Source organism: Dipodomys merriami, unplaced genomic scaffold, assembly GCF_024711535.1.
Source record: "Dipodomys merriami isolate MVZ:Mamm:240054 unplaced genomic scaffold, mDipMer1.0.p SCAF_42, whole genome shotgun sequence".
Classification (NCBI taxonomy): domain Eukaryota; kingdom Metazoa; phylum Chordata; class Mammalia; order Rodentia; family Heteromyidae; genus Dipodomys; species Dipodomys merriami.
Window position 1 is genome coordinate 12480108 of NW_027205826.1, and position 71563 is coordinate 12551670.

Genomic DNA, 71563 nt, shown 5'->3' on the forward strand with positions numbered 1-71563 from the left:
GTGTGTGTGTGTGTCTTTTACTTCATAAGCTGATGTTAGAAACTCAATTTAAGCCTGGGCTACTCTATATGCTGTCTGACAGCAGAAGAGAATTCAAAGTAACAAGATGTGAAGTACCTTAGGGAGCTCCTTCCTCCATGGCCATCCGAGAGGGACCATCAAAAATGTTAGGGAACCATGGAGAACAGTGACTAGCTGTTAAGAATGAAAAAATCTGATCTGGTCACTGGTCAACCTAAAACCCCTCAGAGCTTCCTGATGCCCTCAGTATGAAGTCCGATATCTCTCATGGCTAGCCAGATCTCCCATAGCCTGTGCACCTACTTCAGGGGTGCACAAGACTCCTTTCCTCACACTATTGCTCCTGCCATATTGGCCTCGTAGCCCATCAGATACCACTGACTCTCCTGCCTAAGAGTCTTGTGCAATTGGTTCTGCTGTCTGGAACAGTTTTCTTCAACTCCAAGATGCTTCCTGCTCCTCAGCCTTGGCTAGGAAACCATGCTAAAGAGCCCTCTACTTGGCCTTTCAGAGTACTTACTGCCTGCCAGTGGCTTGTGTCTTCTTCAAGAGACTATCAACTCCCTGCAGGAAAATGCCATGTCTGCCTCATTCATCCCAGGAACCACTCTACCTGTCCTCATGCCTGATGACAGAAATCACCCGTAAGTGAATCAATGTCTCCACACTTTTAAACCTAGTGCTCTGAGCTGGATGGATGGCATTTCCAGTGGGTTCTTTCTGCGTTGTCTCTTCCAGATCTAGCTGGGAAACTAGGAAGTGTGAAGGGCAGGCTTTATGGGTGGGGATCCTGAGGGAGGAATGGCAGCCTGAGAGCCAGGCCAGGACTCGTGCTGTGAAATGGGAATCTTTTCAAGGGCAGTGACCCTGTGCTGCTGGAACTCCTCAGCAACAAAGTGGAATTGTTATGCAGCGTGGATAATTCGCCTGTGGAAAAAACAAATCAGGCTTCACAGTAGTGCTACTTTTTGCCATTAAATCTCAACTGAAACCCTATAAGCTATGCTGGATTCAGTCATTACCCTAATAGTATAGTATCCCGAGCCAGCAGAGCCACCTCTTGAGCCGAGCAAGAAAGTTCTTGGAATTACCATGGAAAGACCAATGGGAATCTGGAGAGCTCAGAGCCTGGCATAATGCTAACTTGGACTCTTTCGACTTGAACCAGTGAGGAATGAGCCTGCACATCTAGCTGGGTTTTGTCTCCTGGGTTCATGTCATTTGGTCAATCTTCTCTAAATCACCTATTCAGCCAGTCACTGTGTGAATACCTACTGCCCACTACCTTCAGAGCCAGCAACCAAAGGGCAATGACTGCTTTATCCAAAATGCTTACAGCTAATGCAGAGACACATAAACCTGGGGGAAGATAAGCCCAGCAATGTGCTTATTTGCATGATACAGTAAATGCTATTTGGATGCTACACCTCAGCACTGTGGAATGATATGCCGTGAGCAATCAAGCATACCCTCTTAAGCTCCTACCGGGTATATTTTTGGTTGCACTCTGTCACCCAGTATAGTGTGCAAGGGTTCTCAGTTCCCCACACTTCACATTCCAGTGCTGTGTAGAAGCAGCCTCTACTCCAAACAAGTGCCCCAGTCTGTCCTTGTATGTAAATGAGCTTAAAATACTTTTCTGTTCAAGTCTATGAGTTAGGCTGTCCATCAATTGCGAACAAAAGAGGCCTTACTGATTTGTTCTTACAAGAAGATTCTGAAAGAAGTTTAAATCACTCTGTGTTTATTCATTTTGGTACATCTTTCTTCCCAGAGAGAAAACATATGGTCTGAGGGACACCAATGGCTTTATATCCTGAATGTCCATGTCCATTCATCAAATTTGGTGTCAGTACGCAGACTGATTACAAATGTTCCCTGAGGTCACCAAGACTCTGCCTTCAGCCACAGCAGCAGTATCTTTCCCTAGCAAAAATTCAGAAGGAAATACAGTACTCTGAAGGTCATTTTGGTGGTTGAAGAGGTAGAATTCTTGAGCAAATAAAAAGTACAAAGTCAACCAAGCTACTAATTCCATTCTAGCTGCTTGTGAATTATTATTGTCTCTTCAACATCTCCAGATGTTCCAGAAGGGAAACTGAGGCATCAAGAGCAAAGATGCTTTGTGTGCAGTATAGCACTGACATGAGTAAGAAGGGACTGTCATGGAGCTGCAGAGAAAGATGCTGTATCACAGTACTGTGCACAAAGCAACTCTGTTTTTGATACCTCCATAAAACAGAGCCAAGAGGTACAGGCAGCCTTTCCCTACTGGCATACGGAAAAAAGAAAACTCTAGATATGGACAGAGGTGGGGTGGGATGGGGTGGTTATCATATCACATGCTCAGTCAGGCCTAAAGTGCTTCACACAATGGTCCAATGTCATAGCAGCTACTAATCCTTCAAATAGAACCAGGTCAAGACTTTCTGGATTCCTACCTTAAACCCCAGCCAATTTAAGTCAGCAAAGCAAAAGGCAAATGGACATCAGCCAATGTCTCCAGTGTTTACACACACACACACACACACACACACACACACACACACACACACACACACACACACACACACACACACACACACACACACACACACACACACACACACACACACACACACACACACACACACACACACACACACACACGGTCAGCTCTGAATAGAGGGACAGCTGTCAGCAGTCCCTCCTGAATTACAAGAAAGCACATTCTGGAAAGTTCCAACCTGGCTGAGAATGGCTGCCTTTACATTTTGTTTTCCTTCCTCCACCTACCATGGGTGCTTCTGTAACCTATTGAGTAATCCTATGTAAAATAGGCAAGCAGAGGTTTTCTTGTCCCTCATTCAATGGTGGAAGAAAGCAACCCCACCAGCCAGGGCAGTAAAAGGAGGAAGGAAGCCAGTGAGCCAGACATCAGGCAGATGTGCTTTGGGACATGTGCTAAAGGAAGTGCACTTCTCTGACGACAGAAATGTGAGGAAGGCTGAGCATCAGTGGATGGTGACACTTCCAAAGATGCAAGAGTTCCGACGAGTCTTTCTTATGATTTCTTGAGGTAGTTCTGACAAGCTTTTGCTGTGTCGTTTAAGAAATTTGGAACTCCATTCTGCAAAGGAAAAAAAATACCTTGTCATTTCTATGACTCAATTCTTTGGGATGGGCAAAAGGTTAAACAAAATGGCACTGGGCATAAGAAAGGCAATGGAGCCTTTAGGCAGATTTCAACACAACATTGTCTCAAATAATGAGGAAAGGAAAGACTCTAGCATAAGTAAGACCTGCAATCCCACCGACTCAAGAGATAGAGCAAGAAGGATCACAGTTTCAGATCAGTCTGGACCAAAAAAAAAAAAAAACCAAATAAAAAGTTAGCAAGACCCTACTCTCAAAAAATAAGCCAGGCCATCTGTAAGGCGGTAACCCCAGTTGAGAGATGGAGGTAGATAGGTAGGAGGATCAAGATCTAAAGCTGTTCTGGGCAGGAGCCCAAGACCATATCTGAAAAATAAACTAAAGCAGCACCCAAGTGGTAGAGCACATGTTCAAACCCAGGTAGCTCAGGGAAAAACAGAGAGTGTGTGTGTGCAGAGGACAGAAACTACTGCATATACTATCTTACATTTTTAGTTTTACTAATTAAAAGAGCTTTCTGAGACCTTTCTAGAAGAAAAAAAAAAAGCAGACACTGGAAATGGGGTTGAGTTAAAAATTGTGGAATTCTTCAAAAAAAAAAAAAAGTGAGAGGAAAAACTTGCTTTATAGACCTAGAACAGGCTAAGGCTTTGGCAATCAGAGTATAGGGTATCTTGCTATTTAATTAAGTGTTCCATATTATTCATTCCTGTTCTGTAGGGCAGGGGATACCCATCTCAATTATTAAAAAGCAAGAAATTTATAAATAGAACAAGCAAGTCATAGAGCCACGATTCAAAAATCACATCTGTGCAACTTCTCTCTCCTCGAAGCTGCTCAGCCTTCTCATCGTTCCTGTATGAAGCAGGTTGAAGGTCCCCATGATGCCAGGACCTCAGACCACCATGGCAATCCCTTCTTCCCACAGAAGAACAAAGCCACAGTGACAAAACTGGAGGCTTCCTTTAGGCCTGCACACATCCGGCTGTCTCCAAGCCCAGTTTGTTTGTCCTACACCTTCCTAAGCAGACATGGGGCCTGGGGGACTATTGTTCCTAGAGGGAGCACTCTATTGTTCGAAGGTTCCAGAGAGTGATCCTGGCAGGGTCTGGGGCCACTACCAGGGAGGGGCTGGCATTCCAAGCTACAGATTCTTTGTCTTTTGTTCCAGCCTTCATCCTGGGTATTGGCAAGCCCAGCCCTAACCAAAGTCACTCAACCAAAGTCTTCATAAAGGAGCCTCATTACGCCAGGGACAATGTGTCTCTTCAGCCTGACAGCTCCAGAGGCTAAGTCAACATTTGTCAAGCATACTTACCCCTCCCCACCCCCTCTGCCGCCCAGGATCTCACCTTGGCCGCCCAGTTAATGAGCCAGGACGGAATGTGGCCACCCGGGTTATCGAAGTAATACATGAAAACTGAAGGGGGGAAAAATGACAATTCAGAAAGGAGGGGGGAAAGCATCGGAAAAAGTGCAACAACAAAATGCCCACAGGTTTTGTATCATCAGACTCCAGCCCAGAAAGCACAGGGAAAGGTAGCAAGCACATATTCCCAAGTGAACCTTTCTCTACCCACTTACTTTGAAGGTATTTACACATAAGAATTCTTGAAAACAGCCACAGGCCTATTTTTCTACTATTTATTGAACATTTGGCAGGTGCTGGTCACTTGAACACTGAGTCTCTCATTTTTTGTTATCATCACAACCGAAAAGGAACTGGCAGAATGAATCTTATTTTATAAATGATGAACTGGAGACTCACGGAAGTCAAGGAGACAGACCTAACATGCAGATGTATGCTTCAGATTTTGCCTAGGACACAGGTCACACTCACTGCAATAAAGCAGGTGGCCACAAGCCCCAATCTGTACCCACACATCCCTCTTTGATGGGGGGGGGGGACACTAGAATTCAAGGTAGACAGGTCCTGAGTCTCTGCCTTTTTCTTTTTTTTTTTATTTTTATTTTTATTTATTTTTTTTTGGGTCCGGTCGTGGGGCCTGAACTCTGGGCCTGGGCGCTGTCCCTCAGCTCTTCAGCTCAAGGCTAGCGCTCTACCACTTGAGCCACAGCGCCACTTCCGGCTTTTTTCTTTTTGCTTATGTGGTGCTGAAGAATCGAACCCAGGGCCTCAGGCATGCAAGGCAAGCGTTCTACCACTGAGCCACCTTCCCAGCCCTGCCTTTTTCTTAAATGGAAGTCACATCTTCCAGTACATCTGCCCCGCCCCCCATCTTGTCCACACCCAGGCCTAGGCTATGTATCCACAGGATCAGCCAAAGTGACTTTCTAAACCATCTGGTTTACTTGTGGTGTTTTGTTTTGTTTTGTGGGTCTTGGAGCTTGAACTCAGGACCTGGGTGCTATCCCAGGGTGCCTCTTTGTGCTCAAGGGTAGCACTCTATCACTGGAGGCACAGCACCACTCCCAGCTTTTTTGAGTAGTTTATTGAAGATAAGTCTCACAGGGACTTTTCTGCCCAGGCTGGCTTCCAACCACAACCCTCAGATCTCAGCCTCCTGAGTAGCTACGATTACAGGCACGAGCCACCCATACCTACCTACTTATAGTGTTTTTTTTTTTTTTTTTTTGGGTCCGGTCGTGGGCCCGAACTCTGGGCCTGGGCGCTGTCCCTCAGCTCTTCAGCTCAAGGCTAGCGCTCTACCACTTGAGCCATAGCACCACTTCCGGCTTTTTTCATTTTGCTTATGTGGTGCTGAGGAATCGAACCCAGGGCCTAAGGCATGCAAGGCAAGCGCTCTACCACTGAGCCACCTTCCCAGCCCCTTATAGTGTTTTGATAAGGCAGGAGGTGGTAACAAAAACAAATTGGGTCACACTGAAACATGTACCTCAGGCTCTCTCCAAGTTTGGGGGCAGGGATAGGAGGGTAGGACCTCTCCTCCCCATGGCTGATCCAAGGCCTGCTTTGTCCCATGCCCTCCCCTGCCCTCTGTGTATATAACATGTATATGACATGCCTTCCAAGCAGCCCAGGCTTCCTGTTGGCCTGCGCTGGACGAGCTGCCAGATGTGTGAACTGCACCTCCGCTTTTACCTTTGCTCCCTTTCTTGCCATCGCTCTCAATGGCCAGGCTCTGCTTGTACTGCTTCACTCGGATCACACCCGACTTCTCAGGAAACTGAGGCACGGAGGTACTCTGAGCCAGGACCACATGGATCTTCCGTCCTTCCACCTCCATTTCTCGCTGCTGCCGGACGAAGACATACTGCATGGCCAGTCAAGGCACGCCAACACCAGCACAGCAAATGGGCAAGAGGAAGCCTCCTAAGTCAGAGGCAAAGCAGGGGTGGGGGATTCCGCACCTCCAGCATGGCACTTCTGTGCTCCTGGGTAAAGTAGTCAACCTCTCTGAGACTCAGTGTCCCAAGCTAGGGAAAGGTAGTGTTCTTGGTCATATTAGTCTCCAGGCAAGACTGCTCAGAGCAGGAGAAAGAGCCTGGGACAGAATAAATGATTGGTCATTTTTGTCCTGTTCTTAGAGCTATAATTACAGACATCTAGCAATCATATGAAATTGTTTCATCTCCATAGGTGTTTACAGATCAGCCACTAGCTCTGTTCCAGAAGATAATTATAACCTAAGAGACGTTGATACAAATGTCCCCATTCCTCAGACAGCAACTCTGAGGCTCCACGAGGAAAAGAAACGTATCCAAAGTTCCACAGCCCAGCTGAAATGAAAGAAACTGGCTGACTGAACTGACATCTGGCTACCTGTGATGTCACAGCCAGATGGGGCTCAAACATTAAATGAGTTCATTACAATTTCATAGGTTCAAATAAAAGAATGTGGGGTTTCAAACTAGCTGCCTAGAACGGTAAAAAAATAAAATAAAATAAAAAATAAAAGGGCTGGGAAGGTGGCTCAGTGGTAGAGTGCTTGCCTCGCACACATGAGGCCCTGGGTTCAATTCCTCAGCACCACATAAACAGAAAAAGCCAGAAGTGGTGCTGTGGCTCAAGTGGTAGAGTGCTAGCCTGGAGCTGAGGAGCTGAGGGACAGCGCCCAGGCTCAGAGTTCAGGCCTAGGACACTCTGGGGCAACACAGCTGCATTTGAGAAAACACAGTAACTGCACCTCCAGACACCTCCATGTGCCTACAGCCCCCTCCGCCCCTGCCCCGCTCCCCGGGGTCTGGATGGGGAAAGCTCTTCCATGTTTCTGGGAAGGCTGTTGCAGTCCTCCCTCTGGCCTCTGGCTCTTCTCTCCCAAGCCTTGAACTTTTTCCTTACAGCAAATTATTGTTCCAGTCGCTCCATAGCTTGCTTGGCTCATCACCAGACACTCCATGGACAACAAGTTACCTGATACATTGATTAAAACCTGGCACAGTACCTGTGTTCACCCTGTGGCCATGAGTTCACTAAGACCCAGAGAAGTGAAAGGCTGTTCTTCATGGTTAAACATGGTCTTAACTTGGGGTCCTTTGTTCCCAAACAACTGTTCTTTTTTATTGCACTGTTTCCTCTGGTCAATAAATTAATAGCCCTTAGAGACATACAGAAAAGCTAGGAAACTCATTTTGTTTTCTGGCCACCATAAAGTCCCTCCATTTCATGTGGCCACTTCATTGCATAAGCAAGGCAGTGGAGAGGCAGAGGCATACGCCCAGTGTCCAGAGCCAATAGTGAAGAGGACGGTGAGGTTGGAGGGGGAGGAGAGGATGGGGGAAGGGGGGAGTCAGCTGAGACAGGAGGGAGTCTTGAGGAGAGCAGAAAGTGCAGGAATGGGTGCCAGTGCCTGTATCCCATTCGTCTGCATGCCTGTCATCTGTTCTGTGGAAGGGGCTGGACCACTAGGCTTCATAAAGTGATCCTTTCAAGCCCCCAACTCCATGGGCCAACCATTTCCAGCCCAGGACAGTTTCTCCAGAGAGCATGAGCTGCCCTGTAGTGACCCTGTGATCAGACCCAGAAATCACACTTTGAGCCTCTGAGAAAAAAATTAGTCACACAAGAAGTCACAGTTCCAACAGATCCTCCCATAAAGACTGAAGACAGTATTGTCCACACAGCTGAAAAATGAGGTTTAGCTCACACATCAGCCAGGGGCCAAGAGCCTAGACCCCGCAGGAGCTGAGGGGGTGTGGGGGGGAAGGGGTGTGGAGGCATGGTAGGCTTTGAAGGATTGAAGGATACATCTCTGTTCGACATGGGGAAGGGGTACTTGACTTCCCAGTACACCACTGTCTTTCCATCGCATTCCTTTTCATAGAGCTCTACAGGAGAACAGAAGAAGTTAGTACGTCCGGAGTCTTCTGTGGTTTCAAGTCACAAGAAACCTGGATAGCCTCATCATGCATAATACACCACTAACTCATATTTTTTGTACTAGTACTGGGGGGGCTTGAACTCACGGCCTGGGTGCTGTCCCTTAGCTTTTTCACTCAAGCCTGATGCTCTCCCACTTGAACCATCCTCCTACTTCTACGTCTTTTGCTAACTAGTTAGAGATAAGAGTCTCTTGGGGAGCTAGGATTATAGGCTTGAGCCACCAGCACCTGGCAAATATATTTTTTAAAGTCTTGTAGTTTCATGACCACCAAAAGGACATAAAAATACAGCAAAAGCCAACAGAGCCCAAGAAAATTTGTAATGTGCACAGTATAAACAATATTCTGGGACACACTGCATTGAAAAGTTGTCGATGTGAAAAAACAAAAACAGCTAGAGGTGTTTTAATGAGTTAGCCACCAGATGGCACTAGAACACCAACAGTTTTGCTTTTGAGCCCTGCGTTCCTCAACAAGCTTTAACCCCTGGCAGCCAGAGGGAACGAATCACAGATTTTAGGTCTGGAGTGTTCAAAGGGCAAAGTCCCTCCTAAAAAGGTAGACAGTGGATGGGCTCTCTGGCTAACCCAGTTTCTTCCCATGATGCCTCAGCACCAGGGGATGAGATCCCGAGTGTTCATTCACCCCTTCATGCCAGGGTGTGCATACAGCAGCCAGCTGTTGCAGGGGGAGGCACACAGCCTCCTCGCTCCTGCCTCTCCCCTGCCAGGCTGTGTGGAGGGCTGCTACATAACTGTGTCAAGAAGAAACCTCAAAAGACTGCTCAGGGACCAAGGAGTCCCTAGGGGATAGGCTGACAGGGATGAAATAAGGGCTTATTTATTGATTTATTTTAATCTGTTGAAATCAGCCTGTTGATTAAGTGGCTGGTCATTGCATCAGTGTCACTGGAGGTCTGAAAGTAAGGGAAGAGTGGAGTACAGTTGCTTCTGTGCACTCCGCATCATGTCCCTTTTCTCTGCTAGCATCTTAACCATCTTCCAGGGCATCGCCTGCTGCCTGCTTCCCTATTTATTGACTGCAGGCTGGTCAGTACATCTGGGGCATAAGCAGGTTATGCAGTGATGTCAGGACTAGGAACGGACAAGGTGGCCACGGTGATCAGCTGGGGGATAGTAACAGCTAGCTGGGATCTTATCTGCACACCTGCCAAACTTTAGCCAAAAGGCTGTCATGTATTCAGTATCCGGAGGGACCAGAGCAAGGACAAGGACCTCAGGATTAAGCCATACTTCGATGGCTCATGCCTGTAATCCTCACTATTCGGGAGGCTATGATCTGAGGATCGTGGTTTGGTGCCAGCCTGGGCAAACCTGAGAGACTCTTTCTTATCTTCAATTAACTAGCAAAAAGCCACAGGGAACATGTGGCTTAAGTGGTAGAGTACCAGCTTTGAGCGGAAAAAAGCTAAGCAAGAGCATGAGGCCCTGAGTTCAGAGCTCCAGTACCAGCACACAAATACAAAAACTGTTCAAACAAGAGCCCGTCAGGACTGTTCCAGCTGCGGCTTCGCGGGGCGCCACAGCACCAGGGGCTGTGGCTGGGTAGCAGACATGAGAGGCTCTGCAATTGCTTTCCTTGAAGTCATATAACTTTAGCAGCCATGGGAAAACAAAGAGATTGTGTATGCTGCCTGCTTCCTCGTGCTGCTCTTTTCCAAACTCAAGCCACATGTGCCTCTCTTCAGTGGAATCTACTGGCAGAGTCTGTGTTACACAGCTGCTTCCTGGCTGCAGGCAGAGTAGGGCAGTCAGCCTGCTCCCTTGGAGATAGGTGAATGTCACAAAGCCCCTACCCAGGAAAGGTACTGGCAAACACTAGGTTGCCCTGGGCATGGCCATTACCACAGGGGTAAGCAGGTGCTCCATGCTGAACTCTGAGCCCATCCTGCACTCTGGCTGTACTTCCTAGGGGAAAGGAGAATGCTCCTTCCTCTGGGGTTATTTATGTATTTAGAATGCAAGTCCGATCACCTGGAGGATAGATTCCCCATTGAGAGAGAGAGAAAGAGAGAAAGCCAGACACTGGTGGCATCTGCCTATAATCCTAGCTACTCAAGAAGCTGAGCTCTGAGGATTGTGTGTGAAGCCAGCTGGGGCAGGAAAGCCCATGAGATTCACTTCTCCAATAAACTACTCAGAAAGTAGGGGTGCTGTGGCTCAAGTGGAAGAGCACTTGAGCACAAAGAAGCTCAGGCACAGTGCCCAGGCCCTGAGTTCAAGCTCCAAGACCAGCAACAAAGAGGGGGAGGGGGGAAGGATTCCCTTGAGAATCAGGTAACACCAAGGAAAACAGTTTAGAAATAGAGAAAGAAACATCCTGATAAAATTATGTGGTTCTCCAAAGGCAACTGTCCTAGACACCAGTAGCCCTTGACTTTTCAATGTGGAGCAATGAGCTCTTTTCTTACCTTATGCTATCTTGAACTGGCTTTTTGATTCTTGCAGCCAGGAGTCCTGGCTAAAGACTCCATGTACTGGGGCTGGCTCCCCAGCCTGATCCTGGATGCCTGGGAGGCCAGAGCCTCTCCCAGCTAAGGAACAGAAGGCTCCTCTGTTTAATGCCTGTCACAACTCTACATCTCCTCCGGGGGGAGCCTCATCCCTACAGCCCGGCGGCCATGCCCAGGTGCTTGGAGGCCTGGACCCTTCTTCTCAGTAATAATAGAAGAGTTGACTGTTGTTCCGGCCGACCCAGCAGCCTCAAGCCTAAGGTGGCTTCTGAAAGCACTGCTTAGTGCTTCCTGTCACCATTCATGCTGATCCCTGTACCTCGAATGCTCTCAAGCCACATCCCCTCTCCCCCCCGCACCCCGTACATGTATTCATGCCTCTTTAAAGGGAACTTTGATTCCACTTGCAATAGCACGTTTGAGTAGCACCGCCTGCGAGACCTTCCACGACCAGCATGGTACCTGGGCTATCATCCCACCGCAGCAGACTGAGCAAAGCTGCCCCAGTGCCAGCTGCAGACGGGATCCCAGGATGTCAGGAGCTGGTGCCAGAACCGCAAAGGCCCATTTCAACCGCACACATGCAAGACTTTTGTGCTACAATTTGAAAGGAATCACCAGCTAAGCAGAAATGATCTCTGTTCCTAGGATAAGCAAGAATACATTTGCTTCTCTAATTTTTTTTTTAAAGTATGCATCACTTACCTTTAACATACTGGTCCCACTCTTTCCTGTAGTCTAAGTCCATATAGACATCTGCAAGGAGAGATGGGCAGCAGTCTTCCAGAACACCAAAGACCTTATACTTATAAAGTCCAGAGGGCTACAGAAACAGAACAGAGAGAAAGAATCTATTGGGACCAGAGTTGAGAGGAAGCCAGATTCCCGCATCATAGGATAGACTGCTGAGGTCAGGTTTCATGCCACACCAAACATGGACTCCCTGTAGGCTCTTGGAAACACAAAAACTGTAAAAGCACATATGACCTGTGGTTTCATGGATCTTCTGTTTAACTGAGGGCATGATGGCAGGAGCAGTTCTGTCAGCCAGGAGACTTAAGTAGGAGGGAGGAAGGGTTGTGTGGGGGATGGTCCCTCGGCTGTGGGGGAAGGCGGTAGCGGGAGAAGGCACACAGGACAGGGCCTGTCAAAGGTGGACAGGAAGAAACTCTAGTGGGAGGGTAACACTTTCCAGGGCCTTGTGTTCTAGATGTTAACTAGTCACGTGATGATGTGGAAAGGCATTGCTGATAGGAGGAAAGGCCCTTGAGTCTCCTTAAAGAGCTTGGGGTATAGAGAATTCTAGATGGGAGGAAGAATGTTAAGAGCTGAAGTTAGGAGGTAGAGGGCCAGACAGCAAAAGATCCTGAAAACCAGGATAAGGGTAACTGGCTCATTGTGGTTACTATGGAAGAACTAATGAATGGCTTCAGAGGTGGGGAACATCTGGCCCACGGGCCCTCAAGGTCTCCAAAAGCATCTGGTCTGGTCCTACGATGGCAACTGTAGGCAGGTCTAGGTACTTTTTTCTTAACAACATAAATTTATATAGTAAATAGCTCATAATAATAACAAATTTTGGGCTGGGAAGGTGGCTCAGTGGTAGAGTGCTTGCCTTGCATGCATGAGGCCCTGGGTTCAATTCCTTAGCACCACATAAGCAGAAAAAGCCAGAAGTAGCACTGTGGCTCAAGTGGTAGAGCGTTAGTCTTGAGCTGAAGAGCTGAAGGACAGCACCCAAGCCCAGAGTTCAGGCCCCACAACTGACAAAAATAATAAAATAATAATAATAACAACAACAACAAATTTTGAAGGAAAAGCAAAGAACATTCAGAGAATAATTTCCCCATCCCTAAGTAGAACAAACAGATCTGATGAGGCATGTACTTTACATGTGACTGTCTCTGATTAGTTTTTTGTTTGTTTGTTTGTTGTTTTGTCAGTCGTTGGGCTTGAACTCTGGGCCTAGGTGCTGTCCTTCAGCTCTTCAGCTCAAGGCTAGCGCTCTACCACATGACCCACAGCACCACTTCCAGTTTTCTGGTGTTTTATTGGAGATAAGAGTCTCTGACTTTCCTGCCGGGGCTGGCTTTGAACTGCAATCCTCAGTCAGATCTCAGTCTCCTGAGTAGGTAGTATTACAGCATGAACCACCGGCGCCCAGTTTAGCATTTTTTTTTTTAAGATTTTAAAGATGATTTTTGCTGCTTGCTAGAAAATAGATCAGAAGCAATCAGAAATGGCTTCAAAAGCCAGTGCAGTGGTTCAGCTAAGAGTGATGTTCATTCCTTTCTGTTGTGTTTGTCCATTTATCTGTCTTTGAGAGGGGAAAGGAAAGCACAGGAATGGAGGGACAAAGGGTGAACAAATGCAGGAGTGGTGCTCACAGGACACCATGTGGAACATGAACTGTACAACTTATGGGTGGGGATGGGAAGGAAAAACTCAGAGAGCAAGGGAAGGGGTGACACTGCCCAAAAAGAAATGTACTCTTCACCTGACTCATGTGACTGTAACCCCTTTGTAAATCACCTTTATCATCACAATCAAAAAAAATTAAGAAAGAGATGGCCGTGACTGTGTCAGGAAGTTAACAGCAGAGGTTTACAGATGTATTCTGGAGACAGGACTTGCGGATAGGACTGACTGAGCGAGAAGAGACAAGAAAGAATCAAGGAGGGCGTTTTCTGGGACACTGTGTCGGTGGGCATGCCTTCTCTAACATGGAAGAAACTGGAGAACAGGTGATCTGTGGGCCAGGAGGCCTAGAAAGTTGCATTTGGGGAGTTTGAGATGCTCATTAGACATCCAATGTTATGTCCTTAGGTAGAGTTCTGGAGAGAAAGGTTATATTTTAAATATCTACAGAGTATAAAGAAAGAAAATATTTTTTAAAAAATCAATTCCAAGCAGAGAATTTTTCAACAGCTTCTTTTCGATTATGTACAAAGGCAGACTATATACAAAGGGAAGAAACATCTGCTCGGAATCATACTAGTTTCCTTTGTTCAGAAAAAGGCATTTCTGGATACGAAGGACAAGAGTTTCCTGGCCTTCATCTTAGTCTACATCTTTGCAAGGGTCTGGGCTTGAGCTGGCTCCGTTACACCTGTCACTCTCTGGACAAGGGCAGTGTATAATTCTTAACCTTCATTGTGCTTAAAGGCTGTATGGTTAAGTGTAAATCAAAGGTTCTTACATTAAAATCAGTGAAAACAGCAGGCAAAGAACACAAACCAATGAAGAGCTGTCAGAAAAGTTCCTGCTTCCACGCCTTGCTAAGGGGCAGGGGGACGGGGGGGGGGGGGGGGCGGGGATCCTGTAACCACTTGCAAAAGAAGCCATCTTCTTTCTTTCAATACTGGAGGCTGATATGAAGTTAAGGGAAGGACATGGTGATTCCTTCCAGAGGGCCTCAGCATCAAGAGTCTCCAGCTAAAGTGGCATCATCCATGGCAAAGCACATTCCAGCTGAAAAATCCCAGAAGAAGGAGAAGGAGAAGAAGAGGAGGAGGAGGAGGAAGAAAAAAGAAAAATGGAAGGGGAAATTGAAATTGATTCTATAAGGATCTAGCAGGTGAGCAAACCCATAGCTTGATAACAAGTCTCCATTGATGGGGACTTAAGACTCCTCCCTTGTCCTGTCTGCCCTCTGTGCTCACATTCGGAACATGGCTAAGGGTTTATACACAGTCACGCATGTACTCCCCTACACACACCATGTGTTTCCATCAACAGGAAGAGAGACAATTAGCAACTTGTTCTATATTGTTGAGTTCCTAGTCTATGCACGCTGGGCAAAAGGAGAACCTACGTGTTATGATAGTGATCTCCCCAGTCTCCCATGGTTTAGCTTGGGATATCTGCAGAAATGAATTACAACAAACTGTTTCCTTAACTGAGGTCCCTTCCCTTCCTGAACGGGGTTACAGCCCTTCATGACCCCAGTCCTATCTTAGCATAAAACAAGAGGAACAGAAGAACAGAAAGCCTTCTAGGAAGAGAAAAATAGAAGGGCCCTGGTTTGCGTGAATTCAGAAGAATGAACTATTGTGACAACTTCCTTTAAACAACCTTTTCATGGCAGAAGTGAGCAAAGCCAGACCCCCAGAGGAACAAAGTTCTGGGTAACACCTTTCCTAGTCCAGAAATACGACATTCTTTGCCAGTGCTGAAATAGTACAGCCCACATGGCTGGGTCTAAGCACTTTTTCACCCGTGATTTCTTTCTAAATAGGCTCTCAGCAAACACATTCTTCTTAATTCATCTTCAAAATAGTAAGGTGAATTTTCAGTAAATATAAAAGCAGTTTCTAAGCATTATAGGAAAACTTGAAAAGCATTTTAAGTTATATTTAAACCCATAATCCACAGCTACTATTGATCATACTGGATTTCTTTGAAGGGAATAAAAACTAATCTATGGGACCAAATAGAAATAATATGGTACAAACAGCTGCTACTCTTATTTATTTTTAACTCCATGATATGCTGAAGCTCTGGAGAATTGAATGGAACTGAATTATTCCTCAAAGATACTTGTTTCCAGATATTTGATGCACATATTTCCAGAGTAAGCATAGAATACTTGGTCAAATTTTCTAATTTTTATCCATTAGAACAGTGTCTTTGGAGATGAATGTTTGGGTTACATGCACTAATATTTTAGGTTATTTATACTTTCCATAAACCTTTAGAAAAGGTGTACTGAGCGTGGGCTGGGAATATACAGCCTGCCAGGACGAGGGCTCTGGTCTGCATGAACAATTTGATATAGAAAGGGCAAAGTTCATAGTACTGATGTGTAAGACCTCTTTAATATAGGAGGTACTATTCCTTTGTAAGATTTTTTATATATGTTTTTCCAAAATTACTAACATTGCAGCAAATGACTCCAAATTAGCTTTCTCAAGAGACTTGTCTTTTTCCCTGAAGTTCTTCCCCAAACCACCTTTAAGGAGTATCTCAAATGGGGCACTGGTGGCTCATACCTATAATCTTAGCTACTCAGGAGGCTGAGATCAGAGAATCACAGAGAAGCCAGCCAGGGAAGGAAAGTTCAGCAGGCAAAAAGCCAGAAATGGAACTTGTGGCCCAAGTTCAAGGCCCTGAGTTCAAGCCCTTGGGCCAGCACAAAATAAAAAGAGCATCAGAATTTCCTTCTCTACAGAAAAATATATAGGGTACTTTTCTAATGTTCTCTTTATAAGACATTGACTTTCCTAAATTCCAAATAGTGAAAGGATTACATTGGTGGTAGACCATTAACCAATACCATTTGCAGAATAAATTACCAAAAGAAGCAGAAGCACTGATATGTTATAAATCCCTTCTTCCTTTCTAAGAGAATTTCTTTAGAGAATGTGCACAGATAATAACTTTTCTAGTCTCCTGTGCAGGTAGGAAAGCCACATTCTCTGTTCTGAACATGGATAGGATTATTTTGAGCTACAGCAACTATTCTGTGATCAAGAGGCAAAAAAATAAAAGAAGGCAATAGAAAGACTCAGGGTTGATAGTATCACTGATTAGCCAAATCAACACCTGCTTACCTCTGAACTGTTAGGTCAAAAAACTAAATAAAAACAATTCTAATGGATACAGTGTTGAATTGAACCTTGTCATCTTGGGAAATGGTGAGGGTTAAGAAACTCCCCTCCCAACACAAAGATGAATTGCCTATGGATCTCTGATCATACAAAATATGAACTCCAGGAAATGGAAACAACAGGTTTTGTTGCTGTTTTCACTTTTCTTTTTGTCTTGTTTGTTCATTTTTCTGTGGGATGGTAAGGGGAGACACAGAAATGTAGGGGAAAAGAGTAAACAAAAGCAGCAATGGTACTCACTAGACACTGTGTTGAAAATGAACTGTACAACTTCTAGGTGGAGATGTTAGGAAAAATTGAGAGAGTGCCAGGGAAGGGGTGACATTGTCCAGAAAGGACCAGGTGTCAATGGCTCACGCCTGTAATCCTAGTTACTCAGGAGGCTGAGATCTGAGGTTTACAGTTCAAAGCCAGCCTGGGTAAGAAAGTCTGAGACTCTTATCTCCGATGTACCACCAGAAAACTGGATGTGGAGCTATGGCTCAATGTGGTAGAGTGCCAGCCTTGAACAAAAAGAGCTCAGGGACAGTGCCCAGACCCTGAGTTCAAGCCCCATGACTAAAAACAGAAATGTACTCTTTACCTGCCTTATGTAACTGTAACCTCTCTGTATATCACATTTATAAGAATAAAATGTTTTTAAAAAGAAACTCTCCTTCTATTCTTTCCATAAAAGGGCTTCCTGCAAAGAAAACCCTTCCCTACATGATTCAGAAAATACCTGGAAAACACCCTCCACATTTTTTCTTTTTAATTTTATTTTACTATAAAGATGCTGTACAGAGGGGTTACAGTTACATGAGTAAGGCAATGAGGACATTTCTTGTCAAGCATTGTTACCCCTTCCCTTGACTGTCTTTTTTAATCATTCACATAGGTCTTTGGGAGGCTAAGAATGAGAGGATCACAGTTTGAGGCCAGCCCTGGCAGAAAAGCTTGTAAGATTCTTTTTCAACAGACAGGTAGGCATGCAGTGTGCCCGTTATGCAAGCTGTAAGGGAAAACCTAACATAGTGGGGATCACATCCAGGTGCATATCCAGGCAAGAAGTAAGGCTCTATGTCAAAAATAACCAGTCAAATCAGGGCTGGAGGTATGGCTCAGTAATAAGAGTACCTAGCAAGCAGGAGGCCTTGAGTTCAGATTCCCAGTACTACCAATGTATGCATGCATACACATATACACATATTTACATGTGTATACATACTTACACGTGTATACATGTATACATGTGTGTACACATACATCAGAGAACTTCTCAGGAGAGCGTAAACTCTCCAAAGGAGTCCCACATCTGAACACCGGAGAGAGTCCGTTTCACACAGATGATGATTTCATCTAAAGATTCTTTTTCCCCCCTCACTCTCACCTTTTAATTTCTATTGCTGCTCATCTCTACAAAACCCTTCTGGCTCTGACTTCACCTCTCAAAATGTCAGAACTTAGTTAATGGTCAGTGGTTCTTTTTTTTGTCAGTCGTGGGGCTTGAACTCTGGGCTTGGGCGCTGTCCCTCAGTTCTTCAGCTCAAGGCTAATGCTCTACTACTTGAGCCACAGCACCACTTCTGATTCTCTGGTGGTTTACTGGAGATAAGAGTCTCACAGACTTTCCTACCAGGGCTGGCTTTGAACGGTGATCCTCAGATCTCAGGCTCCTGAGTAGCCAGGATTACAGGCATGAGCCACCGGTGCCCGGTTTGGTCAGTGGTTCTTGATGTGTGGTCCCTGGACCAGCAGCTTTGGAATCACTCAGCAACTGGTGAGAACTATAATATGAAGTAATACAAAAAGTAACACACACACACACACACACACACACACACACACACACACACACACACACACACACACACACACACACACACACACACACACTGTAAACGCTCATGCCTCAGATCAAATCCACTGAGGGTATGGCTCATATGGTAGAGTACTTGCTAGGAAAATATGAGGCCCTGAGTTCAAACTAAAATACCACCAGAAGAAGAAGGAGGGGGAGGAGGAGGAGGAGGAGGAGGAGGAGGAGGAGGAGGAGGAGGAGGAGGAGGAGGAAGAGGAGGAGGAGGAGGAAAAGGGGGAGGAGAAAAATAACCTGAAGATGGTCAACTCTGATTTTTTTTTAAACACTTGATTCTCATGCACACTCAAATGTGAGAACTACTCTGCCCCATGGCATTTCATCTAGTGTTCTTCATAATCCTGAAAGGTAAGCATTATCCTGAGTGGACAAGTAACTGGCCAACCTCACCTAGCTAGTACGTAGCCTGGCTCCCGGACACTCAGCTCTGCTCGCTGCAGTGCTGGGGCCTTCTGACTCTCAGGAGAACAAGAACAGCCCGGCTCAGGCCAGCAGGCTAATTTGAATCTCTGGGGAAGCTTTAGCGATGCGGTCACTGTTGGATAACATTTGATTACGAATAAAACTCGGTTACAGCAATGGCAAGAACAGAATAGCCAAACACCATCCATGAAGGGGGCACAGTCTAAAAAAGCCATCAAAGCCCCCCTCCCCACCCCAGCAGTTAAATCCAAGTCCTCACTGTGAGGCCTGGTGTTGGTTTTTGAAGGTCCCAAATATGCTACTGCCCTGAGATACAATTTCCTCTGTATTTCTGACCCAGATATTTGCAGGACTTAACCGATCACTTCGCTTGTGTTCCCACCCAAGTGTTGCAGCCTGCTTTCCCAGACTCCTTTCCCTGAAGCACTATCACGTCATACACCTCTCCCCCTCCACCTAACCCTTGCCATGAATGCCTTTTTCCCTCTCAGTTCTCTTCGCCACATGCGTTCAGGCACATCTCATTACCTAGGATGGGGCTCATTCTGAATATTCACGACTCTAGTTTATGTTGAAGAATTCATTCGTTGAAGCAGCACTCCCATCTCCCTTGGCCACCACGCACCCCTGCATCCCCAAGCCAGCAGCAGCACACAATGATGGTGAATGACTCTCTCCTGAATGAAGGAGAATGGAACAGAGCTGGAGTTTGGACCCAGGAAGACTTGACTCCAAAATCTGTTCCTCTTTCAAACCAAGCATACAATAGAGGCTTACAGTAGAGGTAGAAATATATGCTTTTCCAACCAAAACACTCCAAGCTGCTTCCCAAAGGCCTGAGACATAGAGTCACTTCATTGAGTAGAAGCAAATAAGACATTTAGCAACTTGCTCCTACCAACACCATCTGACAGCCTTGGTCTGGTTTCAATCAGCCTCCAGGGGGAAAAAAACAAAAACAAAAACAAAACCAGAGCTCGGGCCTCCCAGCAAGCTGCATATTTGAGAGTAAGTTTTGCAAAGTAGATTGATTCATGCTGGTTACTATCTACAAAGTCTTCTGTGACCCACTTAATGACTCTGGGCCTCATTTCTATATATAAAGTAAGAAAATAAGCTCATCCCTGGTTCTCTTCCAGAATTATTTGGAGGGGGTCTTACATGTAGTAACATTGTATAAATTGCAGCATTGTATACAGGTACTTTACTGCCAAGATAACATAGAGCCAAGACAACACAGAGAGGGGTAAAAAAAGAGTAGAAAAAAAACGGAATGGACTTAAGAAAGAAAAAGAGAAGTGAAAAAAGAAAGAGATGATGGTATTGGATGAGTGGCTTTCTAAATATGTACTTGAATGGCTTAACAGAAAAGAAAGCTTAAAATATATTAAAATCTTGTAGAGCAAAAAGTTACCTTTTGTCCCAGGAAAGAATTTAGAATTGCTAGTGTCTACTTAGAAAAAAAAAAGGATACAATGAGATACAACATTAAAATTTCAAATATAATTTATAACATTGAAAACTTAAGGGCCTGTAGTTTTATTTTAGTCCTCTCAAAATATACTTCATCTAGACACCATCGCAGTTTTGGTGAGAGGTTTTCTGTCTTGATTTTAGGATTTTTATTTTTTATTTTTATTTTTTTGTCGATCATGGGGCTTGAACTCTGGGCCTAGGCCCTGTCCCTGAGCTCTTCCGCTCAAGGCTAGCACTCTACCACTTGAGCCACAGAATCACCTGTGGTTTTCTGGTGGGTTATTGGAGATAAGAGTGTCAAGGACTTTCCTGCCCAGGCTGGCTTTGAATACGATCCTCAGATCTCAGCCTCCTGAGTAGCTAGGATTAACAGGCATGAGCTACCAGCACCCGGCTACAGTTTTGGTTTTTTCCCACACCTGTTTGAAGACCTGTCAAATAAGGAGCTCCAAGAAGCTGTACAGCTGTCCATCTCCCTCTGTATAGAAAGCCAAGCAGGGGGACATCAGCAACCATTTGAGTGCCACATGTGGCAAGAAGGACCCATAAAGGCTATTGATCCAACCAATGCTAACAACTTCTTCCTAGCTAAACTGCCGGTGTCCTCAGGGAAGTAACACGGTATTACATCCACAGGATAACATTTAAGCCCTTGAAGACTCTCAGTAAAGGCTGAGTGAGTGATATAAACTAAGAGTCTTTGGTCTCTTTTTTAATATTCCCCAGTTATTAGAAATGTCCTCCACTTATGATGCCCCATTTCACATTTGGGAAGCTTCTTTTGGCAAAGAGTTTGTGTGATATAGGAAGAAGAACAAGCTCTTCATGGGCAGAAGGATATGTCACTTACCCTCCCTGAACTTCCACTTCCTTGTTGGTATAAATGGAAGATAGTGGAAGTCCATGGTAATCGGAGGTGAGCTGGGAATACACTAGTTTAGGGTATCTACCAAGCAGTGTTTGTCTTCTCTACAGAAATGCACAACAAGGTTTAAAGCTCAAATCTGAAGCCAGATATCTGAGTTCAGATCCTAGGTCAAATCTTGACCAACCAACTTCATCTTTCATTTCCATATAGGTTAACAGGTGACAAGCACAGTTTCTTATCATTAGGTTAATGCCAGAATTGAGTAAGTCAACATTTGCAAAGAACTTGGTGCCTGGCTGATAAGAAAGCATGCAACAAATCTACTGCAGTGGCTTAATAATTCTGTAATCAACAGAGCCACTGAGAGGGTAGCAATAAGACCAGAGTCTTCCTATCAGATGCTTGATGCACAGGATACAGGAAGAGTAAAGAGGTGGGAGGTCAAGAAACTAGCCAAGTAGGTGCTATGATTCTGGGTAGGAGGTAGTTAAGCACTAGTTCAAAGGCAAAGACAGCTGGGTGCTTGTGGCTCAGGCCTGTAATCCTAGCTATTCAGGAGGCTGGGATCTAAGAATCATTTTAAAGCCAGCCAGGGCAGGAAAGTCTGTGAGACTCTAATCTCCGATTAATCACCAGAAAACGAGAAGTGGAGCTGTGGCTCAAAATGCTAGAACACTGGCCTTGAGCTCAAAAGCTCAAGGACAGCCCCAAGCCCTGAGTTCAAGCCCCAGCCCCACAATAGAAAGAAGGAGGAGGAGGGGGGAAAGGAACTAGACACTAGATATTTCTGAGCAGCTAAGTAGGAGAACTTAGTACATGTTTTCATGTGGTTGGTAGGGATAATGCAATAATCACAGAGAAGGTAATTTTGTCTGCCAACATGTGCATTTTCACACTGAGGTATTTGTTCTAGAGTTTCAACTGCCTCTCTTAGGCTGTATGCGTCTTGATCATCTTATGGGAAACAATGGTCTTGCAGAGTTGGTGGGTCACTGCCACCCTTATGGAAACACAACAGCAGTAAAGGAACATGTGTTCCTCTGGGTGTGATGGAGCACCATCAGTGAAAACATGACCACTTCCAGTTCTTTCCATCCCTTAAAGCTGTAGGTGAATCTATGAGGACAGCCGCAGGCTGATTATCATCAGGAGATGAATGCCCCTAAAATGCAAGAGACCTACCAGGGAATTTCACACCCAGAGTCTGGTCAGTGATATTCACTGGAAAAAACAACAAAAATCATGACACTTCATCCACATTCACCATCTGCTTTGTTGGGGTCATTTGTAAAGTATTTAAGTTAGCATTCTGGTCTAGTAATAGGGAGAGGGAGGGATTGTCTTAAAAGCAAATGTATTTTTTTTTTTGAGAGGTAACTTCTTCATAGCAGCAGTATTTTCTACTTAGTTACTTAGCCTTGGGGTATGTTGCTTGCAAGGGGGCTGGTTCTGTGCATTGTAGACTTATGCACAGCTGTCAATGATTGTCCCATGACTGACAAATTTGACTTGAACCTGGTAACAAACCATGTGAGGAGTTGGGTTTCGACTCCTTGTTCAACAGTTAAAAACTCTACTGAAAAAAAGGCTTGTTTCCTGTTTTAAAATGTAAAGCTATACATTTAACATACACTAGAAGGTACTTTAAAAAGCATTCACATGTTTCAGATTCATTAGATGATGAAGCTTCCAAGCCTACCGCTGCTCAGACCTTCACGGAGTATTGCTTTGCCCCTCCAGGCATATGCCTTCCATCCTTGAATTTGATATGGAATCAGGTGAGCATTAAAGTACCTTCCCTCTCTAGCTCTCAAATAATCTGGTCTTCTGCCCGGAAACCTTAATTTCACTTAACTTACCTGCCTGTAACTTATAACCTATAGGCCACGCTGTGTCTGTTACACAGGTGTAACTGATAGACAAGTCTCTGATGACAGTCTAAGGTGCAATACCACATGCCCACCAGATAGCTACCTGGTTCCAACTATTTCCAAACTGACAATTACTTAATAACCAACTCTATTCCCCTACAGCTCTTGTGTAGTGAAGTTTCCTACCTGCAACGTCAGAATCAAGTTATCAACTGTAATTGTGAAGGCATGTCAAGTTTCCTAACTGCAACTTCAGAATCAAGTTATCAACTGTAACTGTGAAGGCATGTCAAGATCCATGGCTCATGCCTGTAATCCTAGCTACTCAGGAGGCTGAGATCTGGAGTTTGAAGCCAACCTGGACAGGAAAGTCCATGAGACTCTTGTCTCAAATTAATCATTAGAAAACTGAAGTGGGGCTGTGGTTCCAAGTAGTACAGCACTAGCGTTGAGCAAAAAGCTCAGGGACTGTACCCAGGCCTGAGTTCAAGCACCACAAAAGAAAAATGAGAGGGGGAGAGAGAGAGGGAGACAGAGGGAGAGACAGGAAAGAAGAAAGGAAGGAAGGAGGAAGGAAGGAAGGAAGGAAGGAAGGAAGGAAGGAAGGAAGGAAGGAAGGAAGGGAGGGAGGGAGGGAGGGAGGGAGGAGGGAGGGAGGGAGGAAGGAAGGAAGGAAGGGAGGGAGGGAGGAAGGAAGGCAAGGGAAGGCAAGGAAGGAAGATCTGGTCACTAAACTCCTGGAGATCAGAGATCACAGTAGGTCTTGCTCGGGCTGCTAGCCTTAGCTATTCCCTTTACTTGCATCTAAGCCCTAGGATGTTCCTCCTCCCTCGCCCCCTAAACATCCATCACCCCACTCACCAGTAAGATATGTCCCCCTGTAGGTTTGTCCCCCTACAAGGCCTAGGAGTGGGCTGATGCTCATTTCAGCATTGTCATTTCCTCCTAACAAGCAACTTTCCGCGTTGCACTGTCCCCAGCCTGACTGGAAACCCCCAGTCACCTGTTGTGTTCTCAGCTGTTTGCTTTCAGAGGCCTTTTGTACACTTGTGACAATAAACCCCCTCACGGCCCAGACTGCTGACTGCCCAGTAGTCACATGCTCCCAAAAGCTGGCTCCCTGTGGTTGGACGCCATGTTGACACTCAGAGGACCTGGGATTCGTCCTCACCTGGTTATAATGTCTCTTGTGTTTAAAGTGAACGGAGCCCGGACACATCTGAGCACCTTCAACTAGAAAAAGAGCTCCGATGCCCCGGCCAAGGGGAAGAGCCCCCAGGCCTGCAGCCAGAGAAGCAGCCCCGGGGGCCTCGGGACCTTCAATTCGGTTTGGGGCTAGTTCCACAAACTGTCACACAACCGCCAACATTCAGATTAGCTCCTCACTCTCCGCGATCGGCTGCGGGCAAAGCCGCCAGGGGTCCCGCCCAGCGCTCCGGGAGTCTCCGCCCCGCGCTGCGGGGGACCCGCGGGCCGGCCGGGATCTCCCGCCCGCGGGGGCCGAGCATCGCCCGCGGAGCTCCGACCCCGAGCTCCTCCAGAGGGCTGGCAGCTACCTGGTCCAACAGCCGGTAGATGGTGATGCCCGAGGCGTCCACCAGCAGCTGCCAGTCGGCCCCGGCCAGGGAGGGCTCTTGGAGCTCAGCGATGGCCTCCCGGAACTGGTCCTCCGAAAAGCTGCACTCAGCCAGCGCCATCCTTCCGCAGCCCGGGCAACTCCGCCCGCAGCACTGTGCGGCCCCGGTGTGGCCTCCGGGGCGGGCTGGGGAGGGGGAGGGAGGGGCCGGCGGCAAGGTGGCTGCCACCTGATTGGCAGGGAGCAGAGGAGAAGGCGGGACTTAAGGAGGAGTTAGTCGGGCTGAGGGCGTGGCCTGGGGGCGGATCTGAAAGTGGGCGTGGCTGATCCTGTAGTTCCCAAGGTTGGCCTAAGTAAAACTAAAGAAAACTTGGAGTTGATCTGGGGGAAGAAGGGAGAGTTAAAGTGGGGAAACTTCTGAAAGGAAGACACTGAAGTCACCTTGAAGAGGGATACTGCTATCAGGAGCACATCCCATACTCTACCAAAACTGCCTGGGTTGTTTTTGCTTTTTTGTTTTTTTTCCTGAAGAATGTAAAACGGATCTCTTTGAGATACAGAGGTGATATGCTAGAATAAAATTGCTCTTCTGCTTTGCGTTTAAAATGTTATTTTGAGAAAGGGACCCGTGGTACTCATGAAGAGATGAGAAAAGTCCAAGGGAGAAGGGGGGGGGAGGGATAGGGAAGGAGAAGGGAATGGGAGAGTAGGAAGGGGGTGGGGGAGGGAGAGAGGAGACAGAGTCCAGTCCATAAAGGATCTGTAAGGCTAAAATCTGAAAAGGAAAAAATATAATCTTTCAGATACCTCGGTGTCTATCCAGAATTTCTGGTTTGCATAATTTAGATCTTGGTGCAACACAAAGATCTTTTTGTTCCTCTGAAATCCGTTAGGTATTACTACATTTCTCACCAGAAAACTACACCTAGCTTTGAGTAAGATAGGTTAAACATCAGAAAGACACAATAGTCAGACAAGTGCCAAGAAGCTGTGGAAAACCAGGTTTCCTCATCTGTAAAACAGATCAAGAGTTGTGTAGCTATTTAGAGTTGGGGTGGCCACTGAATATAAAATATTTTTGCACAGTGACTGTCCAAGTAAATGTTCAATGAACATATTCCCTGTTTTACATCATTAATCTGAAATGCAGTTTGTTCAGTACTTGAAAGAAAATCAATGGCAAGTTATCTTGTAAGTTATGCCAACTTACAAGAAAGGACACAAGATCACATTTGGCAGCTGCCTTCAGCACAGCAGAGATAAGTTATTGATTTGTGGGGTAGAAATAAAGTGAAATTTTTCTGGACTAAGTGCACTAAAAAATTAGAGGAATACTTTCTTGCTGTTTTTTTATAATGGTTCATAAGATGTCTCTGTAAAAATTAGATTTTATTGATACTAAAATTCATTGCATGGGAAAGCAATCACTGAATTGAATTAAAGGGATTTGTTATAAATGTCTCCTTTGGTAAAGCTGAAGCTTTAACATCATATAGCAATAGATGAATACTCTCTGGAGGAAGTTCTCACAACACAGCAGACCAAAGTTCCTGGCCTCAAACACCTAGAGATAATGGAGAAGACATAACCAAAAATAATATTACAAACACAGCTTAACTGAAAATAAAAAGTGGCACACTCAAAATTCCAGACAGAGAAGAGAGAATAAAAGCCAGAAGTTACCTTAGAATTCATGAACACACACACACACACACACACACACACACAGGCCCTCACCTGCCAATGTTTGTATAAAAACTAACTTCCATTACTGTAATCTCTCAGAAAAGGAGTGATTTCAGCAGTTGATGAGTTTAGAACAAGCTACTGGGCATGTCCAGATCAACATGTTCTGCCACCTGTCTACCTGTAGAAAACAAGTATTCTCTTATTCCTTAAACTGTGTAATGAAGCCAAAAAATACACAAGAATCAGCATAAGCAGAGTGCTGTAATTAACTTGTGGTCTAAAGCTCCAGGCCTCTTCCCCCAAAAGCTTTATTGTAATAATGGTGAAATCCATTGCTGACTTTAAGTGTATATATATATATAAATTGATTCCAATTGCAAGTAGGGAAGACAGAAGTGTTAGATTCAGGGAATCCAACCTGTAAATAAACCATAAAGGCTGCAGGTTATGGTTCTAGTATTCAGGACTGAATTGAACACATAACTTTAGGTCTCTGCTGTTGGACAAACTGGCTAGTGGCCCTTCATAGAGCTTGAATTCTTTAAGAGCTGTCTCTGTCATTCAAAAGTTAAGTTAGAAGAATTTACAATCCTGTATTGTATGAAGGGTTTTTCCTACAGCCTTGGATGAATAGAAATAAAAAGTTACTGCAAGAAATCAAGCCTTCAGCCGATATTTATCCGATTTACATTGTTTGTATCATGTGGGAGTCACAGGATATTGCCATGTACCCTGGTTTCAAGATCATTTAATCCCTGGGATCCTGCTAGGGTACTTTCACAATAAGGACACATGGAATAACAACAGAAAACAAACACCCACAGAAGAAAAGTATACAAAAAAATGAATCACAAAGACCTGAGAAAACAAGGGCTAGGAATGTAAGACAGTAGTGGAGAACTTGCAGAACATGCTGGAGGCCCAGGATCAAGGAAGAAAAACAAATCTATACATAAAACAACAAATAGCAGACCAACATAAAAACAATTTTGGGGGGGTTGTGGGCTTGAATTCCAAGGCCTGGGTACTGTCCCTGAGCTCTTTAGCTCAAGGCTAGCGCTCTACCACTTGAGCCACAGTGCCACTTGCGATTTTTGAGCATTTCATTGGAGATAAGAGTCTTAAGGAGACTTCTGCTTGGGCTGGCTTTGAACCATGATCCTCAGATCTCAGCCTCCTAAGTGGCTAGGATTATAGGCATGAGCCACTGGTGCCAGTTAAAACAATTTTTAAATAAAGAAACGAAACAATGAAGCCTGGCACTGGTGGCTCGCATCTGTAATCCCAGCTATTTAGGAGGCTGAGACCTGAGGGTCACAGTTCAAAGCTAGTCTAAGTAGGAAAGGCTGTGAGACTCTTATCTCCAATTAACTAACAACAACAACAACAAAAAGCTGGAAGTGGAGTTGTGGCTCTTAAGCCCTTGCATACAAAAGCTTAGGCCCTGAGTTCAAGACCCAGGACCAGCACAAAAAAAAGAGGGGGGGGGAAGAGGGAGAGAAAGAGGCGAGGAGAGAAAGAGGGGAAGGAATGGGAGGGAAGTGAAGTGGAAGAGGAAGAGGAAGGGGAAGAGGAAGAGGAAGGGATAGAACCATAATAAAAAAACAGAAACTAGGGCTGGAAAGGTGACTCAGTGGTAAGAGTGCTTGCCTCACATGCATGAGGCCCTGGGTTTGATTCCTCAGCACCACATAAGCAGAAAAAGCTGGAAGTGGCACTGTGGCTCAAGTGGTAGAGCACTAGCCTTGAACACAGAGAGGCTCTCCAAAAGTAAAACCCTGGTATCAGGGACAGAGCTCAGGCCCTGAGTTCAAGCCCAGGACTGGCAAAAAATAAAATAAAATAAAATAAATATGTATATATATAATCATTTGAATGCAAATTTAAGAACAGTAGAATAGCTGCCCTGTCACAGTTCCAAAAAAAAAAAAAAAATACAGGAATGTGAAGGTGGCTATGAAACAACTTCCCGGAAAGCAGCCCAGATATTACAATAAAAAATGGAAGACATGAATGAGTAATTAAGAGAAATGCCAAATATTTATGACTGGAGTTTCAAAAGGAGAGAATAGAGAAGGGAAGACACTGGGTTGGTAGATCAGGAAGGAGACAGAAAAATCAGAGACATAAAATCAGAGTTGAATTAAACTTTTCAACAGAAAAATCCTAAAGCAGGACAAAGTGAACTCATAATTTTTTGTAAGAGGTTAAGAAGAGATATTAAGTGTTATTTGGTTTAATTATTTTGTTTTATTTTTTGTCAGTGGTGGGGCTTGAACTCAGGGCTTGGCTGCTGTCTTTGAGCTCTGTTTGCTCAAGGCTAATGCTCTACTACTTTGAGCCACAGCTCTATTTCTAGTTTTCCGGTGGTTAATTGGAGATAAGAGTCTTGTGGACTTTCTTGCCCTGGCTGCCTTTGAACTTCGATCCTCAGATCTCAGCATACTGAGTAGCTAGGATTACAGCACCAGGCAAATTTAACATAGCTGTTTAAAGTGACTAAATCTCAAATGTCAGGTAAGCCGAAGCCATTGTGCCCTTTAAAATAAGTTGATGACCTAAGACTAGCAGAATCATATCAAAAAGATACAGGAGGGTAATTGAAAAGAGAAAAGAGACAGAAGGTAGCTAGATTGTTACTGTTCTGGTCCCTCTTCTATATTTGTAATTGTTCAAAATAAAAAATTGGCAAAAACATAGTTATATGTGTTCCTAGGAGACACGAGTAGAGCATAGTTATGCCAAAATTGAAAGGTGAAGGTATGGAAAAATAATCATAAACGCTAAAGAAAGCCAATATTACTCTAAAACATGAGTCAAAACAGACTAAGAAGGAGGGATATTGGGAGAAAAATGAGGGAAGGGGTAACAAATTTGACAAGAAATGTACTCACTACCTTACTTATGTAACTGTGACCCCTCTGTACATCACCTTGACAATAAAATTAAAAAAAAATAATGCAGACTGAGACAAGAAAATAATAGAATTTTATGAATTATTAAGGGGTACAAGGCTATGGGAAATCTCAGTGTCTAAGTCTGCATTCATTCATTTCAAAACATAATCTCAAATATACATAGCAAAAAAGTGCCATCAGTGCAGATAGAATCAGCAAATTCACAATCAGAGTGAGGCATATTAAGGCTTTCTTGTAATTCAGGGGGAAAAAATCAATTGGCAATGATAAAGATTTGGGCTCGTAATTCATACACTTGGTCTCAAGGTCGTATGTAGAAATCCTCTCCAAAAGTAAAACACATTATTGGGAAGTTCTTACAAACATTCATTAAAATTCTCATGACCTAAATTTGCTTAATAAAAAAACGACAACTTTGTAAAGCACAAAGGATATTTTCAGTATGTGCGTTGAGTTCATTAAGCAGATAACACAGATAAAAGCACTCTATATAGTGAGCGCCAACACGTACCAACAGAAATTTCTAAAATCTACACAAAAAGCCAATTCTAACTGAGTTCTGGTCTACTCACTCTGTCCAGTTGAGCTATGATTTGGATCTTAAACATCCTCCTAAGTCAATATGCTTCCAGCTTAATTGGCAGCCAGTGGCCCTACTGGAAGGGTGTAGAAACGGTAGGACATGATGCTTAATTGGAAGGAGTTATGTCATCTTTTGCCCTGGACAAAGATACTGGAATCCTGATCGCTTTGCCTTACTTTGCTTCCCAGCCGCCATGAAGTGAACATATTTTCCCCGTGGGGTTTCAGCCTCACTCAACACAGGCCCAAACTCGGTGGGGCCAAGCAACCCTGGACCAGAACCTCTCAAACTATAGCCAAAATTAACCTTTCCCTACTTATAATTTGACTTTCTCAGGTACATATTTTGTCACAGAGGTGGAAAACAGACTAACTTTAATCCTATTAAAACACAATATTTGATTTTGGTACCCTGTGTGTATATATATATGTATATATGTTTATATATATGTATATATATATGTTTATATATATATGTATATATATGTATATATATATACACACATATATGTATATATGTGTGTATATATATATGTATATATGTTTATTTGAATTAGGGAAGGGAAGGGGAACAACAGAATGGTGAGACAAAGGACAAGAGGGGAACCAGTGCAACAGCGATATACACAAGACAATATGTTGGAAATGATCTGTACAACTTGGGGGTGGAGTTGGAGGGAGGGAAAGTAGGAACAAAATGAGAGAAAGAAAAGGAAAGGAAAAAGGAGAGAAAGGGGGCTATATGGCATAGGCAGCATCAGCCCTGTTAGGATAATTAAAACAAAGTTCTAAGGTTCTGTATTTTTTTAAGCAGGCTGTTGTAGCATGTTGGGTGGGATCACAATGGAGGTGAGGTGTGTGTCTTGATCTGACCCAAACACAGACTAGGGAGTAGTTTCACCTTAACCATGTCAAAGTTACTGGGTACTATGATTTCTCAGAAGAGTAGAGTTATTAGATGGGGCTGAAAAAACGAAAAGCAAGGTTTGGTAGAAACCTATACAAAATGGAATTCAGGCACACAGTGAAATGACTTACGCCTGTCTGCTAGTTTCACAGATTCTGGATCACACTGTCTCATGTTTACATAAATATGACTTTCCAGAGTGACTACAGCTCCCAGTAAGATTCTGTTTGTAAAGCTCTTCTCTTCAGACAAGTTCTTTTTAATGAATTATCCTAGCAATAAACGATTAACTTCCAACCTAAAAAGAGAAGATTCAAAGAGCACCTTTAATTGATTCTCTTCTTTATTCAGCTCAATAAGTGAATGCCTTGGCAATAAATGAAAGGCAGCCTCTAAAAGTTGGGTCAGCATGCGGTTTTATCACTTTATGATCTTCACGTAGGTGGTGTAGTACAAAGGAGGCGCAGGTGTAAACCCCACCCTTAGCTGTAGGGGCTGTGTGGACACGGAGAACTAATAGAATTACCTATTAGCTAGCCACAGTCTTCTATTTTCCAGGTGAGAGATCTGAGGCATGAGGGACTTTGTGATTCAGTTAGTCAGACCATGTGCCCACAAGCTCATGAACACCGAGCATCCTTGGTAAAGTTAGCTTGCTAATATATACACAATTAGAACATGCAAATCAGGTGCCATGAAAGGTGCATTTGTGGCTTTGCCTTTTAATACAACTAATTTATGTGAGACTTGCGAGAAAATTGATAGATAAGAAAGCTAGGTGTGTTGGGCTTCGGGGGAAGAATGAGAGAACAAAGTCACCATCCACTCTCCTTCCCAGAAAGGGGATTCCAGAGATAGACTGGATGGATTATATTACCAATTCCCTTCTGCTTCCCTGACTAGTCTATGCAAGAGATCCAAGTTCAGCACTGGGATATTTCAACCCAAAGTCTGAGTCTCACTCCAGCCATGCATTTTTCCAGATGGTAGACCTACCCAATATTAATTAGTATAAATATCAGGCCCTTTTTGTGTGTGAACTTGGGAGCCTCTCTTTTAATAGTGGAATCCTTGTGTTAGGGCCAGAAGCCTGTCTTATCTCCCTCTGAAAATGTAGACAAGGCTCTGGGTGACCCTGGAAATCCAGACACTCTGCCTGGGAAAAGAATTCCTTAGGCTCCCAAACCTCCACATGCTTTCACTACTCACTACTGTTGGGTATCCAAATCATATGATTTGTTTGGAGACCTGGGAACCTTTCAGTGATATTTTCTTTTTCCTTCCAAGTCCACATTCGATGCGTAAGTATTTTTTGCCATCTTTACTTCCTCACAGCTTGAATTTGTTTACCTTTCTCTGTCTGTCCTGGCCACTCTAGATGAGGGCATCTTCACTGTTCCCTTGACTATTTATTACCCATTAACTTTGTGATCATCTCTCTGCTGGAGCCCCTCCCACCTGTGGGGACAGAGACATGGATTAAGATGCTAACTATACCATATTGCCCTCCTTCCAACCATTCAAGAGCATCATGTTAGATTAAATGTAATTCTAACTCCTCACTTCTTACTGTGTCCTCAGACTGGTCCCTGCCTACATCGCCATCCTTAGGTTCTCCATTTTCTGCTTGCTCACAAGGCTACATGCGGCTGCTTTGCATTAGATTATGGATCATGTCTGAGGTGTTTTCTGTCCTCTGAAACATCATCCAGGCTGTCCACATCTGTTCTCCTATACATCTTCATCCTTTGGGTATCAGCTTAAATGGTCCTTCCATAGTAGTCTTTCCCCTTTTCCCTTTTAAGCAGTTTTTAATTTTGCCTGAATCAATCACCACTTGTGATGGCACTTAATGAGCATGCAAATTACCTGTTGAGTGACTTGATAGAATTGTGTGCATGTATACATACATAAAGAGCAAATAATATAAATATATTTTACATATATACTAAAAACTGGCTCCTTAATGAATTCTTTAGTTCATTCCATTTGTTTTTAAATTGTTTTCAGCTTTCTGGATTGGCAATCATATTGTCAAAGGGGAAAAAAGAGAGAATTTTATTAGCTTTTCCAATAATTGTATCAATTATTTTTCTTTCCTGTTAACCTTTTGTAAGTTTTCTATACTGAGGCTTTGCAAAAGAATTGATGAGGAGCCAAGGTCTTATGAAAATCAAACTTGAGACTGGCTCATGCCTGTCATCCTAGCTGCTCAGAAGGCTCAGATCTGGAGGATGAAGGTTCAAAGCCAGCCTGGGTAGAAAAGTCTGCAAATCTGCATATCTAAAAATAATGAGAAGTAGCTGTTTATTTCACTCTTTGCTTCTCATAAACATTTTGATTCAGGCTGATAGAAAATGATGAGCAGTGCAGGAAATGGACTCAGGAGAAATATTTGATAATAGTGTCTTTGTGGAGACCTGAGTACTGGTTATCAATTTCAGCTCCCTATATTAATTACTAAGTGTTTTCAGTGTTGGTTCATAGAGATAAGGAGGGAATTCTTTTTGTAAAGCCATGGGAGAAATAGGAAGCAGATTGAGTGCATACTCCTACAGGTATTGTGGGACTGTGTCTGCCACAAGTACCATCTAACCATTTCTGATGATCCACTTGTTGACACAAAAAGAGTTTGCCCTCTCTTGTTAGTGATTAAAAATAAGCCTTTAAATACTGGATAAAGCAAATACTGATAGAGAATAACAACATACATGCTACGGAAAGAAAACAGAATAGTAGTAGAACAAATAGTGATAGTTCTATTGAAGATGGAATTAATTAGGATTTTTATTTTGGATTTATCCTTTTTTCATTCTACCTATATTCTAGTGTCATTCAAAAAGAAAATAGAAGATACTATGATTCTTGAGCATGGTAATTCATTTATTGTGACTCTGGGGAACAGACTGGGCAGAATTGTGATCTTTTTCAAAACAGTGGAATTTGCTAATCCACTATCTGCCTCCAGTCGGTAGAGGGCGCAAAGAAGAGACAAAAGAAAGCGGAGCAAAGTTGTGTGTGGCTAGGCTGAAAGGGCTCAAACACTTAGAAGTTTTGGTTTTCTTTTTACTCTTCCATCTTAGGAAGTTTCTAAAACTTCGTAAATATAACTGGAGTTTTCCTACCACACATATCGAAAAGGGTTTTCCGGAAAGTCAAAGCATACTTTTTCTTAGCGGATAAAGGGAAACAAAAATAACCAGAGCCCGCTTTATGGCATTCACTGACATATTTTATATGCTTTCATCTCCTATGTATAATTTATTTTAATAAATTTAATTAGACTTTGTGTACAGATTCACACTGCCTTGATCTAGTCATTTCCTTTTTCTTTTTCTAATGCAAATGTTTGAAATCGGGGCCTCTTGCTTGTTTGGCTGGCACTTTAGCACTTGAGCCACGCCTCCATCCTAGCTTTTTGTTGCTTGTTTTAGAGATGGAGTCTCTCTGAATTTTCTGCCTAGGCTGACTTCCAACTACAATCCTCTGGATGTCAGCCTCCTATGTAGCTAGGATTATTTTATATAGGTGTGTGCCATCAGCACCTGCAGATAAGGTTGTTTTTTTTAAAAAAAAAACAAAAAAAACAGGATTTATTAAAGTTAAAGGACTAAAGTGAAAAAAGCCAAACCAAATTCCTATCCCTCCTCAAAAAAAAAACCAGAAAAATAAGTGCTAAAACATTTTAGTAAATAAAATAGTGAAATAAATACTAAATTGTTTTCTAGTAAACATGTTACAGAAATATATGATAAATTGACATTCTATAATACCTGTAGTCAACAACAATGTATTACAAACACGTAAGAATTTGGGAAATGGGCCAATAGCTCACCCCTGTAATCCTAGCTACTCAGGAGATTGAGATTTGAGGATCACAGTTCAGAGCCACCCAGGGCAGAAAAGTCTGTGAGACTCTTATTTCCAAATAACCACCAGAAAACTGGGAGTAGGGCTGGCTCAAAGCAGTAGTGTGCTAGCTTTGAGCAAAAGAGCTCAGGGATAATGTCAAGGCCCTGAGCTCAAGCGCCACAACCAACCAAAAAAATATATAGTAAACAGATCTCAGATTAAGGGTTCTGACTGTCATTAAAAATTTAAAGGATAGGGCTGGGAAGGTGGCTCAGTGGTAGAGCGCCTGCCTTGGTGCATGGGGCCCTGGGTTCTATTCCTCAGTATCACATAAGCAGAAAAAGCTGGAAGTGGTGCTATGGCTCTAGTGGTAGGGTGCTAGCCTTGAGCTGAAGAGCTGAAGGACAGTGCCCAGGCCCAGAGTTCAGGCCCCATGACTGACATTAAAAAAAAAATTAAAAGATATAAATGAGTAAGTAAAAAAAATCATAATCCATCCAAACATGGTTATATGTTCTTCCCCAGCTAAATAACAGAACTTATAAATAACTCTTGTTTATTTTCAATTGTCTCAGAAATACTCCAAAGACTTGCTTCACTCATAATTCTTTCCTTATAACTTCATGCCCAAAGTACTGAAGAAGAACAAGGCAAGAAGAACAGGAGTGGAGGTGTTAGACAATCTTCAATGAAAGTGACTTCCCTTGAAGTACTGTCAGTGGTCATCACTATACTTATCTTGTAGGTGCTGATTCATGTGCTCCTATGAGATGTATTAGGTTACAAGTAGTAGACCTACACTTGAATAAAATTCCATTTGAAAAGCTGCCTGGGAAATTACATTTGATTAAGAAAAACCCCACTGAATTCAGAGATACTGACAAAGCATCCTAGTTACATACCACTTTTTATTTTACTCAGGGCTTTCGGATTTCTTATTTTATTTCACCCACACCCTGCTTAAATATATCCTTCCCCGTGGTTCTCTCCACAAACAAACCAAATCTTCTGCTAAAGAAAAAAAAATTTTAAGGCAATGTAAGAAAAAAAATAGAACACAATAGAACTATTTTCAATTAGTATGACAAAAACATTTAATCAGCTTTGGGGACTAGAAACAGACAAACAATAGAAATTTGCCCATAACCTTATGCTACAGTTTTGTTTTATTTTTTAAATGACAGTAAGCTTATTAAAACCATCTATCCATCGGGTCTCTGAAGAAATCTCCCTAACCTTGTGCTGAAAGAAACATACAGCTTTAAGCTTATAGAGAATGTTGTAGTAGAGTCTTGGGAAAATAAAGCTTAGCTATAATGCATGGAAAACCTCACAGAATAATTCAGCTTTTCTTTTGTCTTTTTTTTTTTAATTGGGGACCGAACCCAAGATGTTGCACTTGCTAGGCAAGCACTTTGCCTCTGAGCTACATCCCAGCCTGTCCTTAGGAAATGATAGGAAGTTACAAAGAGTGAAGAGAGAGCATGCATTGGGTCTTCTTGGGCTTCAGTGTTCCTGAGTTTAAGATGAAAACCCTCAACATGGACTTATTTCAAGCTCTCCTGACAGCCCTAAGATCGTATGTGTCTGTGCTTTTTTGTCTTGTCTGTACCAGGTTTTTATCATTTGTGAACTCATTCACAGTGTGCATGTTGGGGACCTCAAGTGATTTAGGGGACAGCTGGGGTTGGGACCCACACAGGGCCTGGAGTAGCAGCAGGTTCACACCAGCCTGCAGGGGGCTTCCTTAGCTGCACTCCATCTACTACACAGAGAGGGAGGGAGGAAGGAAGGTCTATAAATCAACCAAGACCACAGTGCTAGGATAACCGGCCACAGTGATGGAATGCCCAGAGTGTAAAAGGAAGTCATAAAACAGGCAAACAGATCGCAAGAGGCAAGAGAGAGAGTGAGTAGCTCTTCTCAGAGGCAATAAATAATGGGAGAGGCCCCTCCACTGAATGCCTTAGGGGAAACAGCCCCCCCCCTTTCCCTGTGAGCAGATGAGACCCTCTGCACAACCCTGCCAATTCTGAGCAGTTACAGGTAGCACAAGGCCTGCTCACTTGTTTCCTATCGTGGCTGCCAGTGCTGGGGAAGCTGGGCAGAAGCCAGCCATCCCAGCCTGGAGCCAAAAGGTGCCCAAATCAAAGAGTGCAAAGAAAATGGGGTGAGCTCCCCCTCCCTTCTCTCCCCTCCAGCATACAGACAGCCAGACAGACTTGGAGCACAGAGGCCTTTTGAGCCTGCCTGAGGCTTTCTTGTGAGTCATCTGAACTAAGGGTGACACTGCCTGTCCTGTGGGATCTCTGGGCTATAGCTCACAGCACTGCACACCCAACTGTCTAATCACTGTGCCAGCCTCATTCCATATTGAGCAATAAGGTTCCTAACTGTGCTCACGCTGGTCTCCATTATTGTTATATTGCTATTGTTATAGAGAATTGCACTGCTTGAGTGGAACTGAACTCTGTGTTACCCAGGCTTTGTGTCCAGAGATTGCCATGGGGACAGAATTCTCTTGAATGTGATACTTTAACCAAAGCTCTTTGTAGCCACTTAGAAACCCAAAGAAGCAAGGATTGGGCTGGGTGCCAGTGGCTCATGCCTGTAATCAGGTTTGAAGTTAGCCTAGGCAGAAAAAAAAAATCATGAGACTCTAATGAACCATCCCAAAGCCAGAGGTGGAGCTGTGGCTCAAGTGGGAGAGGGACTAGCCTCGAGCAAAACACTAAGGGACAGAACCCAGGCCTTGAGTTCAAGCTCCAGCACACAAAAAAAGAGAACTATCTTAGTCGACTTAAAAATGTAACAACTAAGCCGGGCGCTGGTGGCTCACACCTGTAATCCTAGCTACTCAGGAGGCTGAGATCTGAGGATTGCGGTTCAAAGCCAGCCCCGGCAGGAGAGACCGTGAGACTCCTATCTCCAATAAAACCACCAGAAAACCGGAAGTGGCGCTGTAGCTCAAGTGGTAAAGAGCTCGCCTTGAGCTGAAGAGCTGAGGGACAGCGCCCAGGCCCAGAGTTCAAGCCACACAACCGTCAAAAATAAAATAACAGCTAAGATTTGCTAGAGTTTCTGGCACCTAGTACATCAATAGTTTTGCTCAAGGTGTATTCTTAGTCTGAGTGCAGCTCAAGTGCTATCGTCAGCACAGATGATGTCTGTGTGCCCCTACCCTCAAGATGCTGTCAGCCTCTTAGAACGGAGATAAATGAATAAGTACTGGAAGGCCATGATATATGTAGGCACAGAGCTGCTAGAATTCCCACCCCAGGACCATATCACCTCTTTGGGGTGATTAGTAATGTCTGAAACATTTGGGGTTGTGTCAGCTGGCCAGGGTTGGCTCCTACACTGGCATCTAGTGAGTAGAAGCCAGGGATACTGCCCATTTTTCTCAAGAACAGGAACCACCTGTCACAGGAGAGGAATGTTTCAGCACAGAATGCCCAAAGCACCCAGATTCAGAAAGGCTGCCCTGGTGGGACCATGTGGAAGGAAACTCAGCTGTAACTAGATTGAAAAGGAAGAGAAGGCTGGTCCAGAAAAGAGCTCTAGAAGCTGGCAACACTTGAAATGGCCCTGGAGAGATGAGCGGACGGCATCTTAAGTATCCTGAGCAGGAAATAGCCAAGCACCTCAAGAGTATGAAATGGTATGTGGTTACATTTCAGATTTGTTCATTTGACCTAAGCTGCAACTCAAACTAGAGGAATGGAGAACCCAGCTCGTGAGGAAACTTGCGTGTGCTGCTAAGCTCGTGGACTTCCGATGAAGGGGAACTATTGGGAGGTTTCATTGTGGGGAGGGGAGGACTTAGGTTCAGTACCTTTGCTGTCTTCATGTGGAACAGAGGACTTGTGATTTCATCTGGGATAAGAAGAGAAAAATGGGGGCTGGGAAGGTAGCTCAGCGGTAGAATGCATGCCTTGCAAGCATGAGGCCCTGGGTTCGATTCCTCAGCACCACATAAACAGAAAAGGCCGGAAGTGGTACTGTGGCTCCAGTGGTAGAGCGCTAGCCTTGAGCTGAAGAGCTGAGGGACAGCGCCCAGGCCCAGAGTTCAGGCCCCATGACCGGCAAAAAAAAAAAAAGAGAGAGAAAAATGCAAAGTCTTTACTTGGACACACACACACACACACACACACACACACACACACACACACACACACACACAAACACACACACAATATGGTCCTGCAGTAATGCTCTTGCATTATTTCCCCCAGGCACTCTCTTTACAATCCTGATTCAGATAATCCAAGTCCTCCCCTGGTGTACAGGATGCCTTGAATAGTGGGAATATGACACATCCGTGCAGGAGAGAAATAAAAGGGAATGATGGAAAGAGAGGGGCTAAGTAGAGATATCTTTTCTTCTGTTGCAACCCAGGATCCTTTGGGAATTTGAGCCAGATGCTTAGAAAGAAAGGAATCACACAGCAGCACCACTTGAAGCTCCTTTCTGGAATCTGTGCACTGGAGGGTGTGGAGGGGAAACCCACCCTCCCTGGGACCACAGCTCACCCTCTTGGCAGCCTCTGGGGAGCCAAAATGCTTTTACACAGCCTGTCAAGCTCCTGTGTCCAAAAGCCTTGTTGGTACAGTGAGGCCAGCTTCCTGTTCCCAGACAGTTTCACCCTTGGGCCATCCCTGTGTCCTGTCACATAAAACCGTGAACTCAGGTCTCCGACTTACGTCACGTCAGCCACAGCAGGACGAGGCTATATGAGTGTGCATTCTGGGCCCTGTGGCCAAATTAAATTTGTTTACTATATGGAAGGGATGGACCAAACTCCTTAAGGCATCCACTTGGGGGTCAGCAAGAATGGAGATCAGTGTGCAAAGGCTACAAACCTAGAATGTCTGCTTGGAACTGAAGAAAATCTTTGTGCTGTCGTCAGACAGTTCCTGAGCCAGCTGCTTATGACTCTTCACATGGAAAGAGATGAATATTTTCAGTACAAGGTCAATGGCTTTGCTGACAGATATTGCACCAGGGAATTGTTTCTTTCTTTCTTATCTTTTTTCTTTTTTAAAGAGGCTTCCAACAGCTGTCCTGGTAGCTTGGGCAGCCGTATTAGTTATTTCCCTAAGTTGCCTTTTCTTACTTCTCTGATATTCTGATACCATATAGGTTATATTTTTTAAATTGAACAAAAGGAAAGACCAGTAAAGGATCTGCAGACAGAATTCCAAGATCTAACACATGGTGTTTTGAGAAACTGGATATCTTCATGTCATAAAGAAGAAAGAAAGATTCAAACTAAAGTTCTTGACTTTCAGTTCATGGCTATTTTCATTGCACGGTAAGAGTAGAGAAACAAAACTATTATTTTGTTGTTGTTGTTTTTATGGAAGTGATTCAAAACTTCATGATGTGATCTCAGGGAACAATAAATGATCAAGTCCTACCAGCACTGTAAAAAAAAAATTTCCAAACTAGGCCGAACATAGAAAATAAATAGTAAGGAATAAATCAGGGAAGATGAGTGCTCCTGCAACTTGTGAGCCCACCAAATGGAAAGTCCTTCAGAGTTATCAATGGCTGATTTAGTGACTGCAGAAGGTGGCCAGTTGGAGCTCAAGGCCATCATAGTGCCCTCCCTGAACACTGTGTTCTTCTGGGACCAGGCAGTCTTTTAGGACCATTGGTTTTTACCATGTTCTATGCTGCTTTTTCTTTTACTTCCTTCCTTCCTTTCTTCCTTTCTCCCTTTCTTTTTTCCTTCCTTCCTTCCTTCCTTCCTTCCTTTCTTTGTTTCCTTCTTTCTTTCTTTCTTTCTTTTTTACAAAGACAATAATGCCTTTTTTTGTATAGTATATTTATGTAAACAAGGAGGAGACAGCAAAGTGCTTTCTCTTTAAAATTTGTATCAAAAGAAAGAAAGCAAGCAAAAAGATCTGTTCTCTGCTCTGTTCCATAAGATAAGGTCAAAAAGATAAACACTTCTATTTTGAACTCTGTTCAGCTTCCCACTACCCACCCACATAGTCATGGACATCAAAGGCTTCTTACACAAGTAGGTCAAAATGCATCCACAGGGTTTCTTGAGCTGGTCCTACTACTCAGTCATTGTGAGTCCTGCAGACCATCTGTGGGAAGACAATTGCATGTTTTGTCCTAGCAAATGACTATTTCAAAATCATAAGGTTTACTTGAGGTGAGTGTGTACACACACACACACACACACACACACACACACACACACACACACACACACACACACACACACACACACATTCCTTATGAGATAGAGGAAGTATGCATATAATTTAAATACAGAGACCAAACTCCACAAGGACTGGTACGGTAAGCTTTGGGCCATCAACTTATTTCTAGTGCTAAGACCAAAATGTTCTACAACTTCTCTCAGGACAAGTCCCTTAACTTATTTGTTTCTGTAATGGGACTAATTCTGGCATCTACCTCTTGGATTATTTGTACTGAATGAAACAATAAATCTACATAAGCTGTATAGCATAAAGATAGTACTACATAAATATTTATGACTTTTTTTTAGGTAGAGCTTGTGTCTGGACCTACATGCTATCTTACCATCCAAAGGATATACACAAATAGTATAATTATAATGGAATCATAATTACAACCACCTATACTATTATATGTTATATATTTTACAATTATATTGTTATATATTACAGATAATGATTACATAATTAAAATTATAAGGAATAGTTCACATTTTTGAAATGATCTTCTGGAATAATTATCTGAGTTTTCAATGTGAAGTCATTCTTATTTTGTTGAAAGTAATGCTAGCTGGGCGCCAGTAACTTACACCTATCATTCTAGTGACTAAAGAGGCTGAGATCTAAGGATTTTGTTTTGAAGACAGCAGGAAAGTCCATAAGAATCTTATCTCCAATTAAGCACCAAAAAAATTTAGAAGCAGATATGTAGCTCAAGTGATAGAATAGCAGTCTTTAGCAAAAACAGCTAAGGGACAGCTGCCTATGCTCTGAGTTCAAGCCCCAGTATCAGTGACATCAAAAGCACACAAAAACTCTCATACTATCCATAAGATTTCACATGATCATGGTAGACTTAAATATGATAGCTTGCTTGCATTAAAGAGACTCCAAATACTACATTTCTTTTTGTAAAATTATATTTAATTTATTGTTATTATAAAGGTGATATACAGAAGGATTGCAATTATATGAGTTAGGTAATGAGAACATTTCCTTTTTCATAGTGTCTTCCCTTCCCTCACTCTCTCCCAGTCCCTCCTTACCATCTCTACCCACAAGTTGCATAGTTCACTTTCATCAGTGTCCAGTGAGTTCCAGTGCTGCACTTTGTCACCCTTTTTCCCTTGAGACTTCTGTACCCTCCCCTGCACACTCCCAAATACACACAGGTGAATATATCATGCATAAAGAAAAGAAAACAGAATCATCAAAAAATAAAAATAAAAAAGAGAAATCTCTTGTTTCCGTATCTTGGAGTTTGTAAGCACATAGGCATTGCACCTTTGTTTTTCCGCCTAAAAGTATCTTTTGTTCTCACTGTGTGTGAGTATCTAGAATCCTGTATAATTTAACAAAATACTACATTTCTAAAGAAAGCTATAGTTGACTTGAATTGCTTTTGTTGTTAAGTATTAACTCAGGGGGCAACATAAAATTAATTCTTGGTAAGGCCAGGGCTATTGGAAAGTGTAAATTAGATCCTTTGTGTAGTTTTTTGTATGAGTACTACTCTGGAGTGGTGAGCAATGGAGAAACTACCGTAATTAGCAGAAAAATATTCATGGGGTGCTTTTTTTTCCCCACATCTAGTGCAGGATAAAAGACACTGTATGCATTTTCCAAAGAGCTTAACATTGAACATATACTCGATATATACTCTGTATATAGTCAGTAAAAGCAAAGTCTCAAACGAATTCATAAAATAGTTTTTAATGTAGAAAGTAAGCAATCTCAAATCGTGTTTGTGTATGTGTGTGGTGTGTGTGTATGTGTGTGTGTGTGTCTGTAGAGCAAAGTGAATTGTAAAATCTGTCATATTTTAAGTGGAAAAATTCATCTGAGCCTGTCACCACAGTTTGACAACTCAGACAATACATCCTAAATTAGCCGTCATTCATTCAGTAAATACAACTCTCACTAGCATTTCCTTCTTTGTGAGAGAAGTATGTGGCTATGCTAAGGAAACGAAGTGCAAATCTCCCACCCCGTATCTACCCTTCTTCCTGGCCTATGTTTGATGGTAGTATCACCTATTAATTTTCTAGCATTTAAAGCCTCACAAACTCCTCTTCCTTGACAGCTTCTCCACATGAAAGTCTTTACCAAGTTTTGCTGATTCTACCCGTTGTAATAACTTCCTGCCTTCTTCATTTCCCTGTAGTAGGTTCCTACTGCCTCTTGCATGGACAGTCACAAAAACTTCCTAAGTTCCCTTCTCCCTTTCCCTGTGTTGACCTTCCCCAGAGTATTCTTACACTCTAATTCCAGGCCACTGATTATAACACACTAGGCTGAGAATGAAGTCCAATTCAAAACCACATTGCTCTCAAAATAAAGTCCAAACTCATCAGCCAGGCAATACTTTAACCAGAAACCACTTCCAGTCTTATTTTGACTGCTCTCTGCCTGCCCTGTATTGTCTAAAATTCAGCTAAGTAGGCTAACCAAGGCTTTCTGTAGAAGTCTTGAGCATTTCAAAGCAATGTTTTTATAGAGGTCCTCTTTCCACCTAGAATCACATTCTGTCCTTTCCTTATAAAATCAAATATCTGTTGGCCACCAACCTTCTACCTACTCCTACCTATTCCCCGACCCTACATGCTTTGAGCAGCACAGATTGCTTCTCCTGCACCTCTGAGAACAGATTTCCTCTAGACTGCCTCCCCTGGCATCTCTTGTTCTGAACTCTAAGAGTAAAGACCTCACATTTTTTTCTTTATCATTATTATTTTTTTAATTCTAGTGCTGGAGCTTGAATTCACAGCCTGGGCACCGTTCTGTTGTTTTTGGTTTTTGGTATTTTTGTTTGTTTGTTTTTTGTTTTGTTCACTCAAGGTTGGTGGTGTACCACTTGAGTCACAGCTCTGCTTCCAACTTTTTAATTAGAGATGAGAGTTTCACAGATTTTCCTGCCCAGGCTGGCTTCAAACCTCAGTCTTCGGATGTCAGCCTCCTGGGTAGCTTGATTACAGGTGTGAACCATTGGTGCCTGGAGAGACATCATCTTTTGCTACTGTTTTGCATCTGTTCAGCTACAGCATTTATGGCAAGTCCCCAGCCTTGAAAGGAAGTACAATAAATATCTGTGGAACTGAAATTCTCCTGAAGGTAGAGAAATGTCCTGGGTATCCCTGAAATGCCCTCCGACTGCTGGAACATATTCCATAGACTCTATGATTGTCCATCTAGGTCTTTGCTAGTCTCAGAGGCATCCACTGTATAACACATAATAATGCAGCTCTGTGCCAATGCCTAGAATCATATGAGGCAAATGTTGATGAAAATGAACTATGCAACTCTTAGGTGGAGGAGGGAGAGAGGGAATGAGAGAGAATGAGGGAGAAGATGACACTATGTGAAAGGAAATGTACTTATTCTCAGATGTATGAAAAGGTAACCCTGCTGAATATCACCTCTAAAACAGCAATAAAGTAAATTGGGGGGAAATACATGGCTTAATCATTAAGCTGCTTTTCAGAGAACTAGGAGTAAGATACTCCTAGTAAGAAGCCCACCCCCTTTTGGAGTACTCTTCCAACACTAGGTAACAACATGACACCCTGCACACAAGTAAATGAGACTGAAGCCAAGATAGTATTATTTATTTACTTACTTACTTTCTTATTTACTTGCTGATTTTTTTAAGACAATGAAATCCTTGTGGTACAATGTGGAGAAAGAGGCATTTAGATCTACACTCTGGCTCTTGACACTTTCCATTGTAGTAGACTTAGGAAATGACCTTAACATTATAGAGTTTCAGTGTCTTCATCATTAATAATGTACAAATTCCTGAGATATGATTTGTGTGACCCATGATAGACATGAATGTTTTTCCTTCCTCGTCTAACCCTGAGGGTAATGTGTGAGGGCACCCAGAATGAGTTAAACCAGGGACATTCTCTGGAAGTCATTATGTCCCTCTAAATGCCCCATTAGTCATTTAATAGCCATGTAGATCTTACATGGTACTAGTACCTGGAAAATAACCAGCAAATAGTAATATACATTTCTACTTATGGCTTACCCATTGATTCTTCTGTTACCATCAGATCTTTCTATTTAATGTCCTAGACCTCAAAGAAAAGTGCCCTGAAACAAGAGGAAAGAAAGAAAGAAAGAAAAAAGAAGAGCCAGGTATCAGTGGCTCATGTTTGTAATCCTGGCTACTCAGAAGGCTGAGATCTGAGGGTCCCAGTTCAAAGCCAGCCCACACAGGAAACTCTTGTCTCCAGTTAAACACCAGAAAGCCAGAAGTGGAGCAATGGCTTAAGTGGTAGAGTGCTAGCCTTGAGCACAAAAGCCCCAGAAGTGGCACACACACAAAAATACAAATAAATAAAAAAGGAGGGTCAGATGACCTGTTACTCCAAAGGAACACCAAGGATGGATCACTTTCCAAAATATCCATAATCCCAGAAAGTAACTTCATACTTGCCCTTCAATGAAACATTAGAAAGGGAAAACACTGGCAAGCTTCCCTAATCTTGCTGAGTCTAATTGAGCTGGGTGATGACCAACATCTCAGGCATGCGGTGATTGGACAGAGGGCTGGAAGGAAGGAACTGGCATCCTCTAGGCTGCTGGGAATTAGCCAGCTGAGCCACACCAAGCTAAAACAAACTGAAAGTAAATATGGACCAGTAATCAAATGCATATGGGGAAACTCTTCACCAAATGCAAAGCTTATGTGCTCCCAACAGTGAAATTTCCAGTCTTCAACAGCATCTACTAACTCGATGGCAAAATCAAAATGTCTCCTTTCCCAAGCTAGAGGCCAAACCTTTGGAAATGGTGCCATTGTCTCTTTGTTCTGCTCATCATGAGCATCAAAGTAGCTTTGTATTATTTTAAGAAAAGTGAGATTGTTTTTTTTTTTAAATTGAGGGAAGGATCTCTCTGTAAAAGTGACATTCCTAGCTGTTGTTTGTGATGCCTTTAGGAGATGCATGTGTCTAGTATGCCAACATTTCCATGGTCCCTTAGCATCCTCAGATGAACCGCACTGAAAAGACCACTCTCTTGGCTTTAGGCAGAGGGTCCAGCCATTTTTACTCCTAACGCTTATCTTCTTCCACATCTCTTGTTGTTATCCCATGTTATGGTGAAGAAGGATTCCTTGTGTGGTCCCATTCCCATTTCTAAACATTCCCCAAACTCCACATCACTCCCTAATAATGGAGGATTATACTAGTTAGAGTAGATTCCAGATGACTTGTTTTCTAAAGGTTCTCGGAGAGACAGTGGCCAAGTGGGAGTCTGGGATTCAGAAAACTTTGAAAACGAATACTTGAATAAGGGTATACAAAGAGAAAAGCAGAGGATAATATTCTTTCCTGACTTGGTGCTCTTTTAGAAAATCTCATAGAGGAAACATAGAGTGAAAACACAGCAGTGTTTAAGGAATTTCCTCTCACCAGATTGTCTCCGGTCCCTTAATGGTGTTTAAGCCTCGCTGAGTACTTTGTTTACACTCCCTAGTGTAGTGATTTGCATCCCCCGCTGCCCGCGTTGCTGTAGGCTGGGGCTGGCAGCTGTCTCAGTTGGAGTCTGGCTAAGAAAGGTAAGAGGTCTTTTCCTTGTTCTTTGAAAGATCTAGGAGAGTTAGCTGCATACTCACTGGGGTTAAGGAAGGGGAGATCTACATGTAATTTATGAATTGGAAGCTTAAAAACAAGTTTGCAAATTTAACAGAGCCTCCTAATGCCCGTGAGATTTTTTTTCTCTCTCTTTTCTGAAAGATAGAGGCTTGCAGAAAGAAGGCTGGATGCTTGGTAGATTAAATTTTGCTTATGGAAGCAGGTGTTCCTGAAGGGATTCTCCAGGGGGCACAGTGGGGAAGGAGAAATAAACCTTCAAAGCCAGCGGCCAGTCACTAGGAATTCTCCTTGAATTTCAATTGGAAGAGGTGAAGTCAGCGAAAGTTGCGCCTAGCAGTGATTCCAGTGAGAAGTGTGCATTCTGATTCTGTTTCTGACGGATCTCGAAGCTTTCTACTTCTTGGAATTTGCCAGTGCAAAGCCGTCAGTGGTTTTTGCTAGAGTCTGGAGATGTGTGTCTATGTCTAGGCAGATGCCTGTATACAGCATGTGGGAGTAAATGAGATCTGAAGCCTGAGAAGGCTAAAGCTTTTGGGATTGCAAATGAGCAACAAACTTTCCTGTACTGGGCTCCCAAGGGCTCAGCTCCATTCACTCTCCCTCGATCTGGAACCAGCCCAGGGCTGGCTGTGCACAAGGGTGCCTCTGGCCCTTCTAAACCATCAGTTCATCACTTTGGCTACGATGATGGGAATGTGTGATCTTCCAACAGAATAAGGGGATAACACTGAGATTTTTTTAAGAGAGAAAAATGACTAGAAAGTAGACTGGAACTGTCCCCAACGCTGTAGGACTATTGCTGTCTTCCTAAGAACTTCCAGTTGATGTCTGTGTCTTGGGCTCTCCATTGACATCTTTCCCACGGTGCTTTTGGCAAGTTCTGAAATGCCCTGGTTCTAACTGTCCCTACTTTCAAGGCCCAATGGCAGCATGCCTGATGCTTTGCCAGATGGCCTGGGGGGAGGGGGAGGGGGCAGGTGCAGGGGGCGAGGAGGAGCTAGCTGAGGTCTCCAGGTGGCTCCTCCCATTCAGTTACATCTCTGGAACTTTTCAACTTTTATCTTTTGAGAAGGAGGAGGAGGAGGAGGAGGAGGAGGAGGAGGAGGAGGAGGGGGAGGAGGAGGAGGAGGAGGAGGAGGAGGAGGAGGAGGAGGAGGAGGAGGAGGAGGAGGAGGAGGTCTTCTAGCTTTCATTGCAGAAATACAAAGGACTCCTAGTCTTCCTCCCTTTGTGACAAAAAAAGATATTGTTCTTAGACAACACTAGAAAGAGTGGGGATCCTCAAAAGACTGACAAGTTTGAAAAGATCCAAGCACTAAAGAAATTTAACAATCCCACAGAAAGGAGGGAAACACAGCTCTTCCATGCATCTGTGTGGATGTGTTAATTAGCACAGGTTGTTTTTTGTGTGTGTTTTGTGTTGTTTTTAATCTGAGCTATAGTATCGTAGGAGCAAGCCTCCTAGAGAGATGACCTAGGGCTTTATGTATTTTGATTATTTAAAATTTTCAAATAGTTTGTTTACAAAGAAGCATAACCTCCCAGGCCATTGATGGTTTTGAGAAATTGACTTTGAAGTTTACTATTTGAGAGGACAATGTGTTACATCATATGTGTCCAAACATTGAAAATACTTTGCTTCTTAAAATGGTCCAAGGAACAGCAGCAGCCTTGACACAGGTGCGGAGCTTGCTTGTGGTAGACCTACTGAGTCAGAATCTACATTTCACACACAACCCCAGGAGGTAAATGAGAAAAATGCACCCTTTAACAACCTCTTTAATAACCAGTCAAATCAAGAATTTCTTTTGTCTTTCTTTTATTAGATTACTTAATGTCTCCGAGCCTCTATTACCTCCTACTAAATTAATGAGATCCAAAGTTAATGTGCAACATACATTCCTCTTTTTTTTTTCTTTTGGCCATACCTATAGTAAATATTGTATAAATAGCGGTGGTGCTGATAAAGACAATGATGGTGATGATTTCAACATTGCCAAAGTCACTTCCCTAACACAAGTAGTAAGCAATCCTACTTAAATCAAGATGACAACCATTAGTATTAGTATTCCTTCCTCAATGAAGTAGGATCCAAGTGTGTATGTGGGGGGAGGGCTTCAGATGAGCATTACACACACAGAAGTAAAGAATACCAAGAAGACCCAGGAAAATAGACGTTGTGCTGGTGTAGAGGCTGAATTCAGCTGCCAGTGACTTCACAGCTGCTCGGCCTCCGTGGAACTCCAGTCCCTCAGCTCTGTCCCTGCAGCGGATCGGCAAGCTGACTCTGGGATTCTCTTATGAAAATGCCTGATGGGCGGGAGGAAGATCTGGAGGTTGGCTGGGGAAAAAATGAGTAATTCAAAGCAGCCTGCTTAGTAAACGCTGTGAGAGAAATAAAAGTCAACGCTGGCTCCCGTCTCCAGGGACTCTGTAGAAATGATCTTGACTTATCATGTCACTGAGCAGAGTTGAGGGAAGCCAAAACTCGGAATCTGCTGGCAAGGAAAAGAAGGAAGGGGGGGAAAAAGATAGGGAGGAGCAGACCGGAGGGGGGAGGGAATAAAAAGAGAGAAGGGAGGAAAAGACAAGCGTCATTTGGAGCAGAGGTACTTTGAAAGAAGAGCTTCAGGATTCCACACTAAACCTGCAATCAAATATTGGTCTTTCTTTTCCCCCCACAGGAGATCTTTGACTTGTTATTTTGGTGACAGCCCCACCGTGACAGGAAATTCTCTAGAAGTTGCAGGAAGATATTCAACCATCGCTAATTTATTTTTTTTAACCTCCGAGTCCAGTGGTTTCCCTGGAAATGGACTGCAGCTCTCAGAGGTATGTGTGAATAGTTTGGGGGAGATATCTTTATTTTTTTTCAGGTTAGCACAATCTTAGCTTTGGGGGAAGGGGTGAAGATTTTAAAACTTTTATCCCAGATAAAAAAATCAACTTTTTTTTTTTTAAACTGGCCCAGCCAGTATTTCTTTAGGGTATTATTGAACAGCAGTGATTCATTTGTTTGGTGGTTAAAGCTTACCCACAAGTAGACAGCACTAATTGCTTCATTGCTCAGAAAATGACATTTTGACCTCCCAGGATTGGAAGAAGGAGAGGGAGAGATGTTAGATTTGGGGCTACTGTTTCTATTCAATTGATGCTTAATATATTCTAAAGATTAAGCTCATGGAAACCCTCTCTAGTGTCTCCCAGTAAACTCTTTTGAGTCATAGCCTGCTTAGCTTCTTGAGGACACAAGACAATGACTACATGTCTGGGCAGTGAGCAGACTTCCCAGTGGCTTCCTCCAGAAGCCTTTTAACCAGGTGCTTTTGATTGAGGGTCTCTCATTTTGTTCTGAAATGCTCAGGTTCAAAATACCTGAAAAGGAGCAAATTTTGCACACGAGAGGGCTTGGGGAGGGATATATTTTTCAAACTTTATTGACAGCTACCTTGTGTAACTAAGCATGTCACAGTACATGTAATATCAAAATTCCACCTCGAGTTTCATAGAAAATTTTTAAATTGATGGCTAATTATCTTATTAGAGTATTTGACTTTAACATGAGAAAGGACAAAATTTTACATCCATGAACTTGTTACCTAAAAGAATTAAAAACATCGGACTGGGAAGGTGGCTCAGCTGTAGAGAGCTTGCCTTGAATGCATGAGGCCCTGGTTCGATTCCTCAGCACCACATAAGCAGAAAAAGCCAGAAGTGGCGCTGTACCCAAAATGGTAGAGTGTTAGCCTTGAGCTGAAGAGCTGAGAGACAAGGGCCCAGGCCAAGTTTAGGCCCCACAACCAACAAAAAAATTTTTTTCTTAAATCAACTCTTATTTTTCCCTTTTTAAAATGGCTAGGTGATTTCAACATTTCTAGTTACAAATCTGGTTAATCTCACTGTCAATGGTTTTTGGGTTTTTGGTTTTTTGGTGTTTCTTTTTTTTTCTGAACTGCCCATCTGGTGGGGGACAGGGGTGGCAGAGAGTCAATAAAAATGTCCCCAAGTTGAATAGGAACAGGATGAAGACTCACTGATAGTCGGAGAAAAGTGGAAGTTGGTAATTTGCACACTGGCTCCTTGGCTTGACACTGATTTTTGAGAGCAGTGAATGGGGTGATACCTTGGAAGGAATGTTTGTTATGCCTGACGAAATTGGCCAAGTGTTTACAGAACAGAAAAGCAATAAACAAAGCAGAAAAGTTTATTTAAAAAGAGGGGGGGGGAAACACATGAAAAAGTTTGTTGCTTTTGATACCTTTCTTTTCTTTATGTTTATCCACTTCATCCTGCGTGCCCATTGCAGAGAATGCAACATTGAGGAAAAACGATAGAACTTGAGTTTGATTTCCAGGAGGCCCCAAGGCCTCCTGGGAAGGAGAGACCCCTGTAGCAATTTCCATCCACCTACAAGGTCCATGCTGGTGCTGGTAGCTGATGTCTCCTTCTCCTGTCTGTTTCTTCTTAGCTGCCGCCACCCTGGTGAGCTTCTCCGTGTCTAGGCTGTGAACTCAGCTTTCAGCACTATCGCTGTAAACATGACAGAAGAGCCTGTAAAGGAGATACTGGGGGTCCCAAAGTCTCTCACCCCAGTGACAATGGAGAAAAACCCCAAGAGCGAAGTTGTGGTCACCACAGTCCCCTTGGTCACCGAGGTCCAGCTGATGGCTGCCACGGGGGGCGCAGAGCTCTCCTGCTACCGCTGCATCATCCCCTTCGCCGTGGTGGTCTTCATCGCTGGCATCGTGGTCACCGCCGTGGCCTACAGCTTCAATTCCCATGGCTCCATCATCTCCATCTTTGGCCTGGTCCTTCTGTCCTCTGGACTTCTTCTGTTAGCTTCCAGTGCTCTTTGTTGGAAAGTGAGGCAGAGGAACAAGAAAGCCAAGAGGCGGGAGAGCCAGACGGCTCTGGTGGTGAATCAGAGAAGCTTGTTTGCTTAAAGACTCAATGAGACCAAACTGGCTCAGGGGCCCCAAGGTCCTGTTCTCACTTGGTCAGCCGATTTCCTCCAGGACCAGTGCGGGAGAGAATGAATGGGCTTGACTTTGGAGCAGACTGGACAAATGGGTAGGAGGAAGGCAGGAGGGCTGTGAGAGGAGGGGGAAATCTCTCCTGGCGAAGAATGAGCTGTCTTCTCTGTGAACATCTCCTTTAATGACAAGCTTAATCCTAAGGGCTATTTATGGGACAGAGGAGTCCGTTTTCTCTTTAAGTTAAACGTTTTGGGGGCTGTGGACAATATTAGACGTTTGGCTCATTTTGAAAAGTAGCCAAGAAATGATGAGAAAAAAAAAATAATTAAAAAATAGCCCTGGCACATCAGATACCTGCCTTCGAAAGAAATAACCCACATTCTGTAAGAAGTTATATTATACATATGTTCTCCTGAAAGGTCTACATTGCCTTAGAATTTGCATACATCTTTGAAATTCTGATTTATTTTTTTGTTTCAGTAAGTTGATTCTCTGGCACTCATTTTTATTCTTCACTTTCAGTAACTCATCACCGGTGGTACTTTATCTTGAAGAATTAATTTTTTATATATATATTTTAACATTGGACAGTGTTAGAAGATTATAATGATGCGTCCGAATTAAAAATAAAAGGTATAGGTAACAGAAGGTGGGGGGTTAAATTAATATTAATCTGATACAGCACTTTTGATGATTTTTTTACATAAAAGTCTAATGTGCATTTCATTCAAAATAATAAATACTCATTGCTGCTGAATCTTCTTAAGTGGTTGTCTCTGTTGTACTTAATTTTATTTCATTTCCAAACTGTCCAGCATCCTACATCTCATTTTCAAAGTGCCAGCTCTATTTCTTCACCTTTGTAACATTAATGGAAGATTTTTATCTTCCTCATTTCATTCCTTTTAAGGAATAGAGTTATATTTCCTATGCTCTAAAGGATTCCGATGCCCTTATGATTAGGAAATTAATGCCTGCGGTCATAATATGATATGTTCTATTATGCATTCCATTTTTGTGAACATTCCCTTCTGAGGGGCATCTATTTTACCAGGCATTCTGTGGATCTACAGTCTGCTTTGCTAGTGGAGATGCCATACAAATAAGGCCATTATTCAACATTTTCTGTGGAAATTAATTTGTTCCACAGATGGGACTCTATCCTGACATCAGCCAGAAGTAATTCTCATTTACGTAGTTTAAACCACATTAAAACAGTGGAGAAGATAGACATGAAGCCTTAAAACCTGGTGGTGACAAATACCAAAACCAATCCTAGCATAGCTCATTTCTTAGAAGGCATTCTTTTCATTTTTTAAAATATATATATATCTTTATTATCTTTAAGTAGTTGTGCAAAGGCGTTGCCATTCAACAGAGCAGTTTATGAACACAATGCATCTTGATGGATGTCACCCAAGGCATTCTTTTCAATATGGTGGAGGCCCGCCACATGACCACTTCCTGGTATTCAGTCTTGGGAAGTAAGAACATCTTGATGCTTTTGGAGTTTGGATGGTAGATCAGTGTTAGGTGTGTAGACTAACCTTAGAGGTGTAAATCAGTGCTCCTTCCTACCAACTGCAAGTAAGTGGAGGTGCTCTTATTTCCTGCTCAAAGACAGTGAAAGGCTCTTCATGGCTTTGTGAAGAAATTTCTCAGGCAAGTTTCAAGCTTCTCCAATCTGCACTGAACAAATGTATCAGCATTGACTCTTATACTTAGTCCCAAAGCTCCTTGTGAGTTAGCAATCTTCACCATCCTATAGTGGGCTGTTGTGATGATGGTGCCACCTTTTCCTCTGCTTCATACCCAAATCCTGCTGCTTGTCAACACTCCAGCTCCAAGACCACCTCCTCCTGGAATCTCTCCCTTTTATCTGAAAGTAACTGTTCTCTTTGCAGTTATTTCTTCCTTAGGTTCTGATAGCACCTTTCACTTTCTGTCATATCAGTGGCATAAATACTTTATTCATGCTCCATAGCTGCTTAGAAGTGTGTGAGGTACTTCTTAAACTCTAATGTGATGCTTAGTATAACGTCTTGCACAAGTAAGAAACTCAACAAGTACCTAAGGAGGTGCTTAGTAAGCCCAAGAATGAATAACCAGAATGTTGAGTGGTATAAACAGAATTACAGTCCTCTACTTTCTCTAAAAATAGTTTAGTTCTCAACTTGCTCCAAAACAGGTCACCCCACTCTCCACTTCTCCTGTGAGCGCCAGGTCTAAGAGAGCACTGGCCACCTTTGCACTTCTTCAGCCATACCTTCTACCCTTAGATAACACCAAGAAAACCAACACAGGAATTACATCCAGCCACCAGGGGGCCTCATGCTGCTACCTGAGTCACCAAAGAAATCCTATGGAAAGCCTTACATTGTCATAGTTAAAATGGGATTCAATTTGTAGACAGCAATATTTCTCCTAGCTGTGAGGAGCTGGAGGCAGTCCTCCAACTGGCCAACTCCTACCTATTTCTCTAGGCTTCTTTACGATGTCTATAGAGCCTTCAGACACATTAAAGCTATTCATCTTGCAAAGCTGTAAGTCACAAAGAAAGACAACCTACTGAGAATTAAAACTTCCATTAGAAAAATATCCTGGGCTGCAATCACACTTACCACAACTATTTCACCACATGTCTTTATTGGGAAAAGTCTATCTTTACAAACGGTTCTATTACATACAGCTAAACAGATGTTTAATGTGTACATTACACTGAGCATGCATGAATGGATGCCAGTCCCCTACCCCCACCCCCATGATGCATCAGAAAGCCACTATACTACTGGGCAAGTTTTACACCAAGATCTCATCCCAGAGTGCACAGGAAAAACTTTTAACTTCATCCTGTGCATTAGGTTTCTGGCCCATTTGAGGAACACAGCTGTCTAGAAGCTTTTGCTCTCCCCCACTTGACTGTGTTGGTTAATCTAGTGAATCTTGTCTAGAGAAGGTACTCAAAGAGGTAGTAGAGATACCTAAGACCAGAGGATAAACCCAGGAAAGCTAAATCACAAATGCTTGTATCTACCTCTTTGTACCCAAAAGAAGAGAGAAGAAAAGGAAGAAGAAGAGTAGAACAAGAAGAAAGAAGATGATGATGATGACAGATGGATGAATAGATAGATAGATAGATAGATAGATAGATAGATAGATAGATAGATAGATAGATAGATAGATAGATAGATAGATAGAATGATAGATAGAATGATAGATAGATAGAATGAAGATTCTGGTCTCCTAGGAAGTATTATGGATCTAAACTTTGAAGATCTAGTTATAAATGTCAACTATCCTGTTACACTCCCCAGGTAATCTTGAGGAATTAAGCTTCATCTTTACAACGGGGTCAGTTACATAAATGATTTTAAGTTTGGCAACTATAAAATACTGCAAGATTTTTAAATTGCTATTTGTAATACTAGCTTATATTGACTTCAACTTCTTTTTCTACATAACGTCCCACTCAACGTATCATTAAGTATTAGCCCTTTGTTGTTGTTGTTGTTGTTTTTGTGTGAAAATACCGTACAGAGGGGTTACAATTACATGGGCAAGGTAATGAGTACATTTCTAATCAAGCATTGTTGCCTCCTCCTTTTTTCCCCTTCCCAACCCTTCCCAATTTCCTTCCCTCCTCGCTGCCCCCACCACCAAAGTTGTCTCATTGTTGCAATGGGTCCACCTGAATCCCTATTTAAACAATTTGTTTTTTCCCTTCCCCTCCACAAATTATAGCAACATCAAATACAGTGAAAGCAAGGGTTATATCGTGGGGGAGGGACATACAAAGCAACAAAGAAATCATCTTATAAATATGTTAGAAAAAATCTCAAGAAAGAAAAAACATTTGAATCCTTATCTTAGGATTCATTTCACCTAACATCAACTTATCTGACCATTAACTTATCTGACCATTACCACTTGTCTCAGACAGATGGCTTTAGTAGGTCACTTTGCTTAACCTTGATATTATCTACAGCCTTTCTAGGCCCAAAATAATCTGAGGTAAGTGCCTGTTTCAAAGATGAATAATAATTTGTTTCTTAATCATAACTTATGTTTCCTAATGTTCTAATTTTGAATACTTGAACCTATGTTAGAGCCATCACAAAGACACATTTAATATGCAAATTCAGTTATGCATCCCCAACAAAAGGGGAAGTCAGGAAATTACAGAGAAGTGAAAATAAATTTGTGGTTCATAACTTTTGAACCGCTAAAAGCCTGTATCCCAATCTTAAAGCCTAGCTAAGAAATATTCATGAGTAATTTGGTCAGACTCGGTTATTTTCCTTATTGTCTGACTCTAGTACTTGATCTTGTATATATCAGGATCAACCCCCTTGATATTAGACAATATACCCTACCAGAGTGTAAATGTCCACTCTGTTTTTCAATTGAAGAATGTTGGGCTCAGAAAGTTGACTTACTCAACCAAGATCTGACAGCCAGCAAGGCCTAGCACTCGGATGACAAAGTAGAGCGTATAATATAGTCATTCCAGTCCTTCAGGGCTGCTGTAATTGGATATTAGATTAGGATGCTTACAAACAGAAGAAAAGCTTGTGTGATCACCTCCCAAGCTGTCCTAGGGTCATCTGTGTGACCATCAGAGCATGGAAGGAGTGATGATGGCATGTCATTTCTAGAGATTAGATTATGGAAGACTTGAGACTTCCATTTAGATTTTTTTTCCCCTCTCTTGCTTGAACTCTCACTCTCTTGCTCTCTTTACATTGCTCTTGGGGAATTCATCAGTCATGCCATGTAAGCAGTTAACCAGATACGGGAGGAACTGAGGTCTCCAGCTAATAACCAGAGCACGGAACAGCCTGCAGCCATCCCAGTGAGCATGGAAGCAGATCGTCCCCCGGTGGAGTCTCTAAGAACGGGGTTCCCATCCACAGCTTGACTGAGGTCTCATGAGGGAGTGCCCACCGGCAGCACCACCCACCAGGGCAGCTGTGTGTTGGGAACTTTTTCTCCTGTGAGCCTTTTCCTCCATATGCAAATATTGTCAAACACGATGGGGCCTAGACACTGTACTTATCGCTCCTAATGGACAAATTGGCACTGAAATCAGCTAAGTCACACCCTCACTACTTATCTACTGAAACTGTGAGATAGTAAATGGTTGTTGCTACATTTAAAAGTTATTTGTTGTACAGAAACAGCTCATTGTGTTGTACAATTGTACAGTTTCCTTTGCATGATTTTGATACACATCTGTACATGGTCTGGCTGACTAGATCTAGGCATGGAATTCCTGGACTCGTTGGTAGGCATGTATCGGTTTTTCTGCCAGTCATCAGAGTGGTTACATCAGTCAACGCTGGGAAAAAGATTGGATGTTCTGCTTCCTCACTGATTTGTATTATTGCCCGTCCTTTCCACTGTATGAATTCTGATGGGTGTAACATCTGCTTTTAAAGTACTGATCTGGGAAGTGTGTGTGTGTGTGTGTGTGTGTGTGTGTGCGCGCGCGTGTGTGTGTGTGTGTGTGTGTGTGTGTGTGTGTGTGTGTGTGTGTGTGTGTGTGTGTGTGTGACCAGAACTTGGCCTATACTTGGGGAAGAGTGGGCTGGAGATCGGAGGAGGGACTGGAATAGAAAAATGATATTTAAATGGATGACCCATTGCAACAATGATATTCACAAGGCACTATGTTGGAAATAAACTTTACAACTTCAGGGGGAGGGGGAGGAGTGGAAGAGGTGGCGAAGGGAAAGGATAGTAGGAAAAAAACAAATGAGGGGGTACCAATGTTCAACAAGAAATGTACTCATTACCTTATTCAAGTGACTGTAACCCTTCTGTGCAGCATCTTTACAATAAAATAAAAAAAATTTTTAAAGTTTGGGCTTGTGGAGCTGGGAAGGTGGCTCAGTGGTAGAGTGCTTGTCTTGCATGCAGGAGGCCCTGGGTTCCATTCTTCAGCACCACATAAGCAGAAAAAGTCGGAAGTGGCGCTGTGACTTAAGTGGTAGAGTGCTAGCCTTGACCTGAAGAGCTGACAGCATCCAGGCCCAGAGTTCAGGCCCATAACTGGCAAAAAAAAAAGCTGGGCTTGAAGGAGCAAAGCAGCAGGAAATTAAAGTCTCAGAGAAGTTCTCTGGAAACCAGACTAGAGGCTCGGAGTTTAAATCATGGTGCTAGCAGCTATATCTGCCAAGCTTTGACTAAGCTCTGAGCTTCACATGGAATGTATCATCTGGTCTTTACAACAATCCAGCAAAGAAGAAGAGCCTATTTTTTGTCTTCATTTTACAGATAAGGAAATTGAGTCACTGATTTCCAACTCATTGACATCATAGCAGTAGAAAAGAGTAGGCTCTAAGTTAGAAATGTAAACTCCATTTCACTGTGCACTTCGTGTATCACTTTGCCTGGCATACAGTAAACTTCAAGTGCCTGATTCTGGTAATAAATGTCCCAAGTGTCACTTTGCCTGGCATACAGTAAACTTCTAGTGCCTGATTCTGGTAATAAATGTCCCAAGTAGTCGCTGAGTGACACAGGGTCAGGAATGTAAGCTGAAGTGAAGTCAGTAGCAGTTCTGAGAGTCCCCAGGCTGAAACCTGGATGGAGCTAACTACTGAATCAATTGCTATCTTCAGCCAGGCTCTCCTAGGACCATCTCTACACATCAGCAGCAATTGACAATATCTTAAGGGAGACATTCTCTCCTACCAATGAGCATGGACTGACTCAAAATCCCAGACATATCTTCCTCTGCCAAAGGTGGTGTTTTCATTCTTTGCCTCTTTGTGTTTCCTGTAAAAGAAACTGAAGATTTCAAAGATGAGCCTGACTCAGCCTGCCAGTGGAGGCAGGGTGGGAAAGGAGTTGCATGGCAGGGATATTTAAGTTACTGGGGCAAATCAAAGAAGGTTTCTGTAGGTGATGACTTGATTAGACTCTTACAAATAGTGGAAGTTATCTTCTACGTGTGTCAGCACCTGGAGAATACCATGAAGGGATACCGTGAGTGAATGATGGATGCCCACAGAAAGAGTTAGCCCTCCAACCAGTCACCTCACAGTGTCATTGAAAGACAAATCTGTTAAGATAATTCTAAGTAAAGAGATGAAATGCCTCCACTATCTATCAACGCACACTTACCATCAGAGTCAAATATGCAGATTCTAATTGAGCACAAACACTTCAATTAGTAAGTGAAGGAATAGGGGTCATCAATAAAAAGGTGATCATAACCATAATCTGTCTCCTCATTATCTCAAATATTATCTTTCCAAAGATAGCTCAGTCTTGTGGCTGAAGTACCTGGACTTTAAATCTAGCTTAGTAGCCAGGCGCCGGTGTTTCACACCTGTAATCCTAGCTACTCAGGAGGCTGAGATCTGAGGATTGCGTTCAAAGCCACCCGAATAGGAAAGTCCATGAGACTCTTATCTCCAATAAACCACTCAGAAGACTGGAAGTGGCTCTGAGGCTCAAGTGGTAGAGCACTAGCCTTGAGCTGAAGAGCTGAGGGACAGTGTCCAGGCCCAGAGTTCAAGCCCCATGACTGACCAAAAAAAAAAAATCTAGCTTAATTTCTATGTTCATGCCTCTCTATACCTCAGTTTCCTCATCAACAGAATGGGAATCATAATGGAACCCCTCCATAGGGATGTTGTTAATATTAATAAATAAAGTGTGCTTAGGTCAACACTGGTATTCCATAAATTAGGATACTAGGGACTTTTATTGTCTATCTCAAAGTTTCTTCTGTAGTAGATCTGACCCATATTTAGAGTGAGTCTTTGTGATAAAAATCTATGAGAGCTACAAGAAAAAAAAGTTTAAGTGAGACATTAGTAGAAAAATAATTGCATATGTCATAGGTAAAATTGCACATAGAGAAATGAAATGGGCTGGCCTGGATGTTTGCATTAGAGTGTCTCTGGCTGGAACCCATACTCTCCAAATCCATGAGCATATCAATGTTTGCTCAACCAGAATCATGTATAGCACACCCATCTAAACCTATCTATATCAGAAATAACCTTGAGCAAGAGCAGATTAACATCTTTTCAGAACAGATATAACATTTTCACTTGCATTGACTTGTTTATTCCTTCCTGAAGCTATATGAACTTTTACCCTCATTTTTACAGTAGGAAAACAGGATTGGAGAAGTCCAAGTTCTTTCAGCTGGGAATCCTTTATTCCATTCTTTTTTGCAGGTACCTCCTTAACCTAGAAAGCACTGGTTCCTTGGAATTCTGTAGCTTTGTAAGTAAAGAAAGTAGGACAGGCCTTGCTTGTAGCTACAGCAGTACTCTTTCTGATAGAACAGAATTTTTTTTAGTTATGAGCCAGGCGCCAATGGTTCACATTTGTAATCATAGCTACTCAGGAGGCTGAGATCTGAGGATCGCAATTCAAAACCAGCCCAGGCAGGCAAGTCGGTGAGACTCTTACCTCTAACAAACTACTCAGAAAAAGCTGGAAGTGGTACTGTGGTTCAAGTGGTAGAGTCCTACTTTTGAGCACAAAGATGGAGAGGGACATCACACAAGCCCTGACTTCAAGCCCCAGGACTGGCCAAAAAAAAAAAAAAAAAAAGTTATGGTGGTAAATTGAGATATGCCTCAATATCTAGAGTTAGGGTAAGTTTGAAATCTTGTAGAAAATGTATAGTATGATATACAATGTACATTGCTTACTAACCAACTCTTGTTGCTTTTGAGGGTTTTTATTTTTATTGTTGTTGTGTGGCTTAGAATTTAGGTTTTTGCATTTTTCAGTAAGAGAATCATGTCTCAATAGAACTGGAAAGATTGTTATGACCAGTGGTTTTTCAAATAACTGTGCAAACCCAGGCTGCATTAGACTCACCCCAAAACTCAATAAACTGCAGAATTTCTAGATGCTGACTATAGAGATTCTGCTACAGAAAAAAGTAGTCTTCAGGATCTGTGCTAAAACAAACAAACAAAAAAACCAGAAACAAACTGTCCAGGGAATTTAAATTGGTACCTGGAATAGAATATCATTTTATCTCTCAATAAACATAATAAATTAGAAGGTGAATTTATATAGTGTTAGGAAAGGCTGGGGATCAGATTATGTGGCCATTTGTTAATAACATTTAGTATGTCTCCACTTTTTTTTTTATCATACTTCTGAAAATTTACCTGAAAAAATAGATGCAATAAAACTGTAAGAAGAGTTGTTTCTGCATTGCTCATACTTAAATACACACAAGCAATTTTAAAAAGAAGCATGCTGCATTCATATTGTGGGTATTATATAGGAAATAAAGTAATTTAAACAAGTTGATATGTACTAATATTAATTTGAAAGGCTTACTACAATACAATGTGTGAAAAGTTAAGTTGTAAACTAATATTTATCATATACTGTTGCTCTTAGAAGATAAATTGGAAACATGTTTTGTCTTAATACATAAAAATATAGAACTTGGTACAATGTTGTATCCTTGGGATGTTTTCTTTAAGAGGAAGAGAATAGTCGTTTCTATTTTAGAGAATGCCATAGTATTTAAATGATTGTAATGAGCCTCAATGAACTTTAAGGATATGGATTATAGGGCTGTGGTTGTTGTTCAAGTGATAGAGACCCTGCCTAAAAAGCATGTGGCCTTGAGTTCAAACTCAAGGACTAACAAAACTATAGATAGATAGATAGATAGATAGATAGATAGATAGATAGATAGATAGATAGATAGATAGATAGATAGATAGATAGATAGATAGATAGCTACTGATTTCCCTTCTCTCTCTGTCTCTCTCCATATTTATGTTTGGAGAATCATTGTTTCAGGTCCCTTCTGACACTGAGTTCTTTTCCAGTCACTCACTCATGTCTCACCTGCCCAACATTTGCTGAACACGTTGGTAATGGAAACCCAAATAGTGGAAAGATATGCACTGTAACTGAATTAAGAGCAGCCTGCCCAAGGTAGACCTAAGACAGACCTTCTTTAAAAACAGCAAAACAAAACAGTAAAAACCTATAGAGCAAATTTTCCTATCTGAGCATTAACCACACATATTTGGATTTCAACACCTCTGGCATGATGATAGAATAGCAACATAACACCTATGGGAACTTGCATGAAGTTCCTGTGAGTCTTGAATATAAAAGTAATGGGAATGCAACAAACCCACCTCCACTGATTTCCCCTTCCAGTCCAATTGATTTGCAATGTTTTATGGGTATTTTGGTATTATTGTATTCGTTACGGTACAACATTGCTGAATTAATGTTTCAGTAATTACGGAGACCAGCCTTATGTAACCATTCAGTAGGCCGCCACTTCCTACAGATGCTGTTTGTCGAGGAACCCTGAAGAACAGTATTCTCAAGGGGGAGATTTTACAGGAAAAAGGAATTTAGAAAGCCCACCACTGTGGTTGTATAAGATAGAATGAAACATCCAGTGATAGATTTGACAATTTGCAATGGAAAGTGAATGGAATTACACTTTTGCTCCATCCCAGATTCCTATGGAGAAAAACAAACAGATGATGTTCCATTTCAGGTGCAATATAAAATGGATTGTGGCTTTTTGTTTGTTTGTTTGTTTTCTTGAGTAGAATATTTGATTGGGGTTCCAACTCTGGCAACCTGCTGTCCATCCATCAGTCAGTTGTAACCATACTGTCATATGCACCCAAGGAAAAGGGAAGAAGTAGAAGCAGAAAAACTGTCAGTTTAGGCGAAAGCCCGACTGTGCTCTTGGACATTTTAGGTGCCCAGGGCACATCTACCACACATTGCCTTTCTGCATAGAGTGGCTAGTTGGAAGAGAGAAGAGGCATTTGGAGTCAGGATTTGTGTTGCTACACTCCTCTGGGACGAGGCTCTATAATAAAAGTGCTTGCATCAGAGGAAGGCTGACAACACATTTTAGCACTTTCACAGTTCTAACTTAATCAGGGCAGGAAGCTTTCCTGCTACTGGGAGGACAAGTTGCGTCATTGGGAACATCTGACTCTGGGATCCAGTGTCGATCACTTTCCCTAAGGTCATTAAAAAATGCGAGGGTGTCCCCTTACAACATAAAGGCTCTGCCCAAGTGACAATTAAGAGGAAACACATAGCGTGGTAAATAACTGAGCAGGTGGATGAAAGAAATGCCTTTGTGAGCAAAATGAGAGGAATGATTGCGTTCTAAATCTGGGCTCTCTGATCCATCTTTATTCTTCCCCCTAGATCTCTCATCACTTGAACAGTCCTTTTTTTTTTTCTTTCTTTTTCTAAAAGTTTCTTTGCCTTTCTTAGTTGCTCAAAATCTCCTTGGTCTCAAGGAGTTGTCTAGAGAAAGGAGTGGTTCCCAAGAAAAGATTTCAAGGGACACCTGCCAGTGACTTTATAGCAGAGCGGGGGAGGGAAGAGGGGGTTGGCTCTGAGCAGATTTATGCTCAGGATTTAATTTGTACAGGACAAGCACTGCCCATCAAATGGCAGTCCATCCACTCATTTGATCTAAGAAATTCCCTGTGTGACTCACTGGTGCCTAAACACTTGTGAAGCACAACTTTCATATCATCTTTTCATCTAGGATCTTAAATTTGTTTTCTTCCTAGACCAATAATAAACTTTAAGTCAGAAAGATGTGCCAAGGGCACCAATTTACCGTGTTACTCATAGCAATCCAAACAGCTTAGCTTATGGGTGTCTTGGGAAATACTTAGCATCATGAAGTTCTGAGTTGGTAATTGTTTTTCACCAATAAATTACTTTCTGATGAGGGTGGGGAGAGAGAAAGAAATGAATTGTTCTGTTCACCAACAGATGATTTTCAGAAACAGAGAAAGCCAGAGAGATAAAAGATAAGAAGAAAGAACAGACCCAATGACTTTCATGAATGAGCCACCTCCTTGTTGCTATTTGCAGCCCAGTCATGGTATTTGAAATCCCCAGTGAAAATAAAACCCTCGATCTTGGAACTCCAACTACCATGGCATATTTTTAAATGGTTACGGAAGGAGTCTGAGCATTCAGTTGAGTAACGGCCAAGATTCTTGGGTTAGTCTACAGATGGTACTTGAACTCCGGCAGGCAGGTAGGCACCTGTTAAATCAAGCGAGGTCAAGAAAAAGTAATGAGGAAGGTAGAGGGAACAGAGGACTCCATTGACTAATTTCTATATTATGAACCGCAAAAAGTAACCACACTAGAAATGTTTGCAGGCAGAACTTCAGCACAAAACAATGTTTCTTTAAAAAATTATTATTATTATTATTATTATTATTATTATTAATTAATTAATTAAGATAGTTGTAAAAAGGGTTACGATTCCACAAGTCAGGTTATGAGTATGATGCTACTCAGGTATGAGTAATGTTACCCTTTCATTCCAAAACAGCATTTCTTAAAGAAAAAAAAGGAAAATGTCAAAATATACTAAATGAAGGTCATGGGACACATCTTCAGCATCAGCAGTCATTAACACATGCCTGTCACGCTTTGATGACACCCTACCCCAGCTCCCATTGGCCAGCAGATCATTTTGGAGCCAACAACCACAGATAACAGGATATAGAAGATTTAAAATGCACACGTTTATGAGCTTCATGACTTGGCTATAATATAATGAATGAAGTTAGATTCTTCTATAGTATTAGGATCCGCCATTTAGGTAGCTATTTCAAAAACATCTTAAACATAGTTCCTCTGACTTTTCATCCCAAACTAAAAGTCAGTAGCATCAGCTTATTTTATAGACTTGTCCTTGTTGATACCATCTGATGCTAGACAGTGGGTTATTTGCAAATAGCAGATTTGTAAATTTGGGGAAGAGGAGATTTGGAGAAATAAGAAAGGAGTACAGACGGCAGAATTGGTATACATGTTGACCTCAGGAAAAGGTATAAAAAGCAGAGTGGGGTTACAGGGGTACCAGGAACAGGGAAATCAGAGAGTCTCTGCTGGTTGCTACAGTGACTCCGGGGTGTACAGCCAAGTCTCCTCTTTGATCTTCATCCTTCAGACCGTATTATTAATCTCCCCAGAGGGCTGCCCTTTCCCTCCTCACACACCCAATCCAATCCGGAATCACAAAAGGGCAAAGAAGGTTGGTAGTGACAGTCCAAACATAATACTTTCCCAGGCACCTCTGCTTGCTAGTTCCTGCTCTCTCATCTGAATATTCAAGAAAGATGTTCAAAACCCAGGGGCAGTTAGCTCTCAAGCATGCTCAGTATGTGCAAATACAGATCTTCTTGCAAAGACATCAGTTGTAAGGAGGCTTAAGAAGCTTTGGGTTTAATTATATGAAGAGGAATCAAAGGGTCATTCCTAGTCAATTTAATTATCGTTTGATAAATGCAAACTAAGAGATATGTGCTTTGAGATGGCATTCATCCCATCCAATTTGTATTTTTAATTCTCTATTATGAGTGAAGCATTGCAATCTGTTCTAAATGATCAGGGAAATAAAAAAAGTTCAATTTAAAATAATCTCTAGGGCTGGGAAGGTGGCTCAGTGGTAGAGCTCTTGCCTTGCATGCCTGAGGCCCTGGGTTTGATTCTCCAGCACCACATAAGCAAAAAGAAAAAAGCCGGAAGTGGCGCTGTGGCTCAAGTGGTAGAGCACTAGCCTTGAGCTGAAGAGCTGAAGGACAGTGCTCAGGCCCAGAGTTCAGGCCCCATGACCGGACTCCCCCCCTAAAAAAAATAAAATAATCACTAGTCTCCAAAAGTTAATAACCAGATAACAGAATCTTATGGCAAGAACAAACATAACAATAATATCACAATTTAAAAAATACAAGAAGCTTGGTGCTGTTGGCTCACTCTTGCGGTGACTCACTCCTCCATATTCAAAAGGCTGAGATCTGAGTATTGTGGTACAGCCTGGGCAGAAAAGTCTGTGAGATTCTTATCTTGAATTAACCTGCAAAAAGCCAGAAATAGGTTAAGTGGTAGAGTGCCATCCTTGAGGGGAAAAGTTAAGGGACAGTATGCAGTCCCTGAGTTCAAGCAAAAGTACTAGTATACACACACACACACACACACACACACACACACACACACACAAAGATACAAATACGAGTCACAAAAATGTTACCAGTAGGACACAAAGAAGTTGCAGAATGAGGAACTATCCCTTACAAATGGAAGTTGGTGAACAAATCCTGAAAGGATTCTTGGCCATTGGATAGGGACTTGAAGCAGAATTTTAATTAGAGGAGAATTTTGTCAGAAGGGAAGAAAGTTTCTCTAGGAAGAAGAATAAGCTAAAAGAAAAGAAGTATATACTGGGCATTGGTAGCTAGCCACTCAGGAAGCTGAGATCTGAGAATTGTGTTCAAAGCCAACCTGGGGAAGGAAACACCATAAAACTCTTATCTCTAATAAACCACTCAGAAAACCAGAAGTGAAGTGACACTGTGGCTGAAGTGGTAGAGCACTTGCCTTGATCTAAAGGGCTGAGGGAGAGTCCCCAGGCTCAGAGTTCAAGCCCCATGAGCAACAAAAAGAAGGAGGAGGAGGAGGAGGAGGAGGAGGAGGAGGAGGAGGAGGAGGAGGAGGAGGAGGAGGAGGAAGAGGAGGGGGAGGGGGAGGGGGAGGAAGAAGAGGAAGAATATGAAACAGGTAGAATGTGTTCAGGGAAATACACACTGTCCTTGCTGGGTGTGTAGCATATCTTTATGGATGAGAAGGAGAATAGAATTTTAAAAAGTATGTTGATTGTATCAAGGCAAATGAAAAAGTATCACTGAGGGGGGTCAAATGTACAAAATCTTAAGCAAGATTACCTGGATTCTAGTTCTGACTCTAAGCAAAGGGACCTCGAAAAAGTCACTGTGACCTTGAGCTTCAAGTTCTTCTACAATATCAGGAGATGAACAGTGACCAGCTCTGGCTATTGTTTCATTAATGCAGTCTCTCTGGATTGTGCAGGAGAGCTAAGGCCATTGCAACTTACAAGGTGATGGGACAGGGGCAGAATGCATGCAACCCTTTATCCATCCATCCTGAAATGAGCTGATCCCAGACAGATTGGAAGCCTGGAATTATACAATCAAGACTACTTTTCAGATCCTCTCAGACTGCAGAGATGTATCTACATAGAAATCATGTTTGCCACCCAGGGAAGCTCAGCTAGCAGCGAGGTTTTGTACTGATTTTCAGGGGAGGGCCACCTGTGGCTTAGTGGGAGAGGGTCCTATGGTCTAAGAAGTTATGACAAGTAATTCCTATTTGCTTTTGAACACAACTACGCAGCCAGCACTGAATTTCCTTACACACCTCAGGGCCAGGGCCAAAGGCCTTTCCCATTTAATAAAAGGTCTCTGATGTAGAAAGAACAGGGGGTGGAGAAGTGTGTACCTTGCGTGATGAATCCTGACAGCACTGGAATGGATGGCCACCTCTCTGCGTCCTCAGCTTTCCAGGTTATAAGATCCTTTCCTACTGGAAGGGGTGGAGTGAGGACTGATACCCATTTAGTGGGTCACAACTGGGTGTCTCTCCCTTCCTGAAAGGCCTGGCAGCATCTCTCTTGCCATTGTGATTAGGCAGAAAGCATTCACAGGGATGATTATCTAATCAAGGAAAGAGCCTTGGGACCAGCAGGCAAGCACAGAAGAGGTCTCTTTTTATATCCACAATCTAATATAGGAAAACAAAGTAGAGGCTCTAGCCATGAAATAGTGCTGGTAATTACACATGGAGAGAGAGAGAGAGAGAGAGAGAGAGAGAGAGAGAGAGAGAGAGAGAGAGAGAGAGAGAGAGAGAGAGAGAGAGAGAGTGTTTAAATACAACTACTATTAAGATTTGGGGAAATTATTTTAAACCATCATCAGCCCAACATTGGTAGATATTTATCTTAAGTGCTTTCCACTTCTACTTCCATGGAGTTAGACTGTCTTCTCTAGAAAGTTCAAGTTAGAGTTTAGGGATCATCTTAATTCTGAGTCTTTGAGGGCACTTGTTAAAAATTCCTATTTTTGAAGTATACCACAGATCTGGGTTATCGGGATTTTTAGAGAGTGGGACTCAAAACCCGGAATTGAGCCAGGCGCCGGTGGCTCATGCCTATAATCCTAGCTACTCAGAAGGCTGAGATCTGAGGATCGCTGTTCAAAGCCAGCCCAGGCAGGAAAGTCCGTGAGACTCTTCTCTCCAATTAACCACCAGAAAGCCGGAAGTGGCACTCTGGCTAAAGAGGTAGCACGCTAGCCTTGAGCTGAAGAGCTGAGGGACAGTGCCCAGGCCCAGGGTTCAAGCCCCACAACTGACAAACAAAACAAAACTAGAATTGAAAATATCTGTTAATTGGAGAATTTCAACCTAGTACCTTTTTAAATTATGATGAACTCCATGTACCCATTACTCATTCTTAAACATTCAGTCTGTGGCTGCGCGCTAGTGGCTCATGTCTGTAATTCTAGCTACTCAAAAGGCTGAAATCTGAGAATAGCACTTTGAAGCCAGATTGGGCAAGAAAGTCTGTGAAACTATCATCTCCAATTAACTACCCCAAATCCTAAAGTGGAGTTGTAGTTCAAGTGCTAGAGTGCTTTGCTATCCTTGTGTGAAAAAGCTAAGGGACAGTGCCCAGGTCCAGAGTTCAGTAACAGCACACAAAAATAAACTCCTGGCCAATCTTATTTAATTAAAACTTTCACTTCTGAGTATTTTGTAGCAAATTCCAGACCTCAACTCATCAGCAGATATGTTAATGTAGAGCTCTAACTGATAAAACTTAAAAAAATGATGTTTAAGTTTTTGTTTGTTTGTTTTTTGTCCATCTGGGGCTTGAATTCAGGGCCTAAGCACTGATCCCTGAGCTTTCTCACTCAAGGCTAGCACTCTACCACTTTGATCCACAGCCCCACTTCTGGATTTCTGGTGGTTAATTGGAGCTAATTCAACACATCAATTTATGACTACAATGCATCTTGATCAATGTCACCCCTAAACAAACATAATATCAAACCTTTAAAATTATCAACATTTCTTTTTTACCAACATTTCTTTTTATATCAAGTATCTACACAGTGGTAAAATTTCCCAGAATGACTCATAACCTTTGTTAATTTATCTATTTTAAATAGCATGCAAAATCTATATCAAAAGATGTTTTAATGAGTAAATATGTTCAAATGTTCAAATCAGAGTTATTTCTCTTGGGAATCATTCCAAATTCTTTCTAATAGTTTTATATATATATATATGTATATATATATATATATAGAGAGAGAGAGAGAGAGAGATGTATATAAATATATATATCTATATATGTATATATAAATGTATCATATATTATATATATTATATATGGTACATTTTCAGTTTCTATCTACTCTAAAACTGTCTCATGTTTATAAAAATTAAAACCCAATAATTTTCCCATGTGGCTGATACATCTTCTGTCTCTCCACCGTCTTATTTTTCTTTCCTTGGTTCTTAATTGCTGAAGAAACTGGTTTATTTGACCTGTACAATTTCCCATAGTTGGCAAGTTTTTTTCTGGTTATATCATTGTGATATCATTTAATATGTCCTTCTGACCTCTGTATTTCCTTTCATTTACATGATAATTGAGTTCGGAACTTTATTATATGTGATTTTATTATTATTCATGAATACTTATATCATAATGATTTCCTTACCATCTGTTAAATGTAAAAACCTTGATCAGATTAGGAATGATTGATGTTGACAAGGACAGAGATAGTATGAAATGTCAAATGTTTCCATCTGGGGGTACTAAATAACTGTTTGCCTTTTCTAATATTTAGTAATGATTGATAGCCATGACCAACTCCAGGAACTCATTGAGGTCAGTAGTTTCTTTTTTTTTGAGACAATGCAGATGAATTCCAGTTCTTCCTCCATACTGCTGGGGGTACCCTGTCTCAATCATCATTGGCTAGATTATCCCACAAGCTATCCATTCTCCTGTGTATCATGCTTGCTTACTTCTAAGCTCAAGGAGGACAGGGACTTACACTCTATTCCACATTCCTGACTCTTCTCTTCTTCCTCTCAGCACGGTGCCAAGCACAGATCAGGGACACAGTGGCTACTTTGTTGAATGGTCTGTACACTAAATGATTGCTTGGAGTTTGCCTTAGATTATCCAGTCAGGTATTAAACAAGGTACATTGGCCCAGTGGTTTATCCAAGTAACTCTTATTGTCACTTGCGGGAAAAAGTCATGAGCATATTGGAAGATCAGATACTTTCATCATCTCTAAGCCCTTTGCAAAGACAATGGTTTCTTGAAATTGGATCTGTCAAATCATTCTGGATTGCTGCAATCTCGTTTGTTTTCCCCACGTCCTCCTTGCTCCTCAGATGATTAAATCACCCTGAGACTTCTCTTATGAGAGCAGGCCAAGCCTTCAAACCTCATTCCACATTCCACAGTGGCATAGATTTGTTCTTCTTGTAGTTCTCAATGATGGGTCATTGGTTTGGAAATGAAGGCATGAACAAATCACCTTTTTGTTTTCTTTACATGTGAAAAAAAGTGCCTTGGGGACACTTGGAACCCTGGAGGCAAGCCTGGGTGGCTTATACAAGCTGAAACAATCATAGGCTCTAGACTGGAGACAGAGGAAAAAGAGGAAAAAAAAAGAGAAATTAAAAATTAATTCTGTCCCATTCAGCGGCCTCTCCATTCAGGCGAAGATGTTAGGGAGTTGGCTTAGTTTGTGCGTTCAGTTAGCAGAATTCCTGGAAAACTGACCCATAGCTGAGCTTTCTTGTGAACTTCACCCACCTGTCAGATTGAGTCTTGGGTGGGAGCCAAGAGAGGCAGGAAATAGACTACAGGATACTGGGGTTGTCAGTGGACCCAACCCTCCCATTCCTGAACACAGATGAGCTAGAAGCCTGCAAGGCGACACTGTGGTCATGTGGGTAGATTCATGGGACCACAGAAAGCCTGGCTAAGTGATGGGGAGGCCTTGGGAGGACAACAGAGGTTAAAACTCACAATGGGTCCCTCTTTGAGGTTGCAGAACTGTGTCTTCAGGGAAATAGCCTGGCAGAGGCTCAGACAAAGCTCTTTGGTCTCACTGACCTCATCCTGCACACATGGAACTGAGTTTTATGCAGAGGAGCAAAAGTAAACGTCCAGGTCCTCCCCCCCCCATTTCCTCCCTTCTCCTGGCCTCCCCAGCCAGTCAGAGAAGTGAATGCGATGCCATCAATTGGCTCCATGATATGAAACTTCCCTTCCCAATGACCAGACTTCTGGATTCATATTTTGTTTTGCTTTTGCTTTTCAAAGGATTCCACTTTGCTCAGGAAGACACAATCCTCTCCCTGTCCTCTTCATGCCTGGCAACTCAGTTGTCTGTTTTCTCTTGGCAGGTTTTATACAAAGTGGAAGAAATACAGCTTCTCAAAGAGCACTTGTTAATAACATGATCACCAGTGGATCAGTTGGAAAAAAAACAGTTTACAAAGAACTCTTAGGATGCTGGGTGTCCTATTAATGCAGAACGAGAAAGGGAAGATAATGTATCAGATAATTCTTTCTCCTTGTGAATCTTCTTACAGAAAATTCCACTGGGAGTGATGAAGGGAAAGATGAAATAGGCCCCTGTTTCCACATCTGGACAGTGGGCTTTATCTAAGGGTGTTGTCTATAAATTCTGTTTACAGTGAGAACGTAGCAAGATGACAAGGGAACGTGTCCCAGCTTGCATGTGGCTACTTGGCTGGGCTTCAGAGTGTCCAGACATTTGATTAAACATTCTAGGCTTATCTGTTTCTGGATGAAATTAGTATTTGAATGGATATACTAAGAAAAGCAGCTGGCCCGCTCCAAGGGAGGTCTTTCCTGAAACTGACTACTTCTTTCTTCCAACCTCCTGAAATCCTGACGTGGTGACCAACCACATCCACTAGAAGCCACAGGTGTACCTACAAGTCAACTGCCTGGGAGAGACATAAGCATAAGTGTGGGTGCAAGTGTACAGCAGGTCTCAAGGACAACTGGAAAGTATCTGGCAAACCCCCAAAATCATGCACAAACAATTCTACAAAGGCTTGATGACTCGATGTTACTGTTGATATGACTAAATATCTGACAGAAACAACGTAAAACTTCTTTTCAAATTTGGGTAGGTACTTTCTATTCATATGACCGGGTACCACTAGCTCAGTTCTCTTCACTTTCAGCCCGGGCACAAGATACTAGCATAGGCTAGTACACTGCAAGGAATAGAGATGTGTGATCTTGTCGAAGTTACTTG

General features: G+C 42.6%; 2 protein-coding genes and 1 long non-coding RNA gene across 7 annotated transcripts; 1 reads left to right on the top strand and 2 right to left on the bottom strand.

Moving 5' to 3' along the window:
• Positions 1-1748: 1748 nt before the first annotated feature.
• Pctp (phosphatidylcholine transfer protein) lies at positions 1749-24796 on the bottom strand. Of its 2 annotated transcripts, XM_069993245.1 has the most exons (6): positions 24595-24791; positions 11639-11756; positions 8327-8406; positions 6221-6392; positions 4509-4576; positions 1749-3130 (listed from the first exon to the last, which is right to left on the bottom strand). In XM_069993245.1, the coding sequence occupies exons 1-6, from the start codon at positions 24733-24735 to the stop codon at positions 3065-3067; spliced, it is 645 nt and encodes a 214-aa protein (XP_069849346.1). In that variant the 5' UTR covers positions 24736-24791; the 3' UTR covers positions 1749-3064. The 2 variants fall into 2 exon arrangements, with proteins under 2 accessions (XP_069849346.1, XP_069849347.1); XM_069993246.1 differs by lacking the exon at positions 4509-4576 and having other exon boundaries at positions 24595-24796.
• Positions 24797-46309: 21513 nt separating this feature from the next.
• On the top strand, positions 46310-52116 carry Tmem100 (transmembrane protein 100). Of its 4 annotated transcripts, none has more exons than XM_069993248.1 (3): positions 46310-46346; positions 49068-49215; positions 50852-52116. In XM_069993248.1, exon 3 carries the CDS (start codon positions 50922-50924, stop codon positions 51324-51326), a length of 405 nt encoding a protein of 134 aa, XP_069849349.1. In that variant the 5' UTR covers positions 46310-46346; positions 49068-49215; positions 50852-50921; the 3' UTR covers positions 51327-52116. The 4 variants fall into 4 exon arrangements, with proteins under 4 accessions (XP_069849349.1, XP_069849351.1, XP_069849350.1 ...); XM_069993250.1 differs by lacking the exon at positions 46310-46346 and adding an exon at positions 48701-48719; XM_069993249.1 differs by lacking the exon at positions 46310-46346 and adding an exon at positions 48798-48884.
• A 12923-nt stretch (positions 52117-65039) lies between these two features.
• Positions 65040-66754, bottom strand: LOC138807514 (uncharacterized). Its single transcript, XR_011366185.1, has 2 exons — positions 66678-66754; positions 65040-65238 (listed from the first exon to the last, which is right to left on the bottom strand). It is a non-coding gene; the product is annotated as an uncharacterized lncRNA (long non-coding RNA).
• Positions 66755-71563: the final 4809 nt, after the last annotated feature.

Excerpts from the sequence above, each read along its gene's own strand:
- Pctp (XM_069993245.1), bottom strand. The coding sequence starts at position 24,735 with ATGGCGCTGGCTGAGTGCAGCTTTTCGGAGGACCAGTTCCGGGAGGCC. Across the intron at positions 6,393-8,326 it reads TCCCCATGTCGAACAGAGAT|TATGTCTTCGTCCGGCAGCA; the intron begins GTATCCTTCAAT and ends CTGGCCATGCAG. Across the intron at positions 3,131-4,508 it reads TCATTAACTGGGCGGCCAAG|AATGGAGTTCCAAATTTCTT; the intron begins GTGAGATCCTGG and ends TTTCCTTTGCAG.
- Tmem100 (XM_069993248.1), top strand. The coding sequence starts at position 50,922 with ATGACAGAAGAGCCTGTAAAGGAGATACTGGGGGTCCCAAAGTCTCTC.